This window comes from Mesoplodon densirostris, chromosome 17 (assembly GCF_025265405.1).
Source record: "Mesoplodon densirostris isolate mMesDen1 chromosome 17, mMesDen1 primary haplotype, whole genome shotgun sequence".
Taxonomy (NCBI): Eukaryota; Metazoa; Chordata; class Mammalia; order Artiodactyla; family Ziphiidae; genus Mesoplodon; species Mesoplodon densirostris.
This window is the reverse complement of record NC_082677.1, coordinates 51,712,338-51,784,426: the sequence shown is the minus strand read 5'-3', so window position 1 is coordinate 51,784,426 and position 72,089 is coordinate 51,712,338.

Here is a 72,089-nt window from a genome sequence, read left to right as displayed (position 1 = left end):
TTTAAAAGCTGCCTCAATGATTCTAATACACAGCCAGACTTGAAAACCATTGGATGAAAGGATCTCTTTGGTCCTTCCAACTCTAATATTCAAGACTCTATGATTATCTGAAGCAATAATATGTCAGTCACACAGACTTAGAGTCAACCAATTAAATTGGATTGGTTAGGACTTGAAGAGCCAACATAATCTCTTGGGTGGTTTATAACTAGAGAGCATAAAAGGCATAGGGATTTTGAATTATGAGGTAATAATTCTACCTTAGGTGCATGTGATCACAACCACTCAAGCATCACTCTTATGGTTTTTATAACTCCTCAGGATACCTTGTAAGGATTATTACAGCCCCATAAATCACGGTTGCCTATTACTACAGGTAGTCATAATTTATAACAATAACTGTTAATAATAATATGCATTTTAATGATCCAAGTTCTTTCATTTGAGGATCTCAATGTATTTTATAGATCTTAACTCATTAATTTTAATATTTCTGTGTAAAGGGCATAAGCCCATAATCATCATCCCATTTCACAGGTGTAAAAACTAAGTCAACTAGTCAACTGAGTATGTGTATCACACATGCTTAAATTCAATCCAGAATCTAGAGGTTTTATTCTTATAATGCTAAGCACCTAGAGGTTTAAACATCCTCTCTCAAAATTTCCATAAAGCATAACCCTATCTTACTTATTCATCCATATCTATTATTTCCCAGACTCTGAAGATACAGAGATGAGTTAATGCTCTAGTATGGGGATGAAGGAGAGACATATTAATAAATACTTACCATAAAAGTGACAATTGCTTTAATAGAAATATGTCTGTGGAGCCATGACTGCATTGAGACGAAGTGGGCTGACTTCAACATTGGGAAAGTTGGGGTGTGGGTTTTCCAGAGAAAGTGACTTGAGAGGGCTTTGAGAAACACCTTGAGTCCAGCCTCTGCAAGAAGGTGGGGCAGTGTGTTCCAAGCAGAGGCATTTTGTTGAAATACAGAGGCATCATGGAGATGCCTCTTATGTGTGAGTGGGAATAGGAGCAGATAAGGCAGGAAAATTAAGTCGGAAACAAATCCTGAGGTCCCTTAGACATCCTAAGGATTGTGATCTTTTTGCTACCGACAGTTTATATTCATGGCTTGTATTTATATGTACATCCTCCTTTTCATATGAAAAATTTTTTTGTAAGCAAACGCATAACAAAATAAAACAACAAAAAAATGTTTTTTTACTGTTCTCTTTAGAATGTATTTTAAAACCATGGGAAAATAATAGAAAAACTATGCCATGGATTTCTATGTTTTCGCAAGCAAGGCTCTCAGGGTATCTCACTCATTACTTGCTAATTTCCTGAACTGAGAGATGAGGGAGCCTGTTTAGAACTGTAGAATTTTAGAATTAAAAAAGATCCCAGAGGTCAACTTCAGAAGCTTTTGAACTACCCTCCACCAAACAAGCCTCTGTTCTCACTCCCTGTCCAACGGTGCTCTGTAGCATCTACACAATGTGTTCTGTGGGATGCTAGGCTTTCAAAGTGCCCCATTAAAAAGAGAAGGTTCATGGTCGAGTGAGTCTATAAAGCTCTTCATTCTAGAACTCTATCTTAAAATGCCCCCAAATGCATTAGGATTATAAAGACTGAGAGAAGTCCTGTAGGAGACAGTCTTGTTAAGTTCATTTAAACCAGTATTTCTCAAACTTATATTTAATAATACAACTATTTCTTTAAGAACGCCAGTTAACAATCAGCTTTTTTCTCTCTCATATCTGTCACCTAGTATTACTGATTTTAACCCCCCCTTTCAGACTAGTGAACTTTCTGGCTTCCTTCCTTCCTTCCTTCCTTTCCTCCTTTCTTTCTTTCCTTTTTCTTCCTGGAACACATTCTTGGTTTCTAGTAAGTTCAAACAGAAAGAAGGTTGTCATATCACCCTATACTTTAACTGTGTACTCAGATTATTTTCACAGCAGACTCAAGGGTTGCCCACCTCTATTGGGAATAAAAACAGAATTCTCCCTTCAAGGGCTTCCTTGAGGTTCATCTTTCTTGGACATCTTTTCCTGGCCACTCTTTTCCTCTGGGCTCAAGTACTCCTGAAGATGTGCCCTGCTTACCTAACTGTCAGCTATCCATGGTGGCAATGAGCAAAATATCAACCAGTCTGTCTTAAATACTCCCACACAGCAGCTAATAGAATCCTTCATTCCCAATTCAAATGGTCCTTTAAAATGCTGGATGAGCCTTTTTGTGTGATGCCAATTTAAAAAAAATATATTAAGCCACATTTTTCTTTTGATTCAAAGTGAAAATAACTTTATTGAGTCCCAAGGAAACATTTCTAAATATTGTCATAATTAAGAATTCTACTTTATAAAACAGAAGAATGTTAATGAACAAATGGCACTGCTCTTAAAGCCACAAAATCGTTACCATATGGCCCTATTTGAGGTATAGAAACTCATGGCACATCTACTCATTCATAGCTTACATTTGTAAAGTTCTTTATGACTCAGAAAGTGGCTTCAAAGACATTTTCTGATTGCAAATTCAAAGCTACTCTTAGAGCATGTATCATCATTATACCTGCTTTACATTTAGGGAAATCAAAGCTCAAAGAAATATAGCAAAATTGCTCACGGTCACACTGCTGAGCTTGGGCTAGAATGAGTTGACTGCATTTAAAACCTCAGGTAAAACAGTTCCCTCTCTAGGGCTCAGAATACAAAGATGACTGACTCCCTGTGGTTATAACGTTGCCTCCATAGTCAAGCTGGGAGGGCCAGGTGTATTCCCAGATTTCTCAGAAAGGCTGGCTGCTCTGTGCTGGTCCTAGAGCGCCCAAGTGGATGCTGGGGCCCAAAGGTCCAAAATTGCTTTTGACTCAGGTCTGAGCCTATGGGTGATACTTTCACCATACCCAACCTCTACCCTGGTTGCCATAAGCCTAGGAACAAGAATTTCTAAACGACTTTCATGCTTTTACAAGGTGTAAGATGTTTCCCTAGGTCTAGCAGTGCTTCTCAAACATGGACATGCATCAGAATCACCTGGAGGGCTTATTAAATCAGTTTTCTGGGCCACTTTCCCAGAGTTTCTGATTCAGTAGGTCTGGAATGAGGATAGAGAATTGGCATTTCTTACCAGTTGCCAGGTGATGGCGATGCTGTGCTCTGGGGACTGCACTTTGAGAACCACTGCCCTAGAGTCTCTCTTTCCCTCCTAAGCAAGCTCTCCTCCTTCCATTCATTTGTTTTGATAAGAGTTGAAATGTTACTTTAGAAATTAGATCTTGGGTACTTCCAGAAATTAGGTATTTCCTCTTGTCTTAGATCTCAAGTTGCTCAATTACAAAGTGAGAGAAAAGTACCTTGATTACAGAAGTTCCACAATCATTAATACCAGTTCAGTCATTATATAGCTCTTAAGTTTTGAGCAAATAGATACCTTGATTGTGTTGTCTATATGTGTCCAGCCCAATAGCTTACACATATAAAATTATACCCGTATTTTAAGTAACTTAATAATTTTTACTTAAAAAAATTAATGATATATAGAAATCAAAGTGAAATCTTTCCCTACTGTGGACCTGACTAGTTCCACAAAGTTACTTGTCTAAAAATATACAGCAAGGAAAGGCAGAGTCAGATGTAGAATTCAGGCCTATTCATTCCCCTTACAAATTTCCCCCAGGTACACTACTGCACAACAATAACAATAGTAGATAAATAGTCAAATGGGCTTTGGAAAGCCTAGTATAGAACCTGACAAGAAATAAAATGATTCATCCACCTCTCCAGGTATCTATTTCAATGTTTCCATTAGTAATAGAATTTATCTTCTGGATGCATAATTGATAACAGAATAAAAATAAAAATAGATCTTTAAGTATCTAAGTACAATACATATTAGAGTACAGCAATCATTTCTGCAAAACTCAGGAGTGTGATTTCTTTATGCCAGGTTTTTAAGTCCCCTTACAGCTCATTGACGAGGCTTTTGGCTAAGTTCAGCCTGAGAGATGTTTATGTTTGCATTTGTAAATGTAAGTAAGGGTCTCCTTCATTTCTAAAAATAATCCTATCAACGAAAATATTTCATTCCCCTTTAGAATAAATGACTTAAAACTCCAAATCTAAGAATGATAACAAGATAAAGAAAAGAGTTGGGCTGATGAAAAGTCATCCATGGGGGAAACTGAGGAAAGGGCTTCATGGCGATTTGACTTGCCTTCTTCTAAAGATAGGAGCTTACTTTTGGTGCACCGTGCCTTAGGCTTCTGGTTTACCCAGAGCTCCTTCTTCCTTACTTGCTCATACACCTGAAGCAGTCATCTCTAGAGTGACTAGAGAACACCAAATAATGCAACTTTCTGGGAATCCCACCAGGACTATGATATTCAGTATGGTAGCCTCTAGGTAGGTGCATATGAATGTGAGCAATAGAAATGTGGCTAGTCTGAATTGAAAGGTACTGTAAATGTAATATATGTAAGATTCCAAAGCCCTTGCTGTGAAAAACAGAATGTTAAATATCTCAATAATTTTTTATATTGCTTACATGTCTAATGATATTTTGGATATATCATCGGCTTAAATAAAATATATTATAAAAATTTTTAAAAGATAGAAGCTTAAACAGCATAGAGTTGCAGATAGTTTACATGAGGTAAAAGGCAGCATGGATAGCAATAATGTTTTTCAAGGCCAGCAAAGGAAATGAAATTTTCTTTAATTCAGTTCAATGAGTATGAAGTAAATGTCCACTGTGCGTTTGGCAATGTTTTAGTCACCGGGAATGCAAAGATGAGAAGAGCATTGTCTCCATCTTCAAGTGATTGGAAAAGTCATACAGCAATGATTCAGAATGAAATGGTTTCAGTATCATGCTTTACTTACATTACCAGAATTCAGCATGGATCACATTAGACAAACTCAGACATAATATAAGTCTGTTGGACTCAAGTCAACAAACATGTATTGGGTATTGGGCACTTCATACAAGGTTCAGGGATGCTCGAGGGGCATGTGGTGAAGAAGGCACTGTACCTGCCCTCAGACTGTGATCCAGCTCCTCATAAGAATGGCAGAAGGACATTTGCAATAACACAGATGGACTTGGAGGGTATTATGCTAAGTGAAGTAAGTCAGACAGAGAAAGACAAATACTATATGCTATCACTTATATGAGGAATCTAAAAAATACACCAAACTAGTGAAGATAACACAAAAGAAGCAGATTCACAGATATAGAGAACAAACTAGTGGTCACCAGTGTGGAGAGGGAAGAGGGTAAGGAAAAGATAGGGGTAAGGGATTAAGAGGTACAAATTATTATGTATAAAATAAGCTACAAGGATATATTGTACAACACAGGGAATATAGCCCATATTTTATAATAACTATAAATGGCGTATAACCTTTAAAAATTGTGAATCACTATATTGTACACCTGTAACATATAATATTGTAATATCAACTATATTTCAATAAAAAAGGAATGTTTACAAGAATGCAAACTATCTAGAATTCAATAAGGTAAAATTAGATCTGATATCCAATCAAGGATTACCAAGCATGCAAAAAGATAGGAAAACATGACCAAAAAATAAAAATAAAAAGAGTGGCAGAAGGAAAAAGAAGGACGGAGTGTGTGACAAATGTTCTGTCAAGGGAAAAATCATGTGTAATTCCTAGGAAGTATATTTCATTAATAAGAAGCATCTATGTCTTTCCAGCATCTGAGTTTGAGACCTGAGTTCATCAAAATCCCATGGGCTTTGGGGCAGTTGGGAGTTATGTCCTGTGATCATTTCACCTTCAGAAATTGGCCCTGCATATTTTTTTTTACTTTTTTTGAATATATTTTATTTGAAGATAACTGCTACCTAATAATTCAAACTGCTCTCTTCATTGACTTTGTCTCTTAAATATTAGAAGAGAACAATAGTACTGCAGTAAAACTACGTCATGTGACAAAGATAAAAGGGAAAGTCTGGTCCAAAGTTCTAGGCCCTGCATATTTTAACCGAGATTATTATCTGTAACTTGTTTCCTACTTGGGGACATGAATGTTGGCTCCAGTGGGAAGCGAATACTGACAAAACAGCTTTGAGGTTATGAAAAGAGGTGAGATTGCAGATCATGTGAGACCAGAAGAGGACCTGGAATCAAAACATCTGACCCCTTCTTCCTCTATGTTCTTGCTCTACCACATTCTGACCTTCAGCCAAAGTGCCTACTATAGCATTTGATTTTCAACAGTTCTTAGAGATTCCTAAATGCAGGGACATTGTTTTATCATTGAAGATTTAGAAATCGGCAGTAAGTCTAGCACATATACTACTCTTAGCAGATGTTTGTCGACCACAAGCCTGGAGAACATCAACACATTTGGGGAGGTGGGAGAAAAAGACCAATGGATCACGCTGTACGGTTTCTTTACACCAAGCTCCAGATGCCCATGTCCCTTGTTATTCTATATAGTAAACTACCAATACATACTGAAGGAAGCAAAGACAAGAAGAAAGAAAAGTCATTATGCAATTCTTAAAAATGCATAGAAAAAAAGACTGGAAGGAATTGTGCCAACATTTAAAATCTTTCTTGTACAGTGGGATTACGGGTGATGGTTTGCCTATGTTTAAGTATTTTTCTCTAATTTCCAATTTTCTAAATTCAGCATGTCTTAGCTTTGCAATAACTTTGTGAGCTGCAAAACTAACTATATATGTCCCTTTTTCTTTTGGCCGCTAAATGGATTAAAGGCAAATTTATAGAAACTGTGGTAATTACATAGGTGATTGTTTGGTTGAGTTGTTTGAGATGTCATGTCAGTAAGTTTAATGAAATGGAAATGTGTTGAATATACACTAAGTCTCTCTGCAAAAACTAGTGCCAATTCACTGTGTTTGTATTTACAATTATTATAGTATCAGTGAAACTAGTAATCAACAATACTTTTATACTTCTTTCTTAGAGTATAGATTAACCTTTTCCCCTTTTGCAAAGGATTATATAAAAGGAAATGAATTTAAATACAAAATGAATAACATTTGCAAGTAAAACCACAAAAATTCCTGGGGCTTATATTTCTTTAATGTTGGAAATATTTGTTAAAAGTTATATTTCCTGTTGTTTTATATTTAATGAATATGACTTTGCCTCCAGAATCTGAGTTTTTACACACTCTCCAGAAGCACTTCACAGAGTACCATAAGCAAATCTATTTTTAAATGCTTTGAACATATTAATAATAATTAGTGTTTCGTGAACACTTTTTGTATGTAATGCTAAACCTCTGAAATTAACTTTGAAGTGCATATTTCTAAGCTTCTAATCAGGCTTTCATTTAACGAAATCAGTAAGCTAAAACCTGATAAAATCACAAAGGCTTTCAAAATTATTAAAGGGAAGTGGCTTTACTTAAAGGGTACGCTGTCTTAGTTTGTGATTGCACAAACTTAGGAATTATTTTTGTCAGCATATTCCTTGAGTGCTAGAGGAAAGGCTCTATTAGGCACTGTGGAGAAAACAAAGCTTAATGTGGAATGGATATTGCTTGCAAGAAGCTTAAAGTCTAATTGAGAAAAAGAAGACATGAAAACACACACACTGAAAGTATGAGAGAAAGTGATAAAGAGAACAAGAAAAGCACAGATAAAGTGCTGTGGAAATAAGAGAAGGGGATAAGAGATTAAGTGTCATGTAAGCTAGACCTGGAGGAATAAAATGCAGATATGTAGAGATGGGTACGACAAGCATTTCAGCCTTGAACTCTTATCTGTCATATTAAATTGTAACTATTGGTTTACATGACCGTCCCAATTTCACTAGACAGTGAACTCTGAAAGCCAGAACCATGTCTTAGCCCTTGACGTATGCTCAGCTCCTAAGACAGTGACTGGAACATAGCACTGACACGTATTTGTTGAATATTGAATGGCTAGAATGAGAAAAAGTACAATGGTAAATCCTGGGAGCTCTGGGGATGAACAAAGGCCGTATGTCAAGGGTGATGAGTTCAATTTGCTGGACAATAACAGTATGAAGAGCACGGAGATGGACCAACTGAGGAATTTTTGTGGACAGCTACTAGAATGTCTGGAATGTCAGGTTTGGACTTTAGCCTATATACAGATGGGGACCTGGTGGATATAGGGAAGGACATTGTCAGTGCTATGTGAAAGACGTGGTGGCAGAATGTGAGGAAGCCATCACCAATTGTCATCTTAGTCAGTTTGGGCTTTCATAACGAAATACCAGAGACTGAGTGGCTTAAACAGCAAACAGTTATTTCTTATAGTTCTGGAGTTTAGGAAATCCAAGATCAAAGGCCAGCAGATTTGGTGTCTGGTGGGGCCCACTTCCCAGTTTATAGATGACTGTCTTCTTGCTGTGTTCTCGTATGACAGAAAGAGCAAGAGAGTTTTTGTGTGTGGGGGTGTGGGTGTGTGGGGGGGTCTCTTTTATAAGGGCACTGATCCCATTCGTGAGGTCTCTATCCTCCACCTACTCACCTGCCCAAGGCCCCACCTCCAAATATCATCAAATTGGGGGTTAGGACTTCAACATATGAATTGTGCAGGGACACAAACATTCAGTGCATAACACATGGTCAGAGATAATACTGATCTGTAATAAAGTAGAGATAGTAGAAATGGAAAGCAAGGGTGGTAGATGGAAGAGATCTCATGTGTAGCACCAACAGGATGTGGCAACTGAGTGAGTATAGGTTCACAAAAGAAGTGGAATGAACTTAACTGAGGCTTTCTACCTCAGCAGCTGAGGAACAGTATTCCCTTTCTTAAGAAGAAGAAGCAGATGTGTGAGAGGACTGAGGTCTCTATTTTTACTGTGCTGAGTGTAGAATGCCCAACTTCACACAGCCAGCAAATAGTTCAACCCCTGCTCAAATTCAGATCTTCTACTTCCACCTGAGTGCTACTTCAGGACACAATGGTCTCCTTATTCTGAAATATTTGAATGATTGGCTTTAGCTTCAGAATCTGCTACTGAAATAAATTTCACCTGCACTTTGAAATAAGTAACTCATTGATATGGACTGAATTGTGTCCCCAAACTCATATGTTGAAGCCCTTATCCCCAATGTGACTGTATTTGGAGATAGGGCTCTTAGGAGTTGTTAAGTTTCAATGAGGTCATGAGAATGGAGCCCTAATCCGATAGGCTTGGTGGTCTAACTCTCTCTATTCTAACTCCATTCTAACTCTCTCTCTCTCTATTCTCAACCCACATACATGCGCTGGGGAAAGCCCAGGTAAAGACACAATGAGAAAGCAGTCATCTCCAAGCCAAGAAGAGAGCCCTCACCAGAAACTGACCATGCTGGCACCCTGATCTCAGACTTACAGCATCCAGAACTGTGAGAAAATTAATTTTTGGTATGTAAGCCTCCCAGTCTATGGTATTTTGCTGTGGCAGCCATAGATGGCTAAGACTGATATGTCTGTAAATGAGGCAACAAAGAATTTAACAACCTTCAAGATGAATGATCACTCCAACACAAACCCTACTTTTCTCTTAAATAGCAAGTGTGTTTTTCATGTGAGTTTCTGTTTTTAATGTAAATCAACAAAATGCTCTCAACTCTTCCCTAGTCAATAGCCTGTATGATCCTTGGGGTAAAGCCTGCATTTTGTCCACCATGGTGACTGGCATAGGGAAGGCATTCAAACATTTCTTTCTGAGTGAACAAGTATTATTCATTTCCCTGCCTGGGTGGTAGGACACCACTAAATCTTAACCAGAGCAGAGGTTTGCCTTCCTCAGAAATCCAAATGACACCAGCCTAGGGAATATGTAACGTGTGATTTTTTTCAAACATATGATATCCATCTTTAGTTTCTGCAGTCAACCAACAACACCAAATAAGCAATACAGAAATGGTTTTATGCCACTCACTAACAACTATGGACTAGTGGCTTAATTTTACAGAACTCCTTTGACCCATTCAGAGAAAAAAAAAAAAACATTGAGTACATGTAAATCGTCTAAATGGAGAAAATTATTAAGCTATTTAATAGAGCAAATGAAAATATTTTACTTTTATTTCTATGTATTAAAGGAGAAGTGAGGTAAGGTATAAATGATTTTATATGACGCTGGGAAACAAAACTAACACTTCTTTAGAGTTTAATGGCACAATTTTGCTCTATTTGGTTTTAATTTATAAGAGATATGATTGACCTTACAATAATGCCATGTTACAATCATCATCCACTGTATGTCACATAATTACTTCAACCTTATTGGCCTGACCCAGTGGTTAATCTCCATCCCAGTGGCTTGACTTCTGCTCATCTCGTGTTTCTCTTCAGACCTGGCCCTGATGATCAAAACCTGCCAATTTCAGCTATTTTCACATTGGTCAGAGACAGTTAGCATTGCCAGGAAGCTGCAAAAACAATCTTGAGATGTAAGAGAGTATGTGAAGTATGTGACTGTGGAAATGTACTAAAAAGACTAAAATGGACCAGCTTTTGAAGCTAAATTTTTGCAAGGAAAGGTTGGGGAGAAGGCACAATTCACCTTGACTTCTCAGAATATCAAACCTGATTTTTGCTGTAAAGCCCATCTGCTTTGACGTTTGTGAGTGTTTATCTAGGATCAGTCCCTGGGAGGCGTATTTCTGTGGCAGATCAGGGGCACAACTCTGCATTGGGAACTAACAGCCATTACTGACTCCTTGTCTATTCATTTCAGATTGTTTCTATGGAGGATTTATAGAAACAATACCAAGGTAGCACCAAGGTGGCTATCAATGCTGTTTACAGACAATTTAGAGGAATCAACCTGCAGTTATGTCCGGGCTGGCTTCCCTCGTGGTCCTGGGGCTAGTGTTCTAATCCTATTGTGACGTGATTGTTTCACCATAAAGTGCTCCACAGAGGCCTGTAATTGGCACACGGGTTCAAATTAGATTGCTGTGTGTTTAGGAAAGCAGGGGTCATTTCACATCAGCACCTCTCATTAAGAAGCAGGCCACGAAGTTCTCCATTACAGAAAAATCTAATGTATATATTATCTTTTATTATAAAGAAAATACCCAGAGTATATACTCACAGACACACACACACATATATTCTCCATCTTGTCTTTCATCACCATGAGGAGGATGGTAATGAAAATGTAAAACACTTTTCTGAGAATGGCAATTAAATATTTACCAGCAATGTATCATGGAACACTGGCTTTAGGAGCTAAAAAGGGGCAACAGGAGGGAAATGAACGGCTGAAAAAGTCCAACAACCAGTCCTGCTGTCTTCTAATAATATCACGACATGATGGCGACCTTTCTCTGGAAGCCAGGAAGGCCTATTGTCCCTGTGTTTTCAACTCTAGTGAAGGGTGATCTCAACTGAGGTCTCAGGAGAAAATGCCCTCTTCCTAAACTCCCGAGCTTCTTTCCAGATCACCAAAGAAGTCTTCAAACCAATGACAGCAAACTGTATTTATTGAAGGATAATCTACACATGGGGCAAGGTTGCCGTCTGGATAGCTGAAACCTGGGCTACACAACACTTCTGTAGAAAAAATAATAAACATTTCACAGTCCGATGTCGTAAGTAAATAAACACATCTCAGGTCTTTGCTTCAGCCTTTCTGTGACCCATGGAGGAAAAGAAATATACTTAAAGGAGGCCAATATGAGAAGAAAATTACGTAAGCCAAAAAGTATGTAATGTTAGAAAATAAAGAAACAAAATAGTAAAAAATAAATTATGATTATGGATGGAGAAGGAAGATGAGAGAATTGATATGCAAAAAACACGATTCAGATCATTGAAAAGTAAGAGAGGGAAGTACAGGAAGAGTTAATAATAAGGAAAGTGGGAGAGGGGCGTGGAAAGAGCAGAGCGACTTTCCACTTCAAAAAAGGAAACTGATTTGCTTCCAGATGTGTAAAAACGGTAGAGGAATGTGGACTTGAGCCTGATACTAAGGAAGAAGTCAACTAGTGCGCGCGCGCGCACACACACACACACACAAACTCAAGAATTTCTCTGGCATCCAAAACATAGCTCCTGGCTCTCATCAGCTATGGAAACAAATCACAGAGAGACCAGCACAGTGTCCCTGTATGGGTCGAATTGTGTCTTGAGAAAAAGATATGTTGGGATCCTAATCCCTAGTACCTTAGAATGTGACTTTATTTTGGAGATGGGTCCTTATAAAAAGAGTAAGATGTACATAGAGAGAAGATGATGTAGAGAGACACAGGAAGGAGATGCCATCTACACCCTAAGAAGAAAGGACATGAACAGGTCCTTCCCTCAAACCCCTCAAAAGGAACCGACACTGCCAGCACCTTGATTTTGGGCGTCCAGCCTCCAGAACTGTAAGACAATAAATTTTCTGTTGCTTAAGCCACCTTGTTTGTTATGGCAGCCCTAGCAGACGAACGGTCCCATAGCTGGGGAGTCTGACTCTCAGTTGATAGATAGTTCAGCAGCCCTCTCCTAAACTTCCAAATTCCTCAGGTGTGCCTTCAAGACATTCCTTAAGGTCGACCTCAGGGCAGCTCCAGAAGCCTTTGGTTCTGCATAGCAGCTTGTGAATTCTCTGCTCTTTCCATGCTTGTGTACATCAAGCAGGTATAATTCCCCCCTGGAAAAGGCTTCTGGCTTGCTGTCTTCAGGACCTATAATGTTCAGAGTCTACTGGGATCTAAAAAATTCCTAGAGGTTCAGAAGTATAACCTAACGCCAGCATCCAGGGACACATTGCAAGGCCTTGCCCCCCACCAATGGCTAGAGCCACCAACCAAAAATCCTATCGTCATGTAAGTGCTGTTCCAATCATCTCAGTAGGTCTTCTAGTGACACTGCCTTCTTTCCAAACACACCAGCACAATAGGTAAACCTCTGTGCCATTGTCTCACATGAAGCAGGACACACTAGCTGCTGGATTCTTGGTGGGGCTAATCCAGGATCCTCATATGCTCTTGTTGTAGGTTCTGAATCCCTGGGAAGCGTTCTCCCCTACCCCATGCCAGCACCGGCCACTTCCTTGCTAGTATATTTCCACTATAATTTCAAAGACAGACCTAAAAGACATGTTTCTTTGCTTGACAGTGATCTTAGGGCAATGGCCAATGAGGAGACTGTAGCCTAAATGTCCTGGAGAGCATATGGATGCTCGTAAAGCATGTCCTTCCTGTCCTTTGTCCCTGAGACAAAGGTGGGAAAAGGCATAAATATGACGTGTGACCTTGACACTATTAATCTCATCCAGAAACTTGAGGGGAGGGTGTTCTAGAAAATCTCTAGACCCCTTCTCCGATCACTGTATCACTACTACTCTGAGGGGTTCCTCTCTCCTAACTTCCCCATGTTTCACTGGCTTGGAGTCATTCCCAAAGTGAGCCTTGACCAGTCCTGTCTGGCTTCCTCCACAGTTTTCTCCAAGGTGAAGGCTTTATAGTAAGTGCTCATAGAGCCCCCTCTGAGTCTCTTTTACAAGTAAAGAGAATGAACACTCTCTACCCCATATGAAACTCTAGCACATCAGTGGTTTAAGCGGATGGATTCCTTTCACCACCAGAAAGCTCTGTTACGTAATGTAATTATTAGGCCAGGCAGAACTTCATCTGATGATAAATGACAGGTCACAGAAAGTTCACGGTCAATAACAGAAATCGCACATCAGTCCTAGCAGGAGCACACATGTAGGAAAGCACGCAGGGGACATCAATAACCATGTTTGGGTCAGATAATTATTATTAGCTTAGTAATAGTTATCGCCATCCTCTCTCTTTCTGCTGATTTAGTAAAGAGCACTAATCACAGTGAGGGGTCAAATGTACAAACCAAATGACACTCCTTTCCCAGACACGTAATGCAGTTTCTAATGAGCTAATAAATGCTGTGCGTGTGTGTGTGTGTGTGTGTGTGTAGTTGCAGATGTGTGCTTAATCCAAGAAAATTAAACGTGCTAGGTGGCAGGGGACTCTCTAACTACAACATTTTCTTTCCTTTCTACTAAATCACAGCCTTACCATAAGCTTTCTTTGAAACCCTGGGATAGAACAGAAAGGAGTGAAAGAATTCCCCTTCTGGCTGCACTTTGAATCTTCTTAAAACCTAATTCAAAGTATTGTCATTCTTTTGTAGACACAAGCCTATAAACTCATTCTCCAGATAGAAGTTTTGAAACAAAACATGGGGACTTCTGAGACATGAAGGGCTCCTTAGTAATTAAGATAAAATAAGGATTTCCACACCGGCTCTCTGAAACAGATCTGTGAAACAGCTCGATACTTCACTTCACTGGGCTGAAGCCCATTCGGGCCATCGAGTTGAAAACTGCTGTATTATTATTCTTTGATGTCTACAGCTTAGTAGCACAAAGCTGGTCTCTGAGCACTTACTCTCTATAAAGAAACTCCAAATGTTTGGCCTTTGGGCTGTAAATATTGTGTCACCATTGATTTTTAACATATAAAGTGTATTTTCCTGAATGTCAACTATTTTCAAAGTGCAGGGCCTCCCAAGAGCACAAAGTAGAAGGAATTAAAGATGGTTTAAAAGCTAAAGCTACAAGCAAGTGGGGAAGAAAGGCAGGGGAAGGAAGAAATAAAAGAGAGAAATGAATGACAACCCTATTCCAAGTACTGTGTTCTCTTTCATGGTTGAGTTTCAAATGTTACATGAAAATTTATCTCACTGCCACTGAAGCCATGTTCATATCAACGTTATCAGTTCCATTCCTTTACAAGACCAACTGTGTTCTCAAACGCTGCCAACAGCCCTAGAGTGAAATCTTGTTAAGAACTTTATCTCCTTCATTTCAATCTCTTTAATTACTCTTCATAGTAAATAGATGCAAAAAAATATTTGTTCAATGAAGAAATTCTACCAAATCCTCTATTTCCCAAATAGCGAACTTATATTTCAAACATTCTATTAGAACTTTCATTCAAATTAGAAAATGAAACTATCGGGAAATAATTCTGAGCAGTTGTTTACACATTAAAAAGTCTGTCAAATTTCACCTCCTTTTCTTGGCACGGTGTTGAATACAGTCGGAGTTAAAGCAAATATAGTGCCATTTTCCTGGGTTTTGTAAGTTGGGAGAAATGCCCTGAGCTCTGTCCCAGACCCATGGCAGATCACCTTGCTTCTTCTTTATCAGCCTCCTGTGCCAAGTCATAATCTAACCATCAAGTTCAGCCTCTGACCTACAAGATGGAAGCTGAGAAGACCCTTGGGATTTGGGGGGAGCTGGGGGAGCTATTCTCTTTCCCTCAGTCAATCAGACAGATGCAACCAAAGTTAGGACAAATCTCTTTATACAAAGCCTTCCCGATTTGCACTTTCCTGTGTGTAAAGCTAAAAGAAATAAAGGTTTTGTCACTTATCTTTAAAAGAAGTCGTGATAAACACCACCGGACAAACTTTCAGATCCCTCATTGTTTTATAAAACTTGATATAATATATACATCAATATATAATGCAAAAAATATATATATATATAATGCAAGTAATTACTCAATTTCAAAAGAGTTTAAAATGTAGACTTGTAGTTTAAAAGTCCAAAGAAACAAAATTGCAAAACTATAGCATTGCTGGAACAGAACAGAAGGAGGTCTAAGGGAATAGATTTTTAACATGCAAATATGTCAACTCACTGGTATCAAAGGAGTAAATGCTAAAACTGTTCTCGCCAACTTCATTCAAATTACTCACCTCTTTTGTTATAAAGCTGTGCTGGCTTGCCTGGGAGTTCTAGGGTGACTGTTTGTGATTCTGACAATCCATTTCTCCCACACTCCCCTCTGATCCGCATCTTCTATCTCCTGTAACCGCTCCTGACCGTCACTTGTTAACTGGGAAACTGCCTTGATATCTATCCTTCAGCAATAATCTAGCAAGAAATATTTGCGTTCCTCAAGCCTGCTCTATCTATACTTAATGCTCCATCCATGCATGTTCTCTAAGGATGTTTTTACAACTGTTAATAAAAAGCAAGTTGACTATTTAAAATTCCGTATAAATGTAAAGGAATTCATTCTGACTCTGTTCAGTGCAAATCAGCCAGTATTAACTGAGCTCCCCTCATACCCTCAGCGAAATGCCGAGGTGGGTCACCAAAGGAAAAGAGAAAAGAAAACAGCCTTTGCCAAGGAACAGGGAAATCTCAGTCTCATCTCTGCCAAAAAGTCACTGCATAACCTTTGGCCCATCATCTCTCCGGCCCTCAGTTTTTAAAATTAAAATAACTAGCCTGGATGTACTGTAAGGTTTCTCCAGTATTTCAAATAATTCCTGTGTCTTTCTGTGGCTTTGAGGCTGTGTGTGTTTTTTACTCTAAGTGTGTAGGTGTATGAGGTAGGGACTGAAGGAAATAAAGGCTAAACTTGAGGGATTAAAATTATACATATTTGTTTGGTGTTTGACCACAAAAGAGAAATCTGAAGTCAAACAATGGAGAAATACATATTGTTTATGATTACGGGACTATAAGTATAATATTTGTAAGAAAGGGGAGACATTCGCTTTTATATCCATTTTATTCAGAAAACTATTTGCATACCTAAATAGTCTAAAATTCTGATGACAATAGATTTAATCCAGAATTATGTTAAAATATTGATAATACAAGGGCAATTAAAAAAAATTTAGGACATTTTAGGTACTTATTCTTAGTTGCAATATGAAAATTTTTTCTCTTTAATTGGGGATAAAACAAAGTCATAAACCAAAATTCTATTTGACATGTGTTTGTAAAGGGTGACAGGCCAACTGAACAATTCCCAAGGAGTTTTAATTAGAGTTACTTTGAGGGCTTGCTTCCGACTATTGCTGAAAATCATTAAATGTTACAGATATGACATGGCAGTGTTAGCTGTGAAAATAATCACAGGCTGAGGTTAGCAATGACATCATAACGAAGTGACATCATGTTGATATAATTTTATTTCTTCATTAATTATTCCTCCAATATAATAATCACTAAAATCTATACAAACTCCAGGCTGAACATCTTAAAATTCAATTCCCTTTCAGGAATGTGTAGTCATTTAGATCAACAATTTTGAGAGATAGCAGATTGCCTTTTTCACTCCACTTTTTGGACCACATTTGATTATCTGATAATAATATATTCAGTACACTGTTTAGGAATAACATACTCCTCTCACCTGATTACCTGGGATAAAGTAAACACACCTTGTTTACCTATACTATCCTAATTCCACGGTTAAATTGAAAGCTAATATTCATTCATTTGTTCATTTGATCCCTAACTTTGTGCCAGGCATTGTTTGAGGAACCATGGCTACATCACTAACCAAAATAGAAAAAATATCTTGCCTTCTGGCAACTTACATTCCAGTATTGGAAAGGCAGATAATAAACACAAAAATTGACAAGTGCTATTTGAAAAGTGGCTGTGTGTATGTTGAACTATTTTCCCTTATATAATGGTTTGGTCTAGGTTATGAATAATGCATCTTGTTTCCACAAAGCATTCAGATATTGATATAATTAGACTCATTTCTGAGGTCTTCCTATAGTTCATGCATCAAATGCAGGTCCTTCAGGCAGCTGTGCTTGGGTCTATAGGTATGGGATGTTAAAGAAATGAAAGCAGTCATGCTAACACTGCCCCCACTCCCTTACAGATGGAGGATGACAGTGATTGCCCAAGGCATTCTAATTACAAAGTATTTAGTAGTCAGGATCTAGCACACACCTGCCAGAAACTTGAGAGAAGAGATGCTGCACCAGGATTTTTATCCTACACAGGAACCCAGCTGGAAGCCGAGTTCTAAAGATGCTGGTAGCGGCATAAAAACCACATGCCTTCAGAGTTCAGTTGTAAGTCTCAGGAATTCTCCCCTCACAAGGGCAGGTACAAACACATCAGTCACAATCTCTCATTCCACAAGAACTAGCCACGGTCCTTGAAGCCGAGACTGTGCTCTGCCAGTACTTGGAATTAGAAACGTGATTTTATAAAGCCCAATGACTACACTTCCCACCTGGACATATATTTGAAGGGTTTCCAGACGAGGCATGTGAGCCGTTTCCAGAAAAGATAACATTTGATTGAGACTTATACACCATTATCAAATTACTGCAAATAGCTGGTTTTGAAAGTTAAATAACAGGTGGATGTTTAAACGGCTCCACAAATTTAGAACTGAACACATTAAATCATAAGTCTTAAAGTAAAAATGCAAATTTTATAATGACTTGAAGAAATTTATTATTGAAATGAAAAATTAATAAACTTTTTTCTATTCCTTCAAGCTTGTTTCATACAGAATCCTCCTTTTAATTTCCTAGACATTAAGAGCTAGGATGTGTACAATTTAGTTCAGAAGCAGAAATCTCCCAATGGAGATGGGTCTCTTCTGGTAATTTCTGGATTTTTCTGCATGTGAACCATCTCTGGCACCATGGACCATGATGTCAAAGAGGCACCAGGTATTTGGGGAGAGGTCAGCTCTTGAGTTACAAATTTGGTTGTCATCAGGATATAAATAGCATTTGAGGCCATGAAACTGGTGAGATCACCGAGGAAGTGACTGTAGAAACACTTTGGGGCATTTTCCTGTATGGAGATTGAGAGAAGGAGATTGCTGTGATAGCCAGAGATTTAAAATTGTCTGGAATTCCACTCTCGTTCCCCTCCACTTCATTCTGCATTCTGCATTTTGAGTGATCTATTCTAAATAAAATAGAATTTCACACCTTGTCCACTCCCACCTGAAAATACCTCAATAACTAAAGTGCTTAGGAAAGAATGTTCTTACTCTGACCTGTGGAGCCCTGCATGGCCTGGAGGCAGCTCCCTTCTTGCAGAATCACCTTGAACCCATCACAGACTGTTCTCCAGACACGCTACTTTCTTTCCATTTTTCTAAGGGGATTCCCCCTTCCTGTCACTGGGCCTTTGCACAGGATGTTTCATTTCACATAGAGTCTTCCCCTTCCTTTTATCTTGTTAACTCCCTCAGAAGCCTTCCCTAATTCAGCCAAATTTTCTCTAACCTTCTCTCTGCTCTCCCAGCACCATGTACATGTCTGTCATAGCTTTTACCTAGAGCTAATATGTCATTCCGTCTATATGATCATCTGATTTTTGTTCGTTTCCCCCACCAGACCGTAAGCATCATGAGAGTAGGGACCTTGATCATTGTTTTACATACCTCCAGCCTCTGGCAAAGCACATGACCTGAAGTAGATGCTCAATAAATCTTTAAAGGTAGAATTAATGAATGAAGAGAATCTGAAGGTTTATTTCTAAAGATGTAGACCGATAACATATTTATGTTTCCCTGAATTGCTCAAAGAAATTTACAAATACCACCAGAAGTCCCCTCACCACTGCTATAGAAAATAACAGTCCACTTCCCTTCTGAATGGCATGTTCTAAATTTAATTTCTCCTACATTTTGCCTATGTCAGAGAAATGTCCCTTTTATAAGCAAGTCACAGAAGCACAGCTTCAGACATGGACAGTGTGTGTCTGATGAGTCTCAAGACAAGGACAGAGTGCTGGGAAGTGCCCAGAGGTGCTAGTTTATGTCATGACCTTGCACAAGTGAATGACCTCCAATTTATTGCTACTATGCTGCACAAATGATGAAATATGGATACTAGATTTGCAGTAAGAAAAGGTCAGCCTGGGAGGAAGTCACAGAATCCGTGGAGAAAAGGAGCTCACTCTGCTGGTGGCTGGAATCACCGCCTGGGGGACAAGGTTCATGCAAAGAGGCACTCAGCCAGGCATGCTTCTGTTCTGTGTGCCTATCAGCCAGGTGATGCCTTCTCATCTTTGGGCTAAAGCAATTTGTCCAGCCTGGCGCATAGGTCTCACTTTTCTTCCTGAATCAACATGATCTATGTTAGACTTCGATTAAAAAGAAAAAGTTAACTGGAATGGAAGAAGGATTGTCCTTCAGATTTTCGGGATCCTATCAGCCATAGGCTGAAGCCCAGATACTCTGTTTAAATCAAGTACATGAGATAAAAGAAATATTCTTATTAAGTGTTGAATTTTGAAAGCATGTGGCTTCCCATGAGATAAAAATAATACATAATTACACGACATCATATTGCATTGTAACTTTGATTTTAAAAAAAGTTTGTAGAGATTGCCTATTATTTAACTGTGCATCTTTGTGAAAGAAATAGGATTAACTACATATTATTGCTGAGAAAAAATGAAAATGTAGGATAATTAAAGTAAGTTTATAACTAATTTGTGTGGTGGAATAAACTCAAATGCTACAAAGTCTAGATACTGAGCTTTTTTCAATGGACAGTGGACTTGGAAAACCAGACAGCTTTCAAAGACATCGTATGATATATGAATCATACATACAGTACATTAAAATGCTATATAAAATCTAGAACATAATTGCCTCCAATGATAATCTCTTCCTTATAAGATGATATAGAAGTTAGGATCCTTCCAGAAATTCCAGCCCCTACTGGCTTTTAAAAGCCAGAATTGTGTAATCCCATAGATCAGGAAGCCTTAGGACAGTCTCAAGGCATTACACAGTCAGGGCTGAAGCTCCATCTTTGGCATTTTTCTTGGTTCCACACCCTCTATATCTGCTTTGTCCTCAGATTGGCTTCCCTCTTGGTCGCAGAACAGCTGCCAGCAACAGCTGGGATTCAGGTTGCTCTGTGCGTGGCCAGCTGAAAAAGGAAAGGGGATTTTTTTCCCCAATGTGGTATAAATAACCTTTCCATTCACCTGATTGGTCCAACTTGGTCACTTGCCCACCACAGCCTGCCAATAACAGTTACTAGTGGAATGCCAAGTGCTCACTGGCTTCTCAGGGCATTCCTCAGGCAGAAGATGGATTCAGCTTCCCCTGAGTGCAGGGGAAGCTGAATCCATGCTGGGAGGCATGCATGCCTGAACAGAAAATCCTGTTTGGAAAGAACAGGAGCGGCTTCTGGGCAGGGGGTCAGCAGCATCCATTAAATATGGCCAAAAATAATCTAGCTTTTAGTCCTAAAGCAAAAACCTGCCCGGAGAAGAATTTTTAATAACAGGAATTTCGTTGTGTTTATAGTACCTAGTTGGAATGTTTAATCACTAAAAATAATCCTTTCTTTGTCATTTCTGTTGTATTATCAATGACTTCCATTTTCAAGGGTCCTTTTTCCTCATTAAATTTTGAACCCCTTTTTGTGTCCTCTGCTTCATCAGAGAGCCCCCATGGTACTCAGTCCATTATTTTAAATCCAGCAGGAACCAAACATTTTGACTGGTTGTTAAATTCCAGCCAACTGGCTGCCTTACTTCTTGGCCCTTTGGCGAACAGCAGGCATAGCATCAGTTTAGTCGCCGTGACATCTTCTATCCAGGAGTCTTCCCTCTCCTGGCAGGAGGACAAACCCTACTGGCTCATGACTGAGCATGTGGGGTTTTTTTGTTGGTGGTGGTGGTGGGTTTTTTTTGCGGTACGTGGGCCTCTTATTGTTGTGGCCTCTCCCATTGCGGAGCACAGGCTCCAGACTTGCAGGCTCAGCGTCCATGGCTCACGGGCCCAGCCACTCCGCGGCATGTGGGATCTTCCCAGACTGGGGCACGAACCTGTGTCCCTTGCAGCGGACTCTCAACCACTGCACCACCAGGGAAGCCCAAGCATGTGGTTTTTAATTAACAATGCCTATGATTAACACGGAGCAAGTTTTATCTAATATAGGGTATTTCAGAAAACATCTCAAAACACAATTGTTTTTATTGTATAGATGAAGCAAGTATATCTTTGATGGTTAAAAAACACACACACAGAGTCACGAAATTAAGGTTTCCTCTGGTGCACTGAGTAAGCATGAGCTAAGACAATCTTACTCTGAAGTATTGAGAAAGGCAATGAAGCCTGTTTGTAAATACCGTAAATAAGCAAATAACCCGGCCCACCCCTGACAATGTTCTTTTATAATAACTGTAGTTTCAGAACTCTAAATAAATGTAATAGAAGTTTGTAATTCCACTTTTTTTTTTTTCTTGATGGATACAGTTACGGGAGAGTGACAGTTGTTCAACTGTCTGCTATTGACCTAATGTGCTTAGATTGGTTCAGAGAACAAAGGTCCATGTATATTTTGCTGACTCAGCTGAAATCTCCACTAAAATTAAGAATTTGTGTATGCTCCAGTGAATAAAGTAGTTTATATTCTCCACCTGGTTTGTCTATTTTGTTATTAATCTTTAAGAAGCTCATGAAGTAGCCTGGCTCCATCTTGCAATTCAATTCTTAAAAAATAAAAATGAATAAAGTAGAAATTGTAATGCTGTCTGTTATACCTTTTGCAAAATGGTGATACAAACAATAAGTAAGAATCAGTAATCCCCTAAGTATCCCTAGATGATGTTTTCAAATGGCCAGGTCATTTCCTAAGTATTATTCCACAGTTTTTAGAAGAAATATTTAGTAGCTGGGCCCTTAAAAGTACATTTTAAAAGTTTAATTTTTTCATCATGCCATACTTTTTTAGTTACTGTAAAGGTATCCACATTTCATTGGGTTAAATAACAGCCCACATGGTCTACATTAACTCTCCAACAGGAGCAGAGTTAGTGCAAATAACTGCAATTGAAAACTAAATCTCAACTTAATAGATATTGAAAACTTCACAAAAGCAAATTTTTTTATCAGACTTGAAGGAATATTAATAACACTGATAACGCTAACAGTAATTCTAAGAGCACTTACTTGCTTTCCATGAATTATTTCATTTATTTTCTCATATCAAACCTGTAAGTATCACTGTTACCTCCTCTTCAGAGATGAGCAAACAGGCTCAGAAAGGCTATGCTGCTCACTTGTAATTCCCCCTGATCCTTGTATTCCGCATTGTCCGGCATTCTTAACTAATGGCTGGCACAATCCAAGAGCAGTTATTATGTGATGGGCAAGAGCTTCTGAAGAATTAGAGGCAGGCACAATACTCCACAGTGTTCAATAATGGAGAAACTGAGACAGGGATGGGGAGAGCAATTTGACAGCATATGGGTTTTAGCTCATATTTCTTGACATGGGCTGAAGAACCTGAGATTCAATGGGATTCTGCAGCAACTCCCCTGACAAGGAGCACCTTTCCCTGGTCTGGCGTACCATAGTTGCTACTACACATAAGGAGAACAGGGTTTCTTCCTGCTATCTGATGAGAATGAAGACTTGAAATTTGGGCCCAAAATCATCACACAGATTAAAGATTAAAATGTAAAATAGTAATAATGAGAATGAGGATAAAAATCCTGAAAATACTAGGAAAATACTTTAATAATCTTGAGGTATGGAATAACTTTTTAAACTTGACCTTAAAAAGAGAACCATAGGGCTTCCCTGGTGGCGCAGTGGTTGGGAGTCCGCCTGCTGATGCAGGGGACACGGGTTCGTGCCCTGGTCCAGGAAGATCCCACATGCCATGGAACGGCTAAGCCCGTGAGCCATGGCCACTGAGCCTGCGCGTCTGGAGCCTGTGCTCCGCAACGGGAGTGGCCATAACAGTGAGAGGCCCGCTTACCGCAAAAAAAAAAAAAAAAAAAAGAAACAAAGCAACAACTTTGTTTACATAAGAATTAAAAGGGGGAGAGGGAGTTAAAAGAAATATAAACAAAATTAAAAAGAAATAGGTTCCCTTTTCTCCACACCCTCTCCAGCATTTATTGTTTGTAGATTTTTGATGATGGCCATTCTGACTGGTATGAAGTGACACCTCATTATAGTTTTGATCTGCATTTCTCTAATAATTAGTGATGTCGAGCATCCTGTCATGTGCCTCTTAGCCATCTGTATGTCTTCTTTGGAGAAATGTCTCTTTACGTCTTCTGTCCATTTTTTCATTGGGTTGTTTGCTTTTTTTATATTGAGCTGCATAAACTGTTTGTATATTTTGGAGATTAATCCCTTGTCAGTTGCTTCATTTGCAAGTATTTTCTTCCATTCTGAGGGTTGTCTTTTCATCTTGTTTATGGTTTTCTTTGCTGTGCAAAAGCTTTTAAGTTTAATTAAGTCCCATTTGTTTATTTTTGCTTTTATTTTTATTACTCTAGGAGGTGGGTCAAAAAAGATACAGCCGCTATGGAGAACAGTAGGGAGGGTCCTTAAAAAACTAAAAATAGAACTACCATATGACCCAGCAATCCCACTACTGGGCATATACCCTGAGAAAACCATAATTCAAAAAGGCACATGCACCCAGTGTTCACTGCAGCACTATTTATAATAGCCAGGACATGAAAGCAACCTAAATGTCCATCGACATACGAATGGATAAAAAAGATGTGGTACGTACAATGGAATATTACTCCACCATAAAAACAAACAAAATTGGGTCATTTGTAGAGACGTGGATGGACCTAGAGACTGTCATACAGAATGAAGTCAGAAAGAGAAAAACAAACATTGTATATTAATGCATATATGTGGAATCTAGAAAAATGGTACAGATGAACCTATTTGCAGGGCAGGAGTAGAGACGCAGATGTAGAGAACGGACGTGTGGACACGGCGGAGGGGAGGGAGGGGGTGGGATAAATTGGGAGATTGGGATTGACATATGTGCACTACCATATGTAAAACAGATGGCTAGTGGGAACCTGCTGTATAGCACGGGGAGCTCAGCTTAGTGCTCTGTGGTGACCTAGATGGGTGGGATGGGGGCGGGGTTGGATGGAGGTCCAAGGGGGAGGGGATATATGTATATATATAGCTGATTCACTTTGTTGTACAGCAGAAACTATTATAACAATGTAAAGCAACTATTACCCCCCGCAAAAGAAATAGGTAAGCAGGGAAAAATATTTAGCAAAAGGTATGGCAGACAAATGGTTAATATCCTTAATACAGAAAGAGCTCTTGTAAAGCACTGAGAAAAAAATGCCCAATCCCCCAATACACACAACACTCAAAGAGCTAAGGACATAAATAGGCAAAAAAATCATTGTAAATAGCCAAGAAATGTACTTTTCAAAGGCTCACCTTCACTAATAATAACCAAATAAATGCAAAATCTAATTAGAATATTTTACTGTCTATTAATTTTGTAATAAAGAAATAATAAAAGAATTTTAAAAACTCATTTTCCCTTTTTCACTTAGAGATAGAATTAAGCTCTGTTTTTATAAAGTACTTTAAGCTTCAGCAAGCATAATGTTGAGTTAGAGACTTTACACTAAAGCAATTTGAAAATAAAATACATATATTATTACAAATAAAGTACCCACATCTAAAATTATCCCCATGAGAACTCTCCAAACTGATGTCTTTGGAGATCAGCTACTTCACTTATTTCAATCTTTTAGAAAATTTCACTGATCTTCTTTATGAACGTCTTTTAACAGACATCTTTCTTATAGCATATGGTACGTTTGGAACAATGTGGTTTTGACTTAACATTGTTTTTTTCTCTTCAATCTGAATATTTACAAATATATTTAACACTTCTTTTTTTTTTTTTTTTTTTTCTTTTTTTGCGGTATGTGGGCCTCTCACTGTTGTGGCCTCTCCCGTTGCGGAGCACAGGCTCCGGATGCGCAGGCCCAGCGGCCATGGCTCACGGGCCCAGCCGCTCCGCGGCATATGGGATCCTCCCAGACCGGGGCACGAACCCGCATCCCCTGCATCGGCAGGCGGACTCTCAACCACTGCGCCACCAGGGAGGCCCTATTTAACACTTCTTTATGCAAAGACTGAATCTACTACAAAACCAAGCATAAGCACAATATGTCCTATTAAGCATAAGCACAATATGTCCTATTTAATTCATGAAGACCCCATAGGGAAAAGTATAGGTGTTGGTATAGGAAAGACCTCAATTTAAGTACTGGCTCCACCATTCTTAAGCTTTTTGATCTGGGGTAAGGTATCTAAAGCTTGGTTTTATAATGTACAAATTGGAATTATGGGTCTTTCTTGCATAGGCTGAAAAAGCTTGCAGAGTATCTGGCACATGCTAGGCACTCACTAAAGAGTAGCCATTATTAATGAAGCTGATGGAATATGAAGAGTATCATTTATATGACTGTAATGGATTGAATTACACACTCCCAAAGATAGGATCAAGTCCTAATTCTTGAACACTGTGAATGTGAACTTATTGGGAAATGGAGTCATCGTAGATGTAATCAAGTTAGGATGAAGTTAGACTGTAATAGGGTGGGCCCTGAATCCAATGACTGGTGTCCTCATAAGAAGAGGAGAGGATGCAAAGACAAAGAGACACACAGAGACGGCCATGTGAAGACAGAGGCAGAGATTGGAGGGATGCAGCTATAAGCCAAGAAATGCCAAGGATTTATAGAAGCCACTAGAAGCTAGGTAGAGACAAGGAAGAACTCTTGATTAGAGCCTTCAGAAGAAGCATAGCCCTGCTGACATTTTGATTTTGGACTTCTGGCCTCCAGACTGTAAAAGAATACATTTCTATTGTTTTAAGTCACTTTGTTATGGCAGCACCAAGAAACCAATACAATAATTTAGCCCAAGTTCTCACTCAGGCTTTTATAATATCTCTTAGGAATATATAATAGTGATATCAATTAACAGATTAGCTCCATTAGAAATTCCCTTTGAAGATTATTCAGCGCAGCGCCACAGATGGGCCGGTGCACTGGGATGAGGCTAGTAGCAATAAATAGTTTTTTTTTTAAGAAATCAAAAAACTTTTGCCCATGACATCAAAATAATTCAAGCAAGTTTTAAAGATTTGGGTACGGAATTATGCATCCAGTAAGCTCTATTCTACACCTTTGTGTATATAACTGTACACACTATTATCACTTCTTGAAAGTCATAGAAAGAATGATCAGTTCTGAAAAAGGCCATATTCTAAGAAGTGGTCGTGTCTTTAAAATAAAGACAATTGAAAGAAAGAATTACAACAAAGGAAAGTCAGTCCCATAAATGATGTCCGATGCTGACTGACTGATGGATATTAGCAAAAGGAAAGGAAACAGAAAATCTACAACACAGATTCCACTTTAATTGACCTCAAAGGTTTTGTTTTTTTATTTAATAGAGCAAAAATGGAATATTCCATCCCTTTACTCATGCAATTAAGTTTATGCAGCTCCATGTTATTCTGGCATGGTTTTTTTCTCCCCTACTAAAAGCCAAAATGGAAGAGCTTCAAATATTTTAGAATGGATTTTGGCAATGGGTTTCTTGTGTTTTAAAATCCTTTAAGGATAAATCTCCCCAAAGAAGATAATCTTTGAGTCCCAGACCAATTAAGTGTTCTGCTGAGTTTAAGTAGCAACAGTTTTGGACTTTAGGAAAATGTTAATACCAGCACTAAAATTTATTCTGTTAATTGCTCTAATAATCAATAAGTAATTTTCATTCTAAACTAGGTTCTATATGTTACTTAAATAAACCAACTAAAGATCATTTACATCTGAATAACAATTCCTAATAATGTCACTTCATTAAATTCCACCCCGGTTCTCAATAATGTTGGTTAGTGACCAATAAAGGAACTTATTACCTTGGTCAGGTCCTCAGGGCACAGAGTGAACCAATAGGTGAAGGATTTTCTTGTTGCACCATGATTCTGAGTGAGTCTTTCTTCTCCTGGGATATTTACCACAATTTAGTTGAAGGCTGGCATTTTTTTCTTGTCTCTCACCTCTTCTTTCCCCCCTCTCTCTCCCTTCCTTCTATATTTGCTTTTAAACAGAATCGTTTTGATCCTAATACTGGCAAAAGATTCATAAAGGGAAGAATCTTCCACATCTCACTTCTCTTTGCATGTGATTAATAGAACGAGCAAAATATTTTAAGACAACCACTGCACATTGAATTTAAGGTTCTTTACACTTAAAAATATAAAGAGAGTAGATATTTGGGGATTTTCTATGCACATACATAAATATAGATATCCTATTTGGACATGATTTTTAAGAGAAATATTTTGGACCTATGTTTCTAGGTTAGTTATTTAAATTGACCGAATTAAATAATCCCTAGCTTTTTTATGTTGTGCTGTATAGCTGCAATGATGTAGAATCCACTGTGTATCAGTGAAAAGTGTTTTTAAGACTAAAATGTGTATAACGAAAATAGTGAAAATCATTAGTATTTTCAAATACATTTTTAACAATGCTTTTGTGATACCAACACACTGGCTATTGATATTGAAATTTTTTTTTTTTTTTGCGGTATGCGGGCCTCTCACTGCTGTGGCCTCCCCCGTTGCGGAGCACAGGCTCCGGACGCGCAGGCTCCAGACGCGCAGGCCCAGCGGCCACGGCTCACGGGCCCAGCCGCTCCGCGGCACATGGGATCCTCCCAGACCGGGGCACGAACCCGTATCCCCTGCATCGGCAGGCGGACTCTCAACCACTTGCGCCACCAGGGAGGCCCTGAAATTTTTATGTTAATTAAACAACGCCTAACCACTGGGTACATTTCAGATATGTACACTTTGTAATTACCTCCATTACTGAAATAGCTGGCTTGATTTATCCTTGCCACACTAACAGTAGCTTCTGTTATTTTTGTCTTTAGAAAAACATAGATCCCAGAGAGGGAATATAAAACTATTACTGTAAATTAAATATTAAACCTAACTTATTTTTGCATAAGAGTGTTGTCAAATAATGGTGATAACTGTTGCTAAGATAGAAACTATTTTTTGGCTACTTTTTTTTTTGGAAGCACAAATTAAAATTCAATCTTCAGTTCCTTTGGTAAATTGCATGTACTTAGTGTGTATAGTTTTACTGATGGTAGTAGCTTAGGGGGAGCTATTATAGTCTTAGTTTAGCGATTAAGAAATGCAACTGTTTGTTGAAGGGCTAGGCCTTTTAGTCTAGAATGGATTAGCACTTGATCCTTCCTTAAGCATTTTTATACAGGAGTGCATTATCCTTGGAGCCACCCTGGGCTCCATGCCTCATTAGCTTGGGTGTTAGATAAATCAAAGGCTGCCTCAGAGACAAAGATAAGCAAACTGCAGGCCAGCAAGATGATGATGTATGGATCCAGGAGGCTAATAGGAAAGTATTGACAGGAAAATGGTGTGCTTATCCTGCAATCACTGCATATTGCAATGAGAGCTCCCAAAAGCAGATGGGATACACTTCAGGGAATGCACAGCTACAAGGCTGTTAGGCAGAAATGGATCCTTGTGTTTTAAATTCTAGCAAGAACTTAGCTTTTTTTTAGCAGCAATTCAAATGCATTAGAATGTGTAAAGGCACATGCCATAGCAAACTCTAAAAAGAGAATCCCATTTCAGAAGAGCAAGCATTGGAACTACTTTCACTTCTGAAGATTTTTTTCTCACCAGGTATCGTTTATGTAGCAAGGAATAAACACTTGCTCATGTTTTCCATGATTATATCTGCTGTATCAGTCTTTAATACATTATGAAGTTTGCTTCTTGATATTTCTGCAGGATTCAAAATGCACACCCTCTGAGCAAATTTTAACATGGGGAAAAAGATATATATATATATATTTGATGTGTTCTGTAGCTAAATAACATTTTCAGATTCTCATCTACAGCTGATAAACTAAATTAGACTTTTAAGATTATGTACAGAGGCTTATGCTCAGAGTTTTCTACTTATGGGTTCCCCCTGCCTTCGAAAATCATGTACTTTGCGTATTTTTAATTTAATTCAGTCATTTGTAAAATTTAAGAATTTAGTGTAAAAAAATAATAACATAATGATGACCGTATTCAAGAGAATCACGCATTCATAAAAGCAATTCATTAATACTCATTTGACCTCAGCCTGTCAGGGTACTGTTGTGGGTTGAAGGTTAACTAACAGGATTGACTTTCCAAATCATGATGTACTCGTTCAGTCGCCTTCCCTGACTCCAAATAGGACTCCCTGATTTACTCTAAATGACGAGACACTCAACTGCTCTGAAGTAAGAGCTGCTGAGTTCTCTGCTAAGACTCTTTCATTTTCAGGGCTATGGAAACCAAGTATATGTATCCAGATGATGACCAACCATTAGAAGAGTCTGTGACCTCAGAAAAACCTGGGTAGTTTTTGCATGGACTACACACTAATTCATTGCACCACAGTCCTGACGGAAATGGTCTGCTTTGTACTCAGGTCACTATATTACAACGATGGATGAGGGTCCGATTGTTGTCAGGAAGCGAGCCAGAGCCACCCAGATAGGCTAAGAAAAGAAATCACAGGAAAACCCTGCAAATTAGGATCCATAACTTATGGTAATTGATGTATTCATTTTTCAGTTATTGAAATGCTCTACGTCATTATCTAAAATCCTCAGATTTTCCCATAATTAAGGCACTATATACCATACACCATGTAGCATACACTGTTATTATTGGCATAGGTAGCATATCTTAATTCATGATAGAACCTTTCCTCTAAATTTCTGAATCCCTTGTTCAAAGGCAGGTAGAGACAAGTGAAGATTTTGTAGTTTAATTTCATTTCAGAGGAATGAGCAAAGAATCAATGAAACTCCATTGTCAAGTCCAAATTTTACAGACGAGAAAAAGGAGGCTGCCTCTACTCCCCAAAATAAAACCACTTGCCAAAGGCCAAGTCATAACTGGCAAAGCAGAACTAGATTTTAGGTTGGCTGACAACTAGTTTGATGTCCCTAACATGCTGCATCTCTAATCAGCATAGAATTTGGGGTGCAAAAGTAGAGATTACTACAGTTACTAAAAACAGAAAAATAAGTTAAAAAGGGGAACTGAATTAGAAAACAGAAACCTGGTTCTCCCAGGTCACTAGATAACTCGAACACAATCTCATCATCTCACAGAGAAGGGAATGCTGGGAACTCTCCCTATTCTGGTCCAAGTGATGGGCTGGTCAGAAGTTCACTGCCCTGTGTCCCCCAAACTGGACACCCTCAGAGCTCTTGGTGTGAAGGGGAGAAACTTTGTCCTATTGTTTCCAAACCGAACTAGTGCTCGACTTAACGATACTTACTACTTAACTCCATCTTCTCCCTCCTTTTCCTCCAAGAATTTCTGACTTAACACTTTTTTGTTTGTTTGTTTGTTTGTTTTTTGAGATACGCGGGCCTCTCACTGTTGTGGCCTCTCCCATTGTGGAGCACAGGCTCTGGACACACAGGCTCAGCGGCCATGGCTCAGGGGCCCAGCCGCTCCGCGGCATGTAGGATCCTCCCGGACCGGGGCATGAACCCGTGTCCCCTGCATCGGCAGGCGGACTCTCAACCACTGCGCCACCAGGGAAGCCCACTTAACGCTTTTTAAAAAATATATATATAAGCATGGGAACTATTATTTTGCCAAATGGGAAGACTATAAAAATCTTTCCAAATAAAAAGGTTTATAAATAAATCACCTTATCTTATAATTCAGTGCAATACAATTGCTATAAAACTATAAAAGAAAATGTCAATTGGTCTGCTGTCCTCTAAATCATCATTCCTGAAAGCTGTGAATTATCTTAAGCTCAGAGAAATAGGTCACATATTTTTAATTTGTGCTCTTAAAGTTTTGCTGTTCCTGGCTAGAGGTATGTGCTTTCTCGTCCTCACACATTCTCTCTCTCTCTGTCTCTCTCTCTGTTTCTCTAAGTTCAAGGGAGAAAATGGTCTAGTGGAGCATCAAAATTCCCTGCAGACAGCTGGTCAGGTTTTTTTGTTTTTTTTTTAATGGAGATCTCTTTGATAAATCAATTCAACAGTAATTTTAAGAATAGTATCTAAATGCATGTGCACAAGAGTTTTAAAATCATAGTTAATGACATCATCTGTTTTACCCCTGAAGTTACCCAAATGCCATTTTAAAAAATATAACCAGAAACGAATTCAGAATTCACATCAAGCCTGCAGTGCTGCTTCTCAGAAAGGAGTCCCTTCACCCCTGAAAGCAGCTCCTTCGGAGGCTGCAAAGAAATTAAGACATCCACATCAACAAATTCAGCTTCAGCAAGGAACACAGGAAAGAGAGAAAACAGACGCCCTCAGACGTGCTACCAAATCAGGCCTTAGGCCTCCAGTTTCCGGTGATGGTTAACTGCTATTTATTTCACTTTCTAAAGCCCAGCACTGTAAACTCCCAGCTGGCGGAGGAGGTACCTTCTCCATTACGTGCTGCCTTTGTTCTAGGGTCCGGGCTACTTTTTCTGCACCGCCCAGTAGCCCAAGGAACACTGTGATTAATGCACATGCTCCCTGCCCCGGCCGGAAGTCCCGACCCGTGGATGCTCCCCGGCAGGTCCCGCTCATCGCCACTGTCCCTGCGCCTTTAACTGCCTCCCCTGCAGCTGCCCGCCCCGACGCCGCCGCCAGCAGCTGGGCCTCCCCACGCACCGGCCTGCCAGCCTCCTGCACCCTGGGACCGAGCGGGTGCGTTCATTACTCATCGGTGACAATAGCCCATCGAGTAGGACGTAGAGCTCAATTCCAGCAGAAAGACCTATAATGTCGGAGTCAGGAGGTTATCGCTGGGGACCTGCACCTTGCACTTCACCTCTCTTATCGAGAGCTTTACAGCCTCTGCTGGGGCCAGCATCTTGCAAAGCTGAGGGCAGCAGATATGGCCTCAGATTAGCAAACATCTTCCTAAGTGGTACTACATTTAATTAAAAAGTAAACCTTGGTTAATTTTTTTTCATTACTGTAGTATAGGAAAAGAGGAGATGTACCTTGTACACTGTGAGTTGACCACAGAGAGGAAAAGAAAGCCGATTGAACACTTGGGACCCTGCTGTTTCTCACCCTCTCCCTTCCTGGAGAGATAAATGACTCATCAGTGCCTGAGAATCCTGTTCCTGCAGCCCACCATGCTTGTCCCAAACCAAAAGGACGCCAGACAGCACCTGGTGTGTAACCCTGCAATACATTTTTGCAACCGTGCCGTCAAACCTCATCTCGCTCTGCTCTGGCCTTTTAGATTTTTCTTTGAGGGGCAGTGTGTTCGAGCTACTGTCTAAAGTTTTGATGTGTGAATCAAAACTGAATGGAGTGTTTGCCACCTCTGGGAAATTCAGATTTGATGAAAATTAGAAAACTTAAATAAAAAGCCCTAGTGCAAAAGAGGCGGGATCAGGATAGAAAGGGATGTCCCTGGAATATGTCTTTTTATCATTTAATCATCTTCTAGAACCATTGGCATCACATTACTGGAGTAAAACACAAGTGTTAGACTTACGTCAATTTCATTACATTAAACAAATATTCATCAAATTTTAATAATTAACCAGATACGAGAAAAGATTCATTACACTTAATAAGAATATTCAGGTCACGACCACAATCTCACTGAAAACCAATCATGCAATAAATACTATAAACTGCTTAAAGAACTTTTTCACTGATTTCGGAAGGCTTATTCATCAAGAGGTCATATTGTAAAACCAAATCTAAAATACTGGGAGAATATGGAAAAAAATGACTAAGGGGATTTTAATTTGTAATGGTTAAGATAAAGTAAAACCAAGCAAAATAATATAAATTAAGAATATTATTTCATGTAAGGATAATGATAATTATGTTTAATTTTTCTAAACATTTGTCATGACATCATCAGCCTGAAATTTTACAAGGGCTTTTCACCTAATTTTTTAGTAAGTTACCCTCTTCTAAACAACACAATCTTCCACAGCTTTGCCATTTTCTGGCTCCATACTTTATGTCACTCCACATTTTCCCAACTTCCACTACCATTTCCACCCATGTTAAGCCTGGACAATGTTCATTAGAAATATCTTGAAATATATAACAGAAGTCACCATCCCTTCCATGACTCTATTACAAAGAGTATTTCAGAAAGCATTCAGACATTTGCTTAGAAGGTAAGTGACAGCTGAAATCAGCATTTCTACAGAGTTCTACAAAACTTAGTTTCTTAAGGTGTTTTTTTCAGTTGTTATTTTTAAAACATGGAGTTGCTATCTGGGTAAAATATTTGAGTATCTGAGTTAAAAATCTCAACCAGTCTTCTCAGAACCTGTAAAGTATCAACGTACATTGCAATACTCCAAGAAGCAAAAGCAGTACCTATTTCTCAAAAGTATTTGACTATGGAATCACTTTTCAGGTAGCACCTGTAAGGGCTAACTTCCCATAGAAAAACTTGGAGAACCCAGTACCTTCACTTTTTCTGGATGGCATATTAGGGGATTTGCTTCTATCCTAACTTCTCATTGAGGATCATGAGGCAGGATAACACAATGAAGAGCAAATGAATAAAAAATGCAAAATTTTAGTACAGTTTGTGGACCCTGGAAGATGGTATTTGTTTTTATTACTATAAAAAGTCTCCTTCTCTCTGATGCCTTTTGCAACAGTCCCAGGCAGAGTGCTACATCCCACAGGCTTTCCTAGTGTTCAGCTCATATCTCTATCAGGTAGTTATTAATTGCTTTATCATAATCACTGTACATAAGTGTCTCTCCACTTGCTTCTGAGAAGAGGGCCCATGTCTCAGCCATCCTTTCATCTCCACTTCCTACCGCCGTACTGGGTACCTACCTGGTTGTCATTAATAGATGTTCATTAAGGGAATGAATTAGCCAGTGACTAAAATTTAATTCATCTTTGCATACTAAGATACAGAATGTTTCTAAATATATCACAGGGTCAAGACCTGTCCTCTACCACCTCAAAGAAATCAAGAACAACTCAATCATATTATAACAAAAACAATATCGACAGCTACACCAACCAGGTATGAAGGCTATTCTGGGCCAGGCATTGTGCTAGATGCTTTTACCTATATTATCCTTCTAATCTTCATAACAACTCTCAGAGGTAGATGTTGTTGTCTCCACTAGATAAATGAGAAAACCAAGGCTGGAGGGGCTCAGTGGTGTGCCCCGAGTCCTTCAGGGAGTATACCCTGGAGCAGGGATTTGAATCAAGCTGACCTGAGTCCAAACTCCTATTAGCCATTTCTGCTCTACTGACAAGGAAACTAAATATGTAGGAGAGCACAGGACTCTGTGACTCTTTCCTCCTTGTTCAGATGGGTCTTCACTAGCTGAAAAAAATTCAAAAGACACCATTCCCTTGATCTTACTTAGCATCCTGCAGGAGACGGTGGAGCACGGTGGAAAGTCTGCAGGTTTTGGTATAAGTTGCTTTGTTTTTGTAAGACAAATTTCTCTCTCCAAGTCTCAGTTTTCTTATTATGCGTGGACATTGCAAAGTTTAATTGTTTTATCAGCGTAATATAAAAAATCAAATACAATACCTAGAAGACTCTCAAAAGCTGATACAATTATGATGCATTTTCTCCCTTCCTTTCAGAACCATACCTTGAAGGGAAGGCAGAACCTCCTGCCTTTGGATTTCTGCTCCCCATCTATGCTCTGATTCCTTTGACCTCTTCTGACACCATCTACCTTAATCTGCTCTATCAAGTCCAGTTCCATCACTGACCTTCTAGTTGTCAAATCCAATGCTCTTTTCTCAATTCTTGTTTTCCATGCCTTCTGTAATATTTACAACTGTTTTAAAATAATATTTCTTATGGATGTTCTCATTTAAGAAGTCATCCCCATTCGTTTTATAAAATTTAAAACTTATAAGGAAAATATAAATAAGAAACTAGATCACCTGTTTGCTCATTATTTAAAAAATAAAGCCATTAATAGTTTGGTGTATTTTTTCAAGTCTTCTTACTATGTTTATAATACAAATTTTTAAATTTGGGATAATACTATATAAAAAGGTTGAATCCATGTATATTTACTTAACATCATAACATAAGTATAAACCCATGTAACCTTTAACACATTAGCACCTGGCACATTGTAGCACTCTATTAACCTTACTTACCATTATTACTAAGGGCTAACAGGGTAGAGTGCAATCAGACTGTGGAATTTTTATTCTGTGTATGGGCATTTCAGGGCTAACAATAGAATAAGCCTGGGAGTTGTGATCACTATACCAGGCTCTTATGTAACTGTTAAATGATGTTAACATTGGTCTCTAGAAATACTGGGCAGACCATTCATATAAACAACAGAATGAATCATAAACATAAAAATAAGTCATTTGTCTGAGTTACACTCAGTTTCCAATTGCCTTTGTATGTCATTTGCAAATGTACCAATATACACATCTCTCAAGACAAGTCAAATATAAATATAATAATTTAGGTCCTAATCATGTCCTATCAAGCATTCATCCTTCTTAATAGAGCTATACCTTTAAACTTTCTGGGTCAATTATCCTCTCTACTGTGTGAATTATTTTCAAAATACCAACTAAAAGTAAGTGAAAATATCATTCACTCTAATCCTCTAATCTTGATATTGAGCTACAAATTTCATTTGTCTTTGCAGTTTTTTTCCCTCAGCCACATTTACCTAAGCTTTTGATGAGTATGAAAGAAAATCTGTATCAGAATCATGACCTTAAACTCGCAAATTACTTCCATATAATTGGTTGACTATATCTAAAATAAAAGCAAACTCCCAATTTTAATAATGTTGGGAGGAAAAGCTTCAGTATTTGTCAAGGTTTTGAGAACTGTTATTCTTCATCTAATTTGGCTTGGATAACTTACAGATTATGAGATGGAAATAATTCTATCAATAATTATATTAGTAATTAGTGATCCATTTGGATGCCATGTTAGGCAGAACTAAAATAGAAACTGTTTGACAGAGACATTACAGTATCTGTTGTAAATACAGACACAAAAATCCTCAAGAAAATACTATCAAATCAAATACAAAAAATGTATGAAAAGACTTATTTACCATGATCAATTGGAATTTATTCCAGCCATACAAGGCTAGTTCAACCCTCAAAAATCAATTAATGTAATCCATCCCATCGACAGGTTAAATATGAAAAAACATATAATCATATAAATGGATGCAGAAAAAAGCATTTAACAACATCTAACACCCTTTTTTGGTAAATATATATATATATATCAGCAAACTATAAATAAAGGAAAACATCCTGAATTTGACAAAGAATATTTACAAAAAACCTACAGGTAATATCATACTTAATGGTAAGAAACTAAATGCTTTCCTGCTAAAATCAGGAACAAGCAACGATGTTCCCCTTCACCACTGCTTTTTAACATCAGACGGGAAGTTCTAGCAAATGCTCTTAATAGAAGGAATTTTTTCCTTGGAAAAATAAGAAAAAGAAATAGGAGGTACATAGATTGGGAAGGAAGAAATAAAACCACCTTTGTTCATAGATGGCTTGATTATCTATGTAGAAAATCCCAAAGAATTTAAAACAACAGCAGCAACAATAAACTGCTGAAACTAATGAACTGTTAACAGCAAGGTTGCAAGATACAAGGTTAATATACAAATTCAATTGCTTTCCTATATGCCAGCAGTGAACAATGAAATTTTGAAATTAAAAACACAACACTCTTTACATTAACACCAAACAAATGAAACACCTGGGTATAAACCTAACAAAATATCTGTAAGATCTATATGAGGAAAACTACGAAATTCTGATGAACAAAATCAAAGAAGATAAATAAATGGAAAGATAGTCCATAAAATGTCAGTTCTTCCCAACTTGACCTATATATAGGTTCAATGCAATCAAACTCAAAATCCCAGCAAGTTACTTTGTGGATATCCACAAACTGATTGTAAAGTTTATATGGAGAGGTGAAAGATCTAGAGAGACAACACAGTATTGAAATAGAAGAAGAAAGTCAGAGGACTAACACCACCCTACCATAAAGCTATAGTAATCAACAAAGCATGATATTGGTGAGAAGACAGACAGTTAGGTCAATGAAACAGAAGAGAAAGCTAAGAAATAGATCCACACAAATTCAGTCAACTGATCTTTGATAAAGGAGCAAAAGCAAATCGAAGGAAATATGGTGGTATTTTCAACAAATGGTGCTGGAACAACTGAACATCCAAATGCAAAAAAAGAAAAAAAATTGACCTTATACCTCTCAAAAAAATTAACTCAAAATTGATCACAGACCTAAATGTAAAATGCAAAACTATAAAACTTCTAGAAGATAGCATAGGAGAAAATCTAGTTGACCTTGAATTTGGTAAGAAGATTTTAGGTACAGCACCAAAAGAATCCATGAAAGAGAAATATTACTTAGATTTCATTAAAATTAAAAACTCCTGCTGTGCAAAAGACACTGTTAAGAGAATTTTTTAAAAAGTCATGGAGTGGGAAGAAACGCTTGCAAAAAAACCTAGCTGGTCAAAGGCTTGTATCCGAAACATACAAAAAGTTCTAAAGAAGAAAACAAACAACCCAATGTAAAAGTGAGTAAAAGATCTGAACAGACATCTCACCAAAGAAAATATACAGATAACAGATAAGCAGATGAAAAGATGGTTAGCATCGTTCCTTTATTACAAAACTGCAACTTAAAACAACAATGAGATATCTCTACATACCTATTAGAACGACTAAAATTCAAAACACCAACAAAACCAAATGCTGGAGAAAATGTGGAGCATGAGGCATTCTTATTCTCTACTGGTGGGAATATAAAGTGGTACAGCCACTTTGAAAGATAGTTTGGAATTTTTTTTTACAAAGCTAAACATATTCTTACCTATGATTCAGCAGTTGCACATCTAGTTATTTACCAAAGTGAGATGAAAAGTTTTGTCCACACAAAATCTGCACAAGAATGTTTATAGCATCTCTATTTACATTGTAAAAAATGGAAGCAAACAATATGTTCTTCAAGAGATAAATGGATAAACAAATTGTGGTAAATCTATACAATGGAATATTATTCTGAAAAAAAAAAAAGAAATGAGCCAAAAAAAAGATAAGAAGGAAACAATGTATATTTCTAAGTGAAAGAAACCAATCAGAAAAGGCTACATACTGTATGATTCCAACTATATGACAATCTGGAAAAGGCAAAACTATGAAGACAGTAAAAAATCAGTGGTTGCCAGGGGGTGGGAGGAGGATGGGGAAGAAGGAGGGTTGCACAGGTGGAGCACAGGGGATTTTTAGGGCACTGAAGCTATTCTATCTGATACTGTAATGGTGGCTATATAATATTATGCACTTGGTAAAACCCATAGAACTGTACTACACTAGGAGTAACCCTAATGTAAACTGCAGACTTTAGTTAACATTGTTGTATCAGTATTGCCTCATTGATTGTAACAAATGCACCATACCAATGCAAGATGTTCACAGGGGAAACAGGGTGGGGGGCAGGGAGGGGAGGACACAGGGCGTGTATAGTGACCCTCCGTACTTTCTGTTCAATTTTTCTATAAATCTAAAACTTCTAGAAAAATAAAGTTTATTAACAGAAACATCTATCTGATTCCTAAAAATCTTTTATCACATTTCAATTAAGTAAATGAATACAGTGGAAAGTCTACAGGTTGAATTTATTTTATAAAATTATAAAATTGGTAGATATTCCACAGAGAGAATGTCATGAAAAATCCAGTGCTAATTGAACAGATTAACCCTTCTGCATGCGCTCGCTCGCTCTCTCTCTCTCTCTCTCTCACACACACACACACACACAGAGTCCATATGGTCAAATTAAGCCTCAAGGAAGTCAATTTAGAATAGCAGATACCACAAAAGGAGATTACAGATTCTTTTAGTAACCTATGATGGTAAAATGAAAACTGAAAGGTCATTGTGTTTTTATGTTTACTAGCCAACTGATGTCTATCATGCAATTGAGTCTATATTCTTTATAAATCATTTGCAGTTGCCTTTAAATTTTAGCTATACCGTCTGATCCAAAAACTAATGAAAATAAATGGGGTCAACTCTAAAGAGAAGAAGAGATTCTGGAAATGCGGGGTTGGAAGAACACTATTGATTGATGTGCTATTGGTCAGAGGGCCCTACTCAGAAGTCATCAATGGTTAAATGTCAGCCTTGGGGGCATATTGAGTGGTGGTCCTCAAGGGGTCAGTCCTGCACCTGGTGCTGCTTAATGTTTCCATGAGTGACTCCAATGATGTGTGCTAGATTGCATTGCTTAAGTTGGTCCAAATTTTAGCAAAGATAATTCATGATGTATCCAATATGGTGGAGGAATAGGAAGATGCGAAAGCAGGGTGACATACAGTAGGAAAGTGCAAGGGAACTTATTTTAGAAAACAAATTCCCTGTACATACCATAGAGTGGTCCTACTTTGAAATCTCCATCCAGACTCTGCCTTCATTACTTTGGCTAACAGACTGTCCCTGCGTGAGCCTGAGCAGGGTCTCAACTCCCTTCAGTGAAACCATCTGAGACACTCTTGCCTAGATTGTGCCCTAATGAAGAGGCTGAAATGGACTGAGCCTGGGAAAGATCCTCTAATGACTTTGACATGTAAATTTGCAAAATCTTTAGCCTCCACGTTACTGTTGGCTGTGAGTACTGGAGGCTGAAGATCAGCTGGGATAAAAATATTCATGATGTTCAGAATTACTTTGATGACAAAAGCAAACATCTTGTATATTACAATACATTAATTAGTTTAATAAATATATATTACTTATTGCTTAAAAAGATAAATTGTCTACAGTTATAATTTTATTTTTTGTTATACTATACTTAGTGACATAATAATAAGTAGCATAGGAATTCCAAAAATAAGAAAAAATAATCATTATGAATTAGGATGAACAAAGAAGGCTCCACTTTGGAACTGAGATTTGGGAGAAAGGAAGTATTTATATAAAACAAGAGAAGGGAATTTTCTATAAATATACTAATAAAACATATACTCTAAACTGGACTTCTCAAGCTCGGCACTCTTGCTATTTGGGGCTGGATGATTCTTTGTTGTAGGAGCTGGCCTGTGTATTGTAGGACGTTTAGCAGCATCACTGCCTCTACCCAGGACAGGAGGTTGTGCTCCCCTCAGCTGCTGTAATCAAAAATGTCCTACAAATGTCTCTGGGCAACTGTCCCCCTACTGAGAATGACTGCTATAAAAAGGAGAAGCATTAGATAGCCAAAAGCTCATTTGCTAAATGAAGAAGTTAAACTACAGTAAGTTTTAAGTAATTTTGTCAGACAGATTCAGGACTAGAACCCAGGTCTTCTGGCTTCTAGTCCTGGCTCTTTCATAACCTAATTCAGCTGCTCTGAGTTCCGACCTGGACAAAGTCCAGGAGAGCAGGCTTGGATAGTCCATTTCCAACAACACCAGGCACATGGGTTATCACTGAGTATAACATCCTGTGGGTGATTGCTGTGGCCCTAGAGCCCTTCAGGAGCTGGGCAATTGATAGACTCTGAAACTCTCCGGACAGAGATTCCTTACTACTTCAAGGGTAAGGACAGTACAGTGAGAGGAGAAGTTTGTGTGGGCAGTGAACTCCCAAAGTATAAGTTAATTTTAACTCACTGCTGTAATTTCAGGAAATCCACAGTAGATCAATGAATGCTTCAGGGAGAAGCAGGCACAGCCACCTTGCAAATAAGGTAATAAAGGCCTCTGTTATGTAATCATAGACATAACAAATAGAGTTTCCATAAATTAATCTGACCCAAGTCTCAGAAAAGATGAGTGAACACTGAAAGCCCAGAGATAAAAGTAAAAATCAACAAATTGGATTCTGTCAAAACTTAAAAAATTTTGTGCCTCATAAGACACCATCAAAAAAGTAAAAAGGCTAAAACAAAAACAAAACAAACCCACAGAATGAGAGAAGATACTGCAAATCACATATCTAAGAAATGATTTTATCCAGGTTCTATATAAAACACTTAGAACTCAAGAATAAAATGATAAATTATTTTAAAATGGGCAAAGGATTTGAATAGACATTTACCCATAGAAAATGTATAAATGGTTAATAAGCACATAAAAAGATGCTCAACATCATTATTCATTAGGGAAATGCAAATCAAAACCATAATGAGATGCCATCTCACCCACTAAAATAACTATAATCAAAAAGAGACAATAACAAATGTTGATGAGGATGCAGAGAAGCTTGGGCCTCAGGCCTCATACATTCCTGTTGGCAATGTAAGCTGGAGCAGCCACTTTGGAAAACATGTTAGTACTTTCTTAAAAGGCTAAACACAAATTTATCAGGCCACCCAGCAATTCCACTCCTAGGAATCTACCAAAAAGACATGAAAACATGTCCACAGAAAAACTTGTACACTAATGTTCATAGCTGTATTATTCACACAAGCCAAAAAGTGGAAATTACTCAAATGTCCATCAACCATGAAAGGATAAACAGAGTGTGGTATATCCATACAATGGAAAACTACCAGCAATAAAAAGGAAGGAAGTATTGAAACATGCTGCAACATAGATGACCCTCAAAAACATGGCAAGCAATAAAATCCAGATACAAAAAAAATGTATTACATAATACCATCTATGTAAAATGTCCAAAAAAAGAAATACAAAAAGAGTAGATTAGTCATTGCCTAGGGCTGAGACTAGAAATGGGGAATGGTGGTAATTAGGTACAAGGTTTCATTTTAGGTTAATAGAAATGCTCTAAAATTATGTTGTGGCGATAGTTGTACAACTCTATAAACAAACTAAAATTCATTGAGTTGGACACTTGGGTGACTTTATGGTATATAAATTATATCTGAATAAAACTGTTAAAAAATTGAAGATGAATAAAACAGCAATTCACAGCTGGGAGAAAAGAGTTGCAATATATGTCTGACAGGGCATGTACCTCATCCTCCCCAAAGTGGATGAAATCTGAATTTTTGAATTTAAAAAGAGTAATGTGTAAAAGAAGTAACATGGCATTCCCAAGCGAACATTCCTCTGTGTGTATCATTAATATGACCAACAGATATCAGGTGGGTTTACAATATTTAAATCAAATAATAGGTAGAGAGCTAGAAGGTTTTGATAAGAGTCCTTCATTAAGTGAGTATAATTACAGAACAATTTATACTCCATATCAGTTAGTTTCTAATAGCAGTGCCCCCAGAGGAATCAAAAAAAAAAAAAAAAAGTGAGGCTGAAGTTCAAATAGCAAAACATTGTGCCAAAGTAAGGGGGAAAAAAAACCATGATTTCAAAGTGGCTAGAGAAGGTCTGCAAACAGAAGTGATATCATGGCAATTTCTTTGCAAATGCAGGGTATAAAAGATAAGGGGAACCTAATATGCTGCTGTGGGTAGATAATAGCAGAAGAAAAGAAGGTCATCAATTTGTTCAGTCTCGTGTGAGTTTTGATTGTTGGGGAGGCATTCAAGGGCTTCTTTACTATGACTCTAACTTTTCTTGCTCTAGAACTCACCTGCTCCACTGTTTTTCTCCATACACCCCACCCTGTACTTTCACCACCTCAGCTCACCACCCATGTCCTTCAGTGTGCTGTGTCCTTCCCCAGTCTTCACCTATTGAAATCCTACTCCATTTCCAAAGCCAAGCTTAAAAGCCCCCTTCTACCACAATGCTTTCTCTAGGTGCCCTTACTGGAAATATCTCTCTTCTATGTTCCCAGAGCACTTTGTGTATTTCTCCTGATATTTATCCTATCTTTATGTTACAGCTCTCTGTACAATCATCTTATCTTCCTTCAATATTATAAACAGCTTCAGGTAAGCAGCTGTGCTTGCTGTCTTTATATTCCTACCTAGGATATGCCTGGAAAAGGCTAAGCTCTCAATACATTCTGAATGAAATTTCCAAAGTAAGGAGTAAAGAAGATTCTACTTTGAAACAACTAATGAAATATACCAAATCCTCATCCCATATGAGTTAGTTTTTCTAATAACAGTGTCCAAAAAAACCAAATCAAATTACCAAATTAGAAGCGATAAGAGATTAACTCTCTCTACATATTTATTGTAATTGGCAAGAGGCAATGGTGCCTAAATAAAGTGAAAGATGAGATTCTAAACATAGTAATAGCAAAAACCATAAGTACCCCTTTAAAAGTCATTTTAGAAATCGATTAAATTCTAACATTATGGAGGTGTTAACTATGTAACAAAATAAAGTAAATAAATGGGGGGGGGCTTAGAAATATTGAAGATAGAAAACAGTATAGGGACTTCCCTGGTGGTCCAGTGGTTAAGATTTCGCCTTACAGTGCAGGGGGTGCGGGTTTGATCCCTGGTCAGGGAGTTAGGATCGCACATGCCTCACGGCCAAAAAGCGAAACATGAAACAGAAGCAACATGTATGGTAGCAAATTTAATAAAGACTTTTAAAAAAATGGTCCACATCAAAAAAATCTTTAAAAAAAGAAAACAATATAAAACAGGATAATTATTCCATGTAAAGTGCTAATATCTTTAGCAGTACAGACAGAAGAAAGTTTTATAATAATGAAAAGGAAACAAAATATAAGAACCTATTCATGGTAATGAGAAAGACTCTTCAGGGGTACACATTTACTTATTCAGTCAGTCACTCAATCAAGTAAACAACAATATTTAGTGTAATATATACTTAAACTGACATTAGGTGTTTAGGAAGCAAACTAAAAAAAACTATTCATAAAGAAGACAGATGTATGTGGATTATAAAATGTGTGTGAATTAAAAAGTTAGGTATATTTTGTATTCTAATGGGTACAGTAGAAACCCAAACAAGCTTTATTGTCAATTTTACCCTTGCAGTTAGAGAGTGGTTCAGATAAGGCTTTATAGAGGAGGGAACCCTTGAGTTGAGTCTGAAAAATCTTGAAGGTGAAGTAGGCTGTCATGGTGGGTATATGGGGAAAGAGAAAAGGGTAAAGGATACCTTCTAGAAAAAAATTTGGGAGGAAAAGCATGAAACTGGGAACCATTCATGTATCCTGGGAACTACAAACAGATGATTATATCTGAATCCAGGGTGTAAGGGGAGATGCAAAAAGAAGGTAGTTGGAGAGGTGTGCTAAGCTAAGAAGATTGCACTTTAGGCAATGTGGACCCTTTGAAGAGTTTTAAGCTGACCATAATACTGTAATATTTGTGATTCAGAGGAAGTGCTTTATTCAGAAGGAGGAAGATGGGTTAGAGGGAAACAAGACTAGAAGAAGGGATTTAATTAGGAGACCTACAGAACACTAGTCTAGAGAAGAAGAAGGCATGGCATGCATAGTGAGGGTGAAGAGAGCTGACAGACTAGAGATATATTTAGGAAGCTGATCCAACAGGACATTGTGATTAATGGCAAGTGGAAAAGAAGAGACAATGAGGAGTGAAGTTTTTGGGTTAGGCAATCAGGGCATGTCATTTTGTGTTGCAGGAAAAATGGAAGAAGCAGTGGTTAATGGGAAGATGATGAATTCTATTTCAGACATCTTAGGTTTGAAGAAAATGTGAGACATCTACGTGTCAATTTCCAGTAGACAGTTGGATTAATGTGTCTGGAGATGAGAGACATAGGGCTAGAATTAGACATTTAAGACTCAACTCCTTATATTTGTTCATTTAGTCCATGGTAGAGGGTGAGATTTCCAAGGCCAATGTGTAGAGTCTGAAGAGAACTGAGACTTGGAAGGAAATTCAGGAAACACTAAGCCTCAGACAGCATCCAACCACAAAGTGGAAGAGACTGCTACTTCAAAGGAAATGCTTTGCAAAGCCATGCCTGCTGTGATATTTTACCCATCTTGGCCCCTGCCAGAATTTCATTCCTTACTATTCTAAGTCTAGTAGAACCCTTCTTAACCTTTCTTTATCAACATTTTAACAGGAGTTGTCATGAAAAATTCTCTTCCTGGGAGTCTTAGTTCTTTAGAAGAAGGTTATGGACAGCTTTATCTCTCCTTAAGATAAGAAAAATTCTTTGGAAAATCCCTGGCACAAGAAAAAAAAAAAAAAGCAGAAACTTTTCTATTCCTATCAGAAAAATGAAAAGACTGTCCATGCCTTTTTTTCTTATGTTACAAATTTTAAAATACTGCACCCTGCTTAATTTAACTAATTCATTAAAAAGCATTCATTAAGAGTCTACCTTTTGCAATTAACATACTGATCTGTATGTGTTACTATAGAGTTAAGCAGATAGAAAATCCTAGAAACTGATAATCTGTCCCATTTAAGCCCTAGAATCACATGATTAATAATTAAGGACTTGGAAGTAGCTAAAGTATCATAGAAAACTCCCAGCTCATCACTCCTATTCAAAATAGTACTGGAAGTCCTAGCCAGAGTAATAAGGCAAGAAGAAGAAATAAAAGGCATCCATATCAGAAAGAAAGAAGGAATATTGGCTCTGTTTGCAGATATTATCTTATATGTAGAAAACCCTAAAGACCCCACCAAAAAACTATTAGAACTAATAAATGAATTCAGTGAAGTTGCAGGATACAAAATCAACACACAAAATTCAGTTGTATTCCTATACCTAACAACAAACTATGTGAAAAAGAAATAAAGAAAACTCTCCCATTTACAATAGCATCAAAAATAATAAAATACTTAGGAATAAATTTAACCAAGGAGGTGAAAGATCTGAACACTAAAAATTATAAGACATTGATTAAAGAAATTGAGGAAGACAAAATAAGTAGAAATATATCTATGTTCCTAGATTGGAAGAATTGATATTGTTAAAATGTCCATAGTACTCAAAGCCACCTGTAGATTTTAGGCAATCCACATCAAAATTGCAATGGCATTTTTCATAGAAAAAGTAAAAATAACTCTAAAATTCACATGAAAGCACAAAAGACACCAAACATCCACAGCAATCCTGAGGAGAAAAAAAAAAAAAAAAAAAGCTGAAGGCATCACATGTCCTGATTTCAAACTATACTACAAAGCTATAATAATCAAAACAGTATGATATTGGCATAAAAACAGACATAGACCATTGGAACAGAATCAGGCATATACCCATGCATATAGAGTCAGCAAATATTTGACAAGAGATTCAAGAATATCCAATGGGGAAAAAATAGTCTCTTCAATAAGTGATGTTGGGAAAATGATATTCACATGCAAGAGAGTGAAACTAGACCTCAATATTAAACCACTCACAAAAATGAACTCAAAATGGATTAAATACTTAAATGTAAGACCTGAAATTATAAAGCTTCTAGAAGAAAACATAGGGGAAAAGCTCCTTGACATTGTTCTGGGCAACAATTTTTGGATATAACATCAAAATCACAAGCAACAAAATCAAATATAAACAAGTGGGACTACATCAAACTAAAAAGCTTCTGCACAACAAAGGAAACCACCAACAAAATGAAAGGCAACCTATAAAATGGTAGAAAGTATTTGCAAGCAATATATCTGATAAGGGATTAATATCCAAAATACATAAGGAACTCATGCAACTCAAAAGCAAAAAACAAATAATCCAATTAAACACTAGACAGAGGGCCTGCAAAGATGCTCAACATCACTAATCATCATGGAAATGCAAATCAAAACTGCAATGAGATATCATCTCACACATGTTGGAATGGCTATGATCAAATAAGAGATAACAAATATTAACAAGGATGTAGAGAAAAAGGAACCCTTGTGCACTGTGGGTGGAAATGTATATTGATAAAGCCACTGTGAAAAACAGTATGGAGATTCTTCAAAAAATTAAAAATAGAATTACCATATGATCCAGCAATCTCACTTCTGGATATATCTCCGCAAGAAATGAAATCACTACCCCAAAGAAATATGTGTACCCCATATTCATTGCAAAGAAATATGTGTACACCATATTCATTGCAGCACTACTCACAATTGCCAAGATATGGAAACCACCTAAGAGTCCATAACAGATGAATAAATAAAGAAAATCTGGTGTGTATATATACACAATGGAATGTTATTCAGTCATAAGAAAGAAGTAAATCCTGTCACTTGCAACAACATGGATGGACCTTAAGGGCATTATCTAAATGAAATAAGTCAGACAGAGAGAAACAAATAGCTATATGTTCTCACTCATATGAGAATCTGAAAAGGGCAAATTCATAGAAAAAGAGAGTATAACAATTGTTGCTAGGGACTTGTGTGTAGGGGAAAGGGGAAGATGATGGTGAAAGACTACAAATATCAATTTGAAGTGAGAATTAAATGAGATAAATTTAGCACAGTATCTGGCACATAATAAGCCATTATTAAACGTTAGCTATTATTTAATAATAGTTAATAAATAGCTGATTTTAAAATAATATAACTATAAAATATTATAATAATATAATTAGCTAAATAAGACAAGTTCTGGGGATCTAATGTACAGCATGTGACTATGTTAACAATACCCTATTACATACTTGCAAGTTGCTAAGAGAATAGATCAATGTTCTCACTACAAAAAAATGTGATAGATGTGTTAACTAACCTTATCATGGTAATTATTTCACAATATATGTGCATATCAAATCATTGCATTGTATACCTTAAACTTACAAATATTATATGTCAAGTATATCTCAATAAATCTGGGGGAAAAAAGAAAATTCCTTGCATCATTCCTTCTGGACTACCATGGATACTGGAGTACAGTAAAATATAGAGACTGCCACAATCAAATCAGTGGGGGAAACAGAAAAGTTATGATTTATTTGCAAGATTGAATATGACAGATCAGGACCTGAGGTCAAAGCAAAGAGAATCCAAGACTGAAGCGTACACAGGGTTTGTTATACTATTCTTTCTCCTTTTTTTTGCTTAGTATTCTCTTAAAGAAAAAGTTAAAAGATAGAGAGAAACCAGGTCAAAAACACAAGAGGTGAAAATCAATTTGCCAAATAAATTTGAATAACAAAAGAGAAGCAGAAAAACAAACAAACAAACAGAACAAAAGAGAAGCAGAATGATGGATGGAGGCAGAATATAGAGGTAGGAATGTCAGTTCTGGAGACAAACTCCTGGGTTTGAACACTAGCTGCACATGATCTTGGAGAGTTTACTTGACCTCTCTGTGCCTCAGTTTTCTTGTCTGCAAAATGGTGATAATAATATCCATCTCTCTGAAGTGAGAATTAAATGAGATGAATTTAGCACAGTATCTGGCACATAATAATGCATTATTAAACATAGGTTATTATTTATAAATAATACTATTTATTAGTAATGGCTAATTAATAGCTGATTTTATAATCATATAATTAGCTAAATAATAACTTACTTATTAATAATAGTGAATTCATATTCTAGTCCAACAGATTAGAATAAGGTGAAACCAGAAAGGAAGATTACAGAAGGAGAGAGTGATCAAGAATCTATGTATATTTCATGTTTCATTTGTCCATCAGTTTATCTACTAATTTATTTCATCTTTATTATTTACTGCTTGGACACTTAGTTTTGCTATCTTCTTCCCCCACCTGACCTTAGATCTCAGATTAACCCCATTGGGCCTGATCCAGCTACTTCCTCTCATGATCAAGCTAAATTTAGCTAATGTCCTAATGAAAAGCCCTGGGCAACTTTAGTGTGACTCAGCCTTGTTAAAAGGCAGCTGGGTGCATATTGATCAATAGGGAAGCCCTAGGGCCCCAAAGCCACAGTGGAGGGCTGCTGATAGGGTTAGGTGAGACCATCTTGAATAATTACATCTCTTAGAAGCCAGAGACCAGGTCTCTGTAATTCAGTTTCATTCCCAGAGCTTAGCACAGTGCCTGCACTCAGTAGACACTCAACAAAAGTTAGTTGAACGAATGAACAAATGAGTGAACGAATGAATTCGCACTGAGACCCCACGGTAAGGGAGTAGGAATCTGACTTCCCCAATATTTTCATCCTGAATGGAGCTGAAATTCCAACAAGTGTGACTTTATTGCAGGAGAGTTCAGCTAAACCCTCTGGGAGGTCAAAGCCACCAGGAAGGCCTGACTGCACAGGTGGGAGAATGGTGTGGAGGAGGGTGGGCCTTACCACACTTGCATCCATCCCGAGACCCTGCAGGCGCCATGCTGGTAGGGCTGCTGCCACTGTCTCTGGGTGACCAGGAGCCCCATTTCAGCTTCTGTTCTCCCCAGTTTTCCTGCTTCAAATTTCCTCATGCCTGCATCAGGACAGTCTCTCTATTCCATTTCAGTATCTACTCTCTGTAATGAACTATGTTTAAAGCCCCAAATTCTGTTTACTTTATCTAAACCAGGGACGTGGTAATATAGCTTTTATTTCAATTCCTGACTTTTTACAGTCCTAACTTAATTCTTATAATTTTATATTTTAGGATTCACTCTGAATTTTCTTTCTATTTGCTAGGGCTTTTTTCTTTTCTTTCCTTTTCTTTTTTTTGGGTGGGGGGGGTTGTCACTTACTTTTCTGTTCTCAAATAGTTCCTTGGTCTGCAATGTTTTTGGTGCAGACATGTGCCAGGTACTGTAAGAAATTATGTTTGAAATGATCTTATTTTAGTCCATACTTCAAGCCCCATATGGTAGATATTATTATTCCCATTCCATAGATGAGAAAAATTGACCAGAAAAATTAAGTAATTTGTCCAAGAACATATAACTCACAAAGTCAGGAATTTTAGTCCACTTTCTGCTAAAAACACAGGCAGGTTCCTTTTTGATATCTGACATCACTGCAAATTAGAAATAGACTTGAAAGAAAAAAATCAATCCTTCATATGAGATAACTCCTCACATATAGAGATACATTTAGAAAAAGAAACCAAAATGTTCTTTTTGGTTTTATGGTTCTTCTTCAAAGCAGGAACTCAGGGCTCAGAAGAGACAAAGAAAGGAATATTCAGAAGACCTGAGCCAGAGCTGCTTGAAACAGGAATCCTGTGCCAGAGTTTGAATCTTCAGTTCGCTCAGGAGTGACAGCTTTTATTTGAACACAGTTGCTCTGTGGGTTCTAGCATCCTTGTTTTCCTGAGAGCTCTGTGTCTCGCCTCATTCGCACCGATTCAGGTCTTCTCACTTGCGACAGAGACAGAGACCTGGCTCTCAGAGAAATGGGAGAACTTTAACACGGAGCCTGCAGGTCAGACAGGAGAACAGCTGGGGCCAGCGCAGAGGGTGCTGCAAACAGGAATTGTGTCCCAGGCTTTCTGGAGCTCCTGGGAGCCAGAGACCTGCAGTCAGGCATTTGTCTGTATGGGTCTTAAATTATGATTTCCAAAGACTATCGTCAATTGTACGACAATGTATAGAAAACCAAACATTCGCACTCTGCCTTTTGCCCCAATTTTTTACTATATAATAAAGTCATGTAATTCATAGTCTAACTGTGAACTATGAGAACCAATACACATTTATTGCACTACATCTTCAGCTCTTAATTTTTCACAGCATAAATGATTTCCACCTAATGACCATTTAGTGCCAAAACCAGACTGAAAGTTTCCCAGCTATAACCATCACTGATCAAAGACCTAAGTGTTTGGTCAATCTTCCTAGCTGCTTGCTAATTGGAAATTGTATCGCTGAGGCCATTTTTTTTTTTTTTTTTTTACAAAGGACACAGCTTTGGCCCCCTCAAAACAGGCCGATAAAAAACAGATGGATTTTTATCTATTCATTCAAAGTAGGAGGGAGGGCCAAGTGATTTGTGTGTTTTGTGTTTCTCTATTGGAGGACAATAAACTGATTGAGAGGGGTTTTTTTAGGAAAAGAAAGGCAGACTCCAAACTAATTCAGCAACCATCCCTTTGGATGCCAGCTGACCTCGATGGAGATTTAGTGCTAGCTTTAAAAGGCTTTGTTTACAGACAATTAAAAACCACATAAATTTCAATTGTCAACGAAGAAATGGTTTCCAAAGCCTCCGACAGCCCAGTAGCCCCTCCCCAGCCCTGTGCAGGAAAGACCCAGAGGCAAATACAAAGCCACTAGCCCAAATGCCTGTGGAGTTTGCCAGGGAGCCAGATCCTGCTGCTTGCTACTGCTGTGGAAAAACAAAATCTTATACAGCTTCAAATGTAGGTTCTTTGAGTGCTAATCAAACAGAGAGAAGGTACCCGACCACCAAGGAGGAGGTGCCTGCACAAAAGTACTCCACCAAGTATGGAATTTCAGCAATTAGCTCTTTAGGCAATCAATAACGTTCGAACCTTTGGTGTGCACCTCATTTTTCCCTACCGAAGGAATTAGATTTAAAGATTCAAAAGTGATACGAACACAAATGATTGGAGGATTTAAAGCCTGAAATATTCCCATTTTTAAAAAATCTGTGTATCGTACTTCTCATCAGCTGTCGGGCAAATGGACATAAGCTTCAGAAAAGAGCAACTCCAGATGAAAACAAACCCCCAACACTCCTGCATGTTTGCATCAAGATTTGGTGCTGATGTTGATGAATAAGTAATGATGTGTAGGTGTTGATAACATTTATACACATCTCTGATTGGTTCTGACACAAGTGCTCCATGGAGGATGAGGTTTACAAGCTGAAAACGGTCAGGAGAAAGCCATGGTTTCGGGCTGTCCCTCACAGATGCGGGGCTTTGCACCTGTGTTTGAAGTTGCTCTTTCATTTTGTTTCTCTGCAGAAAAACCAGGCATGATGTTCAAACTGGGACCACCTGTGTTTAGGGCCAGCTTGGACTATTTTGTGGGCTGGATGTGGTCTCTTAGATTCGCTACTTAAACTTAACAAGAAAACTTTTTCTTTCCTTGGGGTTTTGAAATTTGGTATTAAAACTGAATACGCATATTAATCTCACTACAGGACCAAATGTATGCAAATTGTTGTACAGCTGTTTACATTACTCAAGGACTCGTGTGATAAAAGACAAATGCTATTAAAAATTGGATGAGGGCTGAAAACTTGCTCACTGATGGAAATCTTTGTTTAAATCACAAAGCATTTTTTTTTAACGTTAGTGATGTGACATTTAGGTACCAGTGTCAACTACTAATTTAATTCACTCTTATTTTCAGTCAAAGGTAGAAACTGAACCGCATCTCTAGCTAAATTAAACTTTGGAAGATTTTTTCGTCTAATAAACTGACAACAATATTGATAGTTTCTTCACTCGCTGCTTAATTGGGTTAAGAACATTAAAAATTCTCCAGTTTAAAATAATAAGTCTTTTGCAACCGTTACTAATCTTTCATTCCCTAAGGTTTGGCCAGTGACAACTGGAGGCAAATCAAGAAGAATTTATCACTTAGAATCATGGCCACAAGTCTCATTAAAAACATTGCAGGGAGAACAATTAAATGGCGTGTTCAAATTCTTTGCACTTGGCATTGGTAAATCTGAAGGCTAAGATTTTGTACATCTATGGGTTGTTTAATTTTTTTAGTCAAATTTGTGATATATAAATTGTATTTTTAAACAGACTGTTTTAATTTTTATTAAAGAACAAACGCAGGAGGTAATGATACATTTAGCTATCTTCAAAGAAATAAAATACAACTGTCTGACCAAAATGCTATCGATAAATGATGCTGGTAACAGCATTCTGAAGAAACAGATTCATTATTTAGAGTTTAGATTTAAGAGCAGAAGGTATCAATCAAGTAATAATGTGTTAAATAAATATCATAGAATTGGCGTAATAAAGAGGTTATGCACAGATAAAGATGTGATATTAGTAACAATTTCCAATAAATAATAACTCCCTGCAAAATATTTTTCCAAATTAACATTTGTTTTATTTTTTTATCAATTAGCTCAGCCTTTGATTTGAATTCCCCACCCTCTGGCGTCGAGATGCCTTTTCTTTAAACAAAGGATTATTCTTCCTCAAAAGGGGTTTGCCTAGTTCCTTTTATTGTTTTATGTCACACAAGGGAAAAATGCTTTTGAGGCATCACTGCTGAATTTAGCAGGGACGAGAGTTTACTGCTATATAATCATTAGTCAATGCAGTAGCTGAAATCTTAAACAAAAGAAAACAAACTACAAACAGGCAAGCATCCCCTAAAGGCACATCAGAACACCATAGAGGGGCAGCATGGATTTCAAACAAGGTTGCCCAAGCATGTGCTAAATATTGCTGCTCTTGACTTTAAACTGCACACCAAGGAATACAGTTTCACCTTCTATTCTGATACAATACTGAGAGGCAGTGGATAAAGGGTTTAGCAAATGCACTTTACTCTGACTCTGTGGCAACTTTGTGAAAATTGTATTTCAAACATAATAAAAATCTCTCAGTATAAAGGGTTTGATCATAAAGCCATTAGGAAGTGATGGATGCTTAAATTGCCAGTGTCTTTCTATCTTAGACAGGCTTTGTTACTTCATGCCAACTACCACCGTATACAGTTACAGGTCTATAACATAGCTGTAAGCTGCTAGAAATCTTGGAAAAGCATTTAAGCAAGCCTTCTTGCTTTCAAACAGACGATCATTTTCATATCAGGTTCTTAACGATGAAGGTAAGTACTAAAACTTGTCTATTGTAAGCTTCTAAAGCAGGCTAATAAGGAAACACTGCTCTGTGAAAACATACCAGAAAGTGTGAGCAAGAAAGAATACAAAGGAAGTTGTAATGCCATTTTTAAAGGAAAGCAAAATGCATTTAACAGATAACAATCCATGTGTTGGAGGGAAAAAATGTGTGTGCTACAACACCTTTTATAACAAATGTTTTCATCTAAAATATTTTTCTAAATTATTGATTCCACTCTCTGGTTTGTGTGTGTGTGTGTGTGTTTTCTTTGTAATTACTACAGTCATTTTGTAGTTTTGTTGTTATTCAAACTTGCTGATTAAAACAGAGCTAAAGTTAATTTTATAAGTAAAAGTCAAACTACATTGGTTTCTAGTCAGCTTTTAATAGACTGTCAGCTCAGAAAATGTTAATCAACAATAATAGGTGTTTTTACTATATATTCCTAAATCCTATACACACTTCCTAACTCTGTCCCCTGCCCAAAATAATTCTTACTTTTCAAAAACAGTTACAAGTAACTACAGGTCAATCAGGTATCTTATAGCTAATACAACAAACCGTACATAAAATTCTAGATTACATTGATTTTCATGGTTTTGGGGTGCTATGTGACAATAATTTAATCAGCCAGAGAATAGAAGGAATAGCATTTAACTACACTCTCGAAATACCCAATCTAAAATTCTTGACAAGATAAAATATCACTGAATATAGCACTAAAAACTCATAGATTTGGTTTCCACTGTGACATATCTTGTCTGGGTTTGAGATTTTCTTCCTATTTTCACTTATATAAAAAATATATTGTGTATCCTAGAACACCACAAAATACTTATTTCCTTCTAGTTATGTCACGTTGGAAACACTGGCTGGAAACACTGCATGAAGTTGCCTGACTGGGAGTTGGATTAAACAAAATGAGATGTGGAAGATAATGGTACTTAATTTGTACTTTGGTTTAATTAATTCGTTAATTAATTTCATGAGTTTATTAATGCATTGCCCATTTCAGGTTTTTTTCAAGACTTGTGTCGCCTCCATTTGACAAGATATTCCTCAAAAGGAAGGGCTCAGATTCACATCTCGTCCCAAAACCAAGCCCCATCTTTCTTGGCCCCTGACCCCTTGCCGGGCTCAGTAAAAGTTTATTAAATGAATGAATGAATCAATCAATCAATGGATTAACAAATGTCCTACCGAATAAGGGGTGGAAATCAAGAAACATAGATAAAATAATTGAAACTTCCAAAGACTCAGTTAGATTGGCGGAGAAGTGTTAAAAAGTCTATAGCCTATATTTTTCAGAAATAAATGATACATAGAGGTTTTCACACTTTAGAAAGCATTCTGATATAAAATTATCTCCCCAAATTTATTTTGAATAGAGTCTCATAGTATTTCATAAGTATGGATATCAGCCAAAAATGGTAATGATTATAGTAAACTAGAAAATGAAAATAATTATCAGAATCATGGCTTGTCAAATCTGTTGTTTTCCTTAGAGATCTGGGTGTGATACTCTGTCTAGACATGCACAAAATGTTTGTTGAAAAGTGATCAAATGTCAGCTAGTACTTACCCACACCAGGTAAATATTTCATTTACCTTCCTGTCCCAAATTATCCTCTCAACGCACCACAAGAATTTTCACCTAAGTGACGTGGATTGCCAAAACTCTATTTTACCTGTGTATATACCATGGTGATAAAAATACTTTATGTTCCCATAAAAGAAATTCCATATATTTGATTCTATCTAGGTAAAAGCTACTCTTCATCACCAAATTCAAATAGAACTTTTACAGGTAGAATTAGAAATCAACTTTTTGGTCAAAAGTACTTTTCCCATATATGCCAAATGTCTTAGTTTTCAAAGTGTCCTAAAAAGACCATAAAACTATTATTACAGTGCTTGCAAATCTGGCTCTTTTTTTTTTAAATAAGTTAATGATGTGGGATGAGAGATATTTCATCTTTTATACAGTTATTTGACAGTGATGAATTTAATTCATTCTATCACATTGAATGATACATTTATATTCAGTATGTAGCTTAAAATTTCATAAATGATTAAAGTCCCTGTCGTTTTAATTATAATATGCAGAGAGCAGCCAGAACGTATTTGCAAAGAATAATGTACAAGTCAATAAATTTGGTGAGTACTCCTGACAATATATAAATAATGACTTTAGAAGTATAACTACCTGTATTTGAAAACTAAATAAGGAAGGTCTGTGTTTGGGTTCTTTTAAACTAGCTGATCTAGCTTTCTACAAAGTCTCTTTAGGGTTATAATGTGCAGTATTAAATTGAAAACACAATAACGCAATGACATTACATTAGTAGTGAACCATTTTCAACCCAGAATCTAGTTTGAAATAAATCAACCCTGGTCATGTTCCTGCCGCTGGACCTTGGTCACTAAGAAGGACTTTGGGCATCCAGACCTTCCCTAGGATCCTTTAAACCAGGAATTGTCACCAAAAGAGTCCAGTCTCCTCACCCAACTGTATGGCCCAACACTCAGGACCACACTGTCTCCATCACTACAACCTACCCAATTATACACTGCCACTGATAGCTGGAGTCATTTCCATAAAGAAAAGAGGCTACTTCAATCCATCTATTCATTGATTTAGCAAATATTTACTTGCCAGGCACCACTCTATCTTGGGAAGTAACAGTAATGAACAAGACAGGCAAGGTCTGGCCAGAACCAGATTAGCCTATATGGAGTAAGGAAGGAAAGAAATCTGATGATCAGGATATTATAGGTGCTATAGGGTTACATAGAATTATAAGGTATGACCCCGTCCCTCTTGGACCTTATATTGCATTTATTTTTGTGCATGCCTCTCTACCTCTACTTCAGCACAAGAAATTAAAACTCTACTGACAAGGCAGACAGCCCTTGCTTCACACCTTCTTTAGGTTCAGGAAAAATTGAGATAATCTAATTACTTTATGCCACTTAGTGATTCAAATGGGCAGAATGCCATTCCTTCTCTGAGGAGGCATCTGAAACCACCCTGCACCAAAGTTCTATTAGAGAATCAACCATTCAGGTTAGTCTTAGTACGGTGAAGGTTGACCTTGGCCAAAAGACCTAGTGGCTCAAACTTCTTGCTAAGATTATGAGCCTAGTGTCATCCTATGAAGAGACCAGAAGTAAGGTTTAAACTTGTTCCAGACATAATAGCATATCATGACAAGCACAGTCATCACTCAAAGTCTGTGCTAAGAACAGAAGACAGAAAAAAAGCTGAAATGCTAATATCATATCACGTTCATTTAATTTCAAACATTTGTGGCTGAATGCTATGATTCCACAGCAGGCAACATTTTTCAAGCTCATGGCTGCTCAGTTTATGGGAAGTTTTCTCTGTACTATAACTGCAGGTTTACAACAATAGTTTTATTGCAGCTGGTCCTTTGGATATTTGTGTTTCTCAGAAGAAAAGAAGGAAGAAAGGAAGAAAAGGGAAGGGAAAAAAGGAATAGGAAGAAAGGAGAGAGAGGAAGCAAGGAAGGAAGGGAGAGAGAGAGAGAGAGAGGGAGGGAGGAAGGAAGGGAGAAAGGGAAGGAAGAAAGGAAGGAAATCACTCATGAATACGGACTCCAAGCTTCCAACATGTGAATTTCACACACAGAGAGAGATTGTTAACATACCAGATGGAACAGGAACGTATAAAGAGAGGGAATTCTTTTCTGTGATGTTCTAAGAAAGAAAGCCTATACCCATTTTGATCCAGGCCCCTCTTCTTCATCTCTTCATTATCCTACAATGCCTCACCCCAACCCTTCCATTCCCAACACCACCATCGAAATGCAGAAGAAACCCTTGTGCCTGTCTCAGAACTGAAATATAAAAATTAAACCTCTGACCAAAACAGATGAGTTCATCACCATCCCTAAGCTGAGTGTCTGGTAGAAACAGTGACAGACCTTTATCTAGAGTGTTGCTGTGGGTGACAGCCTAATGAACTGCCACCTAGAATCTCTTAGGGTTAATAAGCCACCTGTCTTGAAAGGAGCAGTCATACTGGTGTTTGAAGCCTACTCCAATACTTAAACTCTTGATGAAGTTCTCACTGTGCCAAAGGGGCTTACTAACAAAGCCACTGAGTCAGTTTAACCCAGGGAAACTGGACCCAACAGACTAGGCTATCAGAGTTTTGTGTTGAGATAATTACTGCACTAAAGAGAGCATATGGGCTGTCAGAGCTGGCACATGGCCTGCACCAGCTGTTACCTGGGCGCTTTGGAAAACCTACTGAACAGCATTTTGGATACAGCACAGCTCTGTGTAAGTTTTCCAAGGCTTCTACTGGGAGTTCTTCACAATAAATTTATTCCTGTATAAGGGAGGATTGCACCCAGTCAGACAACTGGAACAAGCGTGTTAAATTTTTCTGACAGATAGAATATCACTGGCTAAAAGGGGAAAACAAACTAGGGCATAAACAGGCACAAAGCCTGAAAAGCTAAGAATAGGTAAAAACATTAATGAGAATAGGCCCCCCCCACCTTCAAAATGAAAAAGGTCAGCTGAACACATTGAGATTTTCCTGAAAAAACAACTGATCCAGAAGATAACGTATTTAGAACATCTAGCACAGTGTCCATCACACAATAAATGGTAGCTGCTTTTTGTATCATTATCATTAAACTATTAATCCTTACCTGATAGACGTACTCAGGATTCCCGAACTGCCATAAAGCAGACCCTTCTTCTAGCATTGCTGCTAGAACTATTTTACCTTAGGAAAATGTTTTTCCAGGAACAGCCATCAAGGCGTCAGCCAATGAATGCCTCCCAAAGACAACTTTCATCTGCGTGTAGCACGTTTTCTTCTAAAGGACTCCAAAACTTGACAATAATATCTGTGACTGACACTACTGAAAAATTCAGCCACCTCTGCAAATGCCATACAGCCTCAAACCACATGTGATGAAAAATCTGAAGATAAACCCAGAAAAAACAAAGGGGTAAAATAAGGTTTTTCACACTAGAGTTGTCATCCAAAACGACGAATTTCAATAAATATAACCCCAAAATAGGACATTTATCATTGAGCTTGAACTCCAGTAATAATGTTATCACACTTGTAACTTACATTAAACTTTCTTAATCAAAAAAATTTTTTTTCCTTCAAGAACGTTAGGAAGACTAACTTTGTGCAACAGCACACTCACGTTACCAAAAAGTCATAAAGCATTGATTTAACTTTAGTATCCAAGCAGACGGTAAGCCTGGATTTTTACTTTTAAATCCAAACTTTGTCATCTCTTTGAAAACAGAAATAGAATGAATGTGACAGTCACAGCTTTCCTCCACTTGTTTGGGAAGGAAAGCTTCACTTCAAGGAACTCATTTAAAGCCAAGTTTACTAACAAAACAGGTCTTTTCTTTTGAAACAGACACTACCCTTAGTCTCAATTAAGTGAATTTACCTTGAGAAAATGCAGGGCAGTTAAAGACAAGCTATGGAGGTATGACGTCCAGTCTCCTGTGTCATATTTCCAGAGGGACAGCAGATTTGGGTTCTCAGACAAAGAAAGCCATGTTTCGGTGGAATGGGTGAATATCCAACTTGGAAAAACCCAGTCATCAGATTTAAATTGTTAAAACCTGTGCCTTCAAAACACTCAGGACATTTAGAAAATCTACCGCGTTACATGACGGTAAGCGCATCACCACATTCTATTTTGCAAGCTTTAGCAAATAAAAAAATCCCCCAGAAGAATCTTAATTCTTATCTATGGAAAACATTAAACTGCTAAGCGCTGACAACTGGAATTAGTCCTTAAATCTCTAATGAGAATAATAAAACATGAGTGCAGTTTGTGCTGTAACTTGATAAGGCCTGAATTTACTTGCAGTTAGGAAAAGTCACTGATCCAGCAGTATGGCTTTTTACTCCCTGAGGTCCAGGAAACAGTATCTGTCCGCTTGGAACCTCCTCTGTGGTAAGCACTTCTTATCTGTGCTATCAGAGGCTGGAGATAGCAGGGTAATATCTAGTAACAGCAGCTTTATGAGATGATCCATTACTGATTTAAATCAATCTCCAGCAGGTAGTTCTCCTTAACCCATCAGAGCAGAACTGACCCCCGCCCCAGAGAACTCACAGACTCTCTCCAGGTGCAGAAACTCCCCGGGAAGACATTAACGGCAAAACATCATGTTTGGTCCTCTAAACCAAGCATCTTTTAAAAATCTCACCGCTCTGAAAGATTGTAATGTTGAGGCTCCTGACCAAAACTTGAAATCCAGTTTTAGTCATGATGAATTCTGTGTTTGCTCTACAGATATTCAGAGCAGGAGTTTAATGAGCCTGTTAGCAATTTGCAAAGACTCAACAACTTGCTGTGAGGAACTAACCTCCACTTTCTACACTTAAGGAATTTTGTTAAAGCCGTATTTGCTGGGAAACAAGCCCAGCTGTTTGTAGGCACAGGCCAGCATAAATGCAACGAATGTTTACGAGCAAATTAAGCCCTGCGTTTCAGGAATTAAGTGAGAGGGGACGGCAGATGGGCATAGAGTTCAGAGGTTCTAAATGGAAAATGTTCTTGAATATCTTAACAGTTGGATAAATAAATGCTAAAGATAGATTTCAGTCTTACTTATAAGGTCAAATGAATATATCTATTTTTCACACACCTATAGTTGTAAAATAATAGATTTTAGTGTGTGAAGTGGCCTTAAATATTACCAATTTACCCCACTGATTTTACAGAGAGAAAATGGAGGCTCTGAGAGATTCAATAACTTATCCAAGGTCACAACTAGATATTGACAGAATTGAAAACTCTTCACACCTGCTAATGCTTTTTCTGGTATACTTGCTTTTAGACAGAAGTCTTTGTGAATATACATAACTCCACATACGTATGAGATTTTAGTACTTTCTGGGTTTCAGAACTAATTCAAGCTATGAACAAAAACAGGAGTCATGTATTAAATATTTAAGATTAGTTATGTTGACTTTTCGTTGATGTTTTATTTCCGTATAATTAGATTTGAATACATTCACCTTTTCACTCGGTATCAGGAGTGTGAAGTGTCAATGTCAGATACGTACAGGAAAACAAAATCCGGTACCAACTACACCCAATTTTGGACAACATCCCTATCCTCACCCCAAGAAACACACATAATGTCGCCTTCAAAGAATGGGGTAAATATTCAAACTTCTCTATTGTTATTCAACTGTTCATTTTCATACTCTGTGAACTCGAAGTTAGTGATGACACACTAGATTGTCATTCCATTTTACTGCAGTGGAAATTAATGAAAACATGTAAACCACAATGCTTTTCACAGTTGCTTTGTCAAACAGAAGCATGCTTTTTGATTTTCTGAGACCAGCATTTAAACTCTTCTCACTAATGCAACTTTTTAAAAGTTTATTGAAGGTTCCACTAATTAACAGCATCTGGCCCGCTACAGCACTAATAACTGGGTGTTGGGTTTTTTTTGGTATTTTATTGTTCAGAAATGTATTGATACTTAGATGCCAATAAACTGAAAAGAAAAATGCTCTTTACCAACTTTTCTGCTAGTTCCTTCTCCTTCACCTTCTCTTCCACCTCAGCCTCTGCTATTTGTATCTCTTTCAGCTTCCAGACTCTCTCACCTGAGACTGTCCGATTGCTGAAGTGCAGGCGACCACCTAGAAAACCACAATAATGGGCTTTCCCTCAAGAGAGCCACATGGGACTTCTGTTCCTTCCTTTCATGTAGAAACAGCATGCAGGATATTTCATGATTCATTTTTTCTTTTTTGATAAGGTATGAAAGAAATATCAAAAGAAATTCAGAGATATTTCCATTTTCTCAGAATGAGATGAAGCTTCTATTTAAGAAACATGCTTTCTTTTCCCCTGGCATTCTGGGTTCATAAAGTGAGAAAATTATTTTTACTGCTATTTTGGTTTTGATGTCTGAAAACAAGATACGGTATCTTTTTACATTTTCACCCTTTCAAATTAAATTAGCTATCTTGATGAATTTAATTAACGTAAGAACTAATAACATAACAACAATGACTAGCAATTGTAATTTTAGTAAGCACCAATAACTGTTTGCTTATCAAATTAATAAAACCCCAAAATGCAGCAGGAAACATACAAGGACTAAAATCTTTTATGTGCCCCCCAAATAAAAGATTCAATGCTCATAAATCATATAATACTCCAGCAATAACCTTTGAATATCTTAGATATTTAGTTAATATGAACAAGCATTTTTAATGTAATATATGTAATTATCTAAATATTGTATCCAGAGGTAGCAGGTTTGCAGAAACAGTCAGATAGCCTTTTTCCCTTGTATTACTTAACCACATTTTCTAGCAAATCTTCAAATGGCCAGGTTGTTCCTAAAATTTAAGAGCTGGGCATTTTTATATTTTGTGTGCCATAATCAAATCACTTTGTCACTTATCACTTCAACATGCTTGGGTTTTTCAATGATTTTATGCATTCAGATTCCTGGATGTTTTAGCCATCTTATCAGACCTTCACTTTAAAGGAAACCAGGATCAATGGATTTAGTATCACATATACCAGATTTATTCAATGGCCTAAAGCTATAGTTCTTCTCTCCTGTCTTATCTTTGCAAGACTTAATTCCCTCATACAAAACTAAGAGCCCTGTATTAATATGTTTAAACCAAAATCACACCCAACTGTATGATCTTTTCAATCACTCTGGATGTGACTGTAAAACACATGCTGACAGTACTTTACCTGCTTTACCAATGACCTTGTTTAGAAATGACCTATTGTCACATTTCAGAAAAGTTTGCTGTCAAAATACCTTTGGCCAATTTTACCAAAAAAAAAAAAAGTCAGTTCAGTCAGGGGCCATGAGGACAACTTCAAGACATTTATATCAGACACCAATTCAATATTCCTCTGCATTTTACATTACAATCCCAGAAATTCAGAAGGCCTTTCAAAAGGGAACACTTGGACATTTTAAAATAAATCTAAATATAGTACACATTTTGGTTGTCCTTCTCAATTCAGTTATAATAGCACAGAGGAGAGGGCAGGAATTCCAGCACAATTAGGGTATCTGTACAGCAAATATAAATTTTAAATGGATTTACTTTTGCTTACTGTTTATACCACTCTTGGAAATTTGATTTGAATAAAAAATGTATTTCCCTCTTAGGTTTGAAGCATTTTCCCCACCCTAAATGAGTATTATTCATACGTTCACACAGAAAGGAAGATAAGTAATAATACAGTACAGGCGCCAAGTAAAATCTAGCCCAGTACAGATAGCGTAATAATGATGTCATTAAGACTCCTGGCTGAATGGGATTCAGACAGAACTGTTGTATAGCTGCAGACATAAATCTGAAAGAACTTTTTGGCTACATTCTCAGACTTACCTTGAGAGACATTTAGGAGCTCCAGCAAAATGAGTTGAGAGAAACGCACTCAAAAGAAGAAGGTGTGCAGACTGCAGACAGATGTAGGCCCTATCGGTGTATCCTTCTGAGATATAGGAGGAAACAGTTTGTTAAATGGATAAAGACAGAGAAACAGTCTGAAGGAGAAGAAAACAGAAAACAAATAAACCTTAATTCTAGCACAAATGAATGAGAGAAAGGCAATTGTGGGGCTGCTCGAAGCCTTTTTGCCTAGCTGAATGAAAGCAATCCCTAAGACTGAATGGGTAATGAGATCCTGGCTCCTGAGATTTTAGCTTTCTTAATCATGTTCATAATTAATTCAAGAACATTGATAATTTCATTACATTCTTTTTGTCTTATCAATAAATGATGTGCCTGCACTTTTGGTCCTGTGTACAGGGAGAGGAGAGATGCTTTGGGTAATATTGCACCAGGAATAGTGGATATATATGATCCAAAAAGGTGAAGTGGTAATTATTATCCTTGACCAGGCTTCTATTATCAGAACACGATGACAAGCAGCCACAAATAATTAATAAGCTTTTTATGCAGAAATGCAAAGCCTTTGAAGAAAAATATGCTGCAAGTAGAATTCCTTACCGAAGATTATGTACATAGCACAACACACCTCTCCAGAGAAACAATTTGAAATGGCACTCACTAAAAAGCTTGCATCACAAATACAAGAAGAAAATCAATAACTTGTTTTTAAAATATCGTTTTAAAAAACTTTTTTTTATCTTGACGTTTTATTTTTAAAAAATCTGTGCCCTTGCAGTTGTCTTCCTGAAGTCCTTTTCAGGGTCGACGTAAAAAGATGTTCAACTGACTACACACTCAGTAAAACCTTTTTTAAACCAAGACAGAAAGCTCTGTCATGAACTGTCAGTCATCATCAAAGGGGACCTTTTCCTTTACGGTTTTCTATTCACCCCCATGTAAATTTTCACAAAGGCATCACTCATTAGTTTCACAATCCGTGTTCAAGGCTTGGGAGGGAATGTTTAATGCCACTTAATCGCATGAAACAGAAAGGCAGCCTCATCTCCCAAACGGTTTAGATAATTAACGCCAAATTACAAACTGGTCAGTTAGGAAGAGCTGCAAATATGAGAATTCTCCTAATTGATAACAAGAATAACATTTCAGCTTTAAATATAAAGTGTGCTGCTGCAAAGAATCCGTGCTCAAGTGCACAGAAATGATATACTGGCTAACATTATTTTTAAGTAGACCAATATGGCAGGATAAAATTTCAGTGGTGGAAACCATTCCATAAAAAATGTCTTTGAACTGATTGTGCTATTAAAGATAAAAACAATTCAAAGGATGCAAAAAAGTATGCATGCTGGCACTTCGATCTGATTGCTAAACAAAATAGTCTTTGAGAAGACCCTGCAGAATCACTTAGTAAAGCAAGCTGTTGCCCATGACATTGATATATGGGACAGAGATGATGTATATACTGGGTGGCTTTATCAGTAAATCACTGACTCTATTTACTTCCCCAAGGAAAAAGACCTGTCCCTGAAAGAGAACTCTGTGTTAGAACCACCGGTAGGGGATTAATATTGGCAAAACATTCAATTTGGATATAGTCCTGCAGAAGATTCATAAAACAATAATTTAATAAGTTAACGGACAAAGATTTAGCATGTTGGCAGCATACAACTGCCTAGAGAACATTAACTTTATTAATTTCATCAAATTATTTCTCTGTGAACTCAATTATATAGGTCCTAGCCACCAGCAACCTATTCCTCAACTAAAGACAACAAATTTGAGAAATCCTAAGTCCCTAAGAATGACTTTTCAATAACATGCAAAATTTCAGCACTGTATAGACCAATTGCTACATAAAACACTATGAGAGGACAGTTAAATTTAAGCTTAGATGTCAATTTCCATATGTCTCACACATTTAAACACATTTCAGCTCTGCTCTTAAAGTTCCAGATAGGAGTTGTACATTGCAAACCAAACATGCCTATTAATATTCCAAGTTAATGCAGATCCAACTGAATTTCAGTGACAGAAGCTGGAATTGTAAGTGCTTTCTGTGCAGTTTCAGAAAAGCAATAAAATTAGAAAGACAAATAATAAATATATACAGTGGCGTGTAACCTGCAGTAAAGTGTTTTAAATCCTACAGCTTTTGCATGGGTACTGCCATCAAGACATTGTTCTCAACACGTCTTTCAAATTCTCACCTCACATCCAATCAGTCATCAAGCTGTAATGCTTCAATTTCCCAAATGTCTCTGTGAACTGTTCACTTGTCTCCACTCCCAAAGCCAGCACCTCATTCAAGCCATCAGTCTCTGTTGCCTAAGTTTTGTCATTTTTCAGTGTCCTAGTGTCACCCTCTTCTCCTTGCTCTCACACTACTACTCATTATCTTTTCAAAACACAAATCTGATCATGCCATTCCTATGCTTCAACCTTCAATGGCTCCCCATTGCCCTCTGGTAAGACTGCTTACTACACCCTTTTGATCTGGCTCCTCTTTACCTCTCTTAGCCTCATTTTTTTAAACATACTGTTCCCCCAGTCATGGGAATTACTTTCTGTTCCCCAGACTGCTCTTTTCACTCAACTTTTGGTATGTGCAGCTCCCTTGCCATACCCAGTGATGAATGGCCAGTTATTTTCTAACTGGAGTTTATAAGTCTTTTGAAGATTTTTTTTCAGTTGCTCTTTGCAGTTTCTCAAAGTTCATGTTAAAATTGAGTCTTTATCAGCAGAATTGGTGGTTCTACTTTGGTTGATTTTTTTTTTTTTTTTTTTTTGGCTGTGCCAGGTCTTAGCTGTGGCACTCAGGATCTTTTTTAATTGTAGCATGTGGGATCTTTTAGTTGCGGCATGCGGCGTCTTTTAGTTGCAGCATGCAGGATCTTTGGTTGCGGCATGTGAACATTTAGTTGCGGCATGTGGGATCTAGTTCCTTGTCTAGGGATTGAACCCGGGCCCCCTGCAGTGGGAGCATGGAGTCTTAGTCACTGGACCACCAGGGAAGTCCCTGGTTGATTCTTGCTACCATCTATCAGTGGGCTTTAGTGCCACTTAACCCCCCTGGCAGTCGTACTAGCTGCTCAAAATTGTCATCACTCTCTGTACTCTCTGCTGTATTCTTCCCCGCAGGACTGAAGGGTGTCAAATATAAGCAGAGAGGCTCATCTGTGTTTACATTTGATCAAATACCGTCTCTGCTTGAAAAAGCAATGTATTGCTCCTTTCATCTCATTAGAGTGAGATCCTTGGTCTCTATTACAATTATTTTTTCAGATTCAGATACATTTTCACTTTCTTCTGTTTTGCATCTGTGTTTGAGTCTGCATAAGAAGATGAAGGTGGCTGAGACTGAGAAAACCAGATTAAATGGCTTGAGTAAACATCATATAAATATGTCAAATTTTAGTCAATTTTGACTGCAGTTTTTTTCTTGTTTTCTCTCTTGCTTCCTTAAAACTAAAAATAAAGTTTAATATAGGGGAAAATGTGTAGTCCTGACTTCTTACATATTAAATATCTTGAGTAGCCTCAATATTGTGGCAATCAGGAGGAATTAAATACGAGGGCACAAATGGGTGTGTGGAATATAATGGGGACTCAATAAATCTTTGTTGAAGTAATAAATAAAAGTAGATTAAGCTATAAAACTCAAATTTTAGTACATCACTCTATATTTTCACCTCTTTTGTATGAAAAATTCAAAATTTGATCAATTTCATGTACTAAGGCATGGAAATGTGTGATATATTTTGTAAAGATTTTCATCAACAGCACATTTTTAAAAAGTTTCAACGCTTTACGTGTTCTTGAAATTCCCGTATCAGTAAGAACTCACTCCCTGCTGATAGCAAATAAATATAGTATAATTGCAAAACACATGTCTCACCAGAATAAAAAGAGAACGGGGGGCTTCCCTGGTGGCGCAGTGGTTGAGAGTCCGCCTGCTGATGCAGGGGACACGGGTTCATGCCCCAGTCCGGGAAGATCCCACATGCCGCGGAGCAGCTGGGCCCGTGCGCCATGGCCGCTGAGCCTGTGCGTCCGGAGCCTGTGGTCCGCAACGGGAGAGGCCACAACAGTGAGAGGCCCGCGTACTGCAAAAAAAAAAAAAAAAAAGAGAGAGAACAGGGAGAGGGCAAAGGCTTAGCCGTTTATAAGGAGTTAATAAATCGCTGTAGATTAACAGAGGGGTAAAGTTAACCGACGCCTGAGTGAGAAAATAGCCAGGGGGCGCTAGAGGGCTGGAGCCACGTGGTCGACACGGGAAGAACGGCTTGCTCTTTGACAAAAACAGGTTAGCGAATTTCACTAGTGTCTTAGTCTATTACTTGATATTGGAAGTAATTTCAAAGTTTATTTTACCAGAGCATTAACTCAGAGAATGATTTAGAGGACCTGATAATATTTATGTTGCTAATTAGACATAAGGACAAAAGGACATATATTTTTACCCTTTCTCTTTTTTCTATTTTAGAAAGCCATTTTCTTCTGTTCACATTTAAGTTTGAGTCCTTTCCTTTTTATAGTTGGAGATTCAGAGGCTCAAATAAGAGTTAAAACAAAGTTCTCGAAATACAAACAACAAAAAGAACTTTTTTTCTACAATAAATTTCCTTATATACCCAAACTTACAAGTTTAGCATCTTTTAGAATTTGAAAAGTTCAGTTAACTAAATAGAACCCACATAGGTTAATAAATATTCTACAGGAAAGCATTTTTTTCAGGAGCATACTGAAATGTTTTACTTTAATCTTTTTCTTTTTTTTTTTTTTTTTTTTTTTTTTTTTTTGCGGTACGCGGGCCTCTCACTGCTGTGGCCTCTCCCATTGTGGAGCACAGGCTCCGGACGCGCAGGCTCAGCAGCCACGGCTCATGGGCCTAGCCGCTCCACGGCATGTGGGATCTTCCCAGACCGGGGCACGAACCCGTGTCCCCTGCATCGGCAGGCGGACTCTCAACCACTGCGCCACCAGGGAAGCCCCTTTTCTCTTTTTTTGATGGACATTCTTAGAAGCTGTTTCTTAGACAGTTTTAAACTCTCCTTTAACCTGAAATGATATATATTAAGTATTTAGTTTTTTCTTGATGATGCAAAGTCAGATTTGTGCTAGCTCAGCACTACTGCTCTGTAAAACCATGACCGAAGAGACATGTATGTCATACAAACTTCATGTTGTACGTAAACGGAGGCTGAGGGAAGTTGAGTTGCCCTGAGTCACAGCGCTTGTAACTGGTGAAAGCAGTATTTCCCCCATTCACTTTGTGACCTCTAATTAACATAGGCAGTCTAAGTGACAAAATTCAATCGAAATAGCTGATTATGAATAACCTAACTTGACCTTTGGCCTACTGTCTAGGTGGTCTTCCTTTTCCATAGGGTTTTCTTCATTTGGAAACAGAAGATTTCAGGATCCCAGTAGCAGTGGATTTCTTTCTCAAAAATGTTTCCCAGAAATCCCAGAATTCCAAGGGGCAAGGGAGCAGAGACACAATCCACCTTGTTTGGAGTGTAGGGAAGGGAGGCATTGTTGGAGGTCACCTCTGGGAGAGAGTAAGCGAGTTTAAAACACTGGTGCCTCACAGTGGGGCTGGGGGTCCATGAGGACAGAAGAGAGCACAGCTCCAGGGTAACCAAGAAGGCCCCTACCACAATGGGGGTGAGGGAAGCAATGGGGTTAGTGGGGACCCAGGGCTTATCGGGCAATTCCGGAAACTTTTGGTTGTCACAACAGGAAGAAGGTGCTACACGCATCTAGTGGGAAGAGGCCAGAGATGTTGTTAAACGTATTGCAACGCACAGGACAGCTCCCCACAACCGAGAGTCATCGGGCCCTAATACATCCGTATGGCCGAGGCTGCGGAAGCTTGCATAGGATGAGGCCTTTCACAACACCCTTCTTCTCCCTCTTCCCTTAGTCTTGTTGAGGGTGGAGTTGGATAGCAGAGGTAGCACATAATTTCCTCTTCTTTCGCTTTTCACTTAGGCAGCTGGGGCGAGCAGACCACTGAGCTGCTTTCCCCTTACCTTCCCCTCCCTCAGGCTTCCTTGTAGCCTCGCGGTTAGGAGCATGGGCTCTGGAGTCACATAGACATGATTTGATCCTAGATTAGCTATGGGACTACAGGCAAATTATCTTATTTAAGCCTCAGTTTCCACATCAGTAAAACTGACAACATAATAGTACTTACCGCCCAAGTTGAAGGTCGGACTGTTTTCTCAGTTCCTAGTACCATAGTTTTTGTCTAGATCTGGTTGCTTTTGTTTTTCTTTTTCTTTTTTGCAGGGACTACTGTTATAGTCACTTCATCGGGCATTAGCTACTAGTTTGGTCTGCTCTGTGTGTCATTATCTCTTCACTTTGGAGGGAATAACTCCCTTTCTCAATCTAAGTCATTCAATGAGTCTTTTCCCTAGTGCAGGTGTGGGTAGACTAGGCTTGATCAATTAGAATGTTCCATCTCCCTGGCCATGGTAATCAGTTCCAGGATGAAAGCCAAGTCAGGCCAGCAAAATCCATCCCAGGGAAATAGGTGTTCTCTTTTCTCTGGGACTATTTCTCAGTGATGGAAAATGAATACAGCCAAGGAGCTTGCTAAACATAAAGCCAACTCAGAGAGAAGGAGAACCAAGAGATGCAAAGAGCAAGAAAGAGAGAGATAAGTAGATTCCTGACAGATTGGCTGAACACCTGGGTCCAGCCAGCCCTGTAGCAAGTTCTACCTCTAGATTTTCAATTATGTAAGCCATTTTTTTCTTTTTTGTTTTGCTTAAGTCTGTGTGAATAGATTTCTGTAATTTGTGAAAACAGTAACAACACAAGAAGAGTTTTGATCTCTCTATCTTTGTATTCCTCATAAAGGCTACTATATCATTTTTTACATTATAGGATCTCAAAGATGTTCAATTAGATGGAATCTAATTCATTTAAGAAATGGATGATATAAAACTAGAAGACTGCAGGGGGAAAAGGAGATGAAGTGTGAAGCGAAAATCCAAAGGCATAGGAGTTATTAGAGATAATGGAAAGCCACGGGCAACTGGCAATTAAATGGTTAATAGAAGCTTTAAGCCTTGGGGCTGGTGAGGAAGGAGGTGTTCAGGGCAAAGCTTTGCAGGGAAGGGAAGTGTAGCAATGGTTTCTGCCCATTCTGAGTTGGACGTGGGCCAGGGAGGCACAGCAGTCAATAGGATGCATCAACAAATTCTATAGCAATCAATGAGTGAGATGAGAGCGATGCACCATCAACATGGTGCAAGGGAAAGAATACAACGCAATTGCGCCCCCTCTGGGCAACTGTGACATAGCAACGAGAAGATCCACAGCCAAGCCTCAGCTCTGCAGCTTTCTGGGATGGTAATTTTCAAATTACTTAATTCTCTGAGTTTCTGCTTCATTATCTGCAAAATAGAGATAAAGATTCCATTCCTCTGGCTGGTTGTGAGCTCTAAATGAGTTAGCATTTGTGAAGGTGCTCAGCGCAGTAGATGTTCAAACCCTTTTGAGAAAGAGGCAGAACATAAGGAAGTACCCAAACTGGCTGAAAATGTTTATTAAGCATTTAAATGCACCAGACACCATACTAGGTGCCGGGGAGGCAAAAATATGTAAGACTGTCCTTTCTTTCAGGGCACAGTTTAGTGGGAAGCACAGACGGGTAAGTACCTTCATGAAAACTTTGATAACCACTGCAATAGAAGGAGAACAAACCGGAACCCAGAGAAGATAGACATTTACTCTGGCTTTAGAAGTCAAGAAAGGTTTAATTAACTCAGACAGGAGTTGAAGAGGGCTTCAAAGAAAATGGGGCTTTCAGATGGAGTGTAGGAGAATCAATAGGAATTTTCCAGAATTTTTTTAAGTTAAAATGAAGAGGAAGTTATTTGTAATAACTGGAAAATTTCTAAAATCTGTTTCAAATAAAAAAACACTATGGTTCTGATATATGGATGGCAAATGAGCACAGGTAGAGAACACAAATTTAAACCACAACTATCAGAATAACTAAAATAAAAAATAATGACAACACTAAATCTTGGCTAGGATGTGGCAAAATTGGATCTCATACACTTCTGGTGAGAATGTGAAATAGTACAACCACTCTAGAAAACCTTTTAACAATTTCTTATAAAATTAAACTTGCAACTTCTATATGACCTAGCAAATGGCACTCTTGAGCATTTATCTCAGAGAAACGGAAATTTTTCTTCTTGCAAAAAAAAAAAAAAAAAAAAAAAAAAAACTGTACAGAAGTGTTCATAGCAGCTTAACTTGTAATAGCCCAAACACTGAAATTAGTGTAGATGTTTTCCAACTGGCCATTGGTTAAACAAATTGTGGTACATCCAAACCATGGAATAGTACACAGCAATAAAAAGAAGGAATTATTGATAAGCACAGTCTTGATGTCTGCAGAAAATTATGCTACGTGGGAAAAAAGAGCCAGTAACCAAAGGTTATATCTGTTTGCTTCTGTTTGTGTAACATTTTTTAAATGA